The sequence below is a fragment of the Leucopleurus acutus genome, assembly GCF_964270905.1.
Source record: "Leucopleurus acutus genome assembly, chromosome: 1".
Classification (NCBI taxonomy): domain Eukaryota; kingdom Metazoa; phylum Chordata; class Mammalia; order Artiodactyla; family Delphinidae; genus Leucopleurus; species Leucopleurus acutus.
Window position 1 is genome coordinate 199,302,198 of NC_139142.1, and position 70,260 is coordinate 199,372,457.

General features: G+C 40.0%; 1 protein-coding gene across 1 annotated transcript; it reads left to right on the forward strand.

Moving 5' to 3' along the window:
- Positions 1-1,153: 1,153 nt before the first annotated feature.
- Positions 1,154-48,144, forward strand: TMEM236 (transmembrane protein 236; the record flags this gene model as incomplete). The annotated part of the gene is made up of 4 exons (XM_082845134.1): positions 1,154-1,410; positions 12,674-12,746; positions 24,518-24,647; positions 47,567-48,144. The coding sequence occupies 4 exons, from the start codon at positions 1,154-1,156 to the stop codon at positions 48,142-48,144; spliced, it is 1,038 nt and encodes a 345-aa protein (XP_082701260.1).
- Between the last annotated feature and the right edge of the window lie 22,116 nt (positions 48,145-70,260).

Sequence of the window (70,260 nt, forward strand, 5' to 3'; positions counted from 1 at the left end):
TTTAGGCTATACTTCTGACCTCAGTTAATTTTTTGTTGCCGTAGGTTTGTTTCCTCCATGGATTGTGAGCGTTTTCAAGGCAGGAACATTTGTCCCTCATTCACTGTTGCACCCCACACCCAGCAGAGTGCTCATCACAGCTGTTCCAAAGCGGTTTGCAAAGGAGGGAGATTCATGGGGACCACTGTTGTCTTTTAAATATTTGATATTTGCTTTTGGACTAGATATAGATAACTCTGCATGTGTCGGTCCTGACAACCAGTTCCTCGTATCGCCATGTTAGCTTCCTGACCCACAAAATAAAAATAATGCTGGTCTGTGTTGCATAGCAATCAATGTGCAAGAACAAATAAATATTTCAAGTACCAGGAAGAAGTCTTGTTAGGAGACTGGCCAAGTGAATCCAAACTCCCTTTTCAAGCACTTGGAAGAAAAATGAGGGGTCATTCTCCTAGATGAAAACTCAGATTTTAGGCTTTTCTCTTTGCCTGAATTTGCTTAGATATAAAAATAGGGGATTGGGGGCTTCCCTGGTGGCGCGGTGGTTGAGGGTCCGCCTGCCGATGCAGGGGACACGGGTTCATGCCCCGGTCCGGGAGGATCCCACATGCCACGGAGCGGCTGGGCCCGTGAGCCATGGCCGCTGAGCCTGCGCGTCCAGAGCCTGTGCTCCGCAACGGGAGAGGCCACAGCAGTGAGAGGCCCGCGTACCGCAAAAAAAAAAAAAATAGGGGATTGGATTATGTCTCTTCTTCCCCTTTAACTCTAAAATTATATTATTGCAATGGTTCTACTTAACAAGTGTTAAATATTACATAAATGTTTTTTTGTGCTCAAATTCACAATAAAGACTACATTAAAAGACCCCGCTTTTACCGATGCTCCAAAGCATATTCTGAAATTCATTTGACTTGTAGTAACGGATGTGCAAACACATTAAGTGATCACTTCCACAACTGCTCTGTTTCTTTAAGAGACCTCGGTTGTTAAGTTGGAAGATCACTGAACCATATGAGGGTCAATAAAAGAATAAAAAGTCACTGGTTAGTGATTCGAGTACAAGGAACTTGATCCCAGTTCAGTGTCTGTGTGTCCATATGCCGCTCCCGGTCATAGTGGGAGCGTCTGGTCCCCAGGTGCTCGCCCTTCCAGGATGGCTTCGAGGAGACTGGTGAAGCTGCTGTTCTTTGAGCTCCTTGAGCTTGCTGCCTTCTCTGTCCCCACGCTGGTGATAATGGAACAGTTTGCCGATGCCTATCAAAGCACAAGGGGTACACCTGGCAAAGCGCATTATTGGCTGATTGTTTCCTGTTCCATCGCCTATGTATCTTCAGTGACTCTTTTGATTTGGGTTCCCGTGAAAGTTCTCTTGTACAGGAAACGTCATCTTTACCAAAAAATCAAAGGATGGTAAGTAACAGAATTCTTTAGCAGGGAACCCCTGGGATGCTTTCAAAGAGATTTTCTCATGTACTCTGGGTAAGGATGTTAGTGTAGCACACAGGTACATAATGGGAGATTAAGGAGAGGTAATAATCACTGTTTATATAAATGTGTTCCTATTATGGTATCTTCTATATTTTTTTATCGGGTCATTTTTTACTGACATGTGTTCCTAAGTTAAGCTAGCATGAATCTCTGATACTCTGAGTAGTAATTGTTGTACTAATTCCTCTGTACACAGAACTGCACGAAGTTTTCACAGTTAATTTACAGAAATCATAACTGTAAGGTTCTAATATAGAATTTTTTCTTTTGTGTAAAACTGAAAGTAATGTCTGTTAAAATGTTTATATTGCATTATTTTGTAGCTCTAAGGCGTCCTTTGAGCATTAACCAACTGAGATTTTTAAGCAAATTGGTTCCTTTGCTTAGATTTTAAATAATTTGCTATGTTGGTAAATTCTATTACCTTGGTGAGGGGAGGGGTAAGTAATTCAAATAATAACACAAATATTTTAAATAAATCAAGGTTTAATATGGATTGAACTCAGTTTAACTAATGACTGTAATGATCCATGTAAAGGTAATGAGAACATATAATTTCTGATCCTCATATATTTTTCCTTTTAAATCTTCAGATCTGGTTCTTGTCATCTGGGATCTCTTTGTTTTCTTTGATAAGTTAAATTTTTCTTTCATACTAATCTTTCGTTTTTGTTTTTTTTTGGCTGCATTGGGTCTTCGTTGCTGCGCTCAGGCTTTCTCTAGTTGCAGCGAGCGGGGGCTACTCTTCGTTGCGGTGTGCGGGCTTCTCATTGCGGTGGCTTCTCTTGTTGCAGAGCACAGGCTCTAGGTGCATGGGCTTCAGTAATTGTGGCACATGGGCTCAGTAGTTGTGGCTCACGGGCTCTAGAGCGCAGGCCCAGTAGTTGTGGCACACGGGCTTAGTTGCTCCGTGGCATGTGGGATCTTCCCGGACCAGGGCTCGAACATATGTCCCCTGCATTGACAGGAGGATTCTTAACCACTGCGCCACCAGGGAAGTCCCCATACTGATCTTTTAAAGTTGAACAACATAGGGACTTCCCTGGCGATTCCGTGGTTAGGACTCTGTGCTTCCACTGGGGGGCCTGGGTTTGATCCGTGGTCAGGGAACTAAGATTCCGCAAGCCACACGGTGTGGCCAAGAAAACAAAGTTGGACAACATAGAACACACTTGAAAAGCAAGGAGTCGGGAATTTTAACCCAAGCAAAGGCAGAAATATAAAAGTAATAGACACAGCAGTATAGCGAGAAATCCTGTTGCAAGGGTGTGGCAGGGGAGGCATGAAGCGTGGGGCGCAGGAAGGGCTCTTTAGGTACCGACACTGGGTGTCAACCCCCAAATCACCAGGGGACTCAGTGCCCCGCGGGCAGAGCTCCTGTGAGGCTTCCGAAAATAAATCACGTGGTTGGCATCAATGGGGTTTAGGTGTTTTCCAACACTTGACCCAAATCCTCAGCATCAGCTAAGGGGTGGGTCTGAAGCGGAGCTGGGCCCTCCACCCCTCACACCTGCTAGGAGTGGCTTCAACTGTTGAAGGCTCCTGGCCAGGCTGGGGAATGTGTAAATGAGTACAGGAGTAAACCAGTGGCAAGCTGGTCACGCCCAGGAAGGTGCTCTTTGAGTTTTTTTACATTGGCTCAATCCCTAGGACCTTAGGTCTGAATATCATTCAGGCAGCAAACCTTCCCATGTTGCTTACTATTATTAATATAATATTATTGTTATTGTCATTAAGCTATAATTGCTTCTTTACTGATCACTTATTATGTACTATAAAATTTATGTATGAATTTCATTTCATCCCATACCACCTTGTGAAGTATATATATTTTATGAGCTTATCATTATTATTTCCAAGACGAAACTGATGATTAGAGAGGTTAAGAAACTTACCCGGTCAATTGACGAGTGAAAGGACTATACTTTGGACCTAGGTCCATCTGATTCTGTAATTGGTACTTCTAACCACTACCCGAAACTGCTTCTTTGAAGGATGAGGTCCCAGTCTCTGGGGGCAATTGAAAGTAAGGAAGAGAAGTAGTCTTTCATTTCTACCCCCTAGTGTTTGTGTTTGTGTTTGTGTTTGTTTGCTGTTTTTGTCTGTACATCTGGTCCAGCTACTCCCCTTGTGCTAAGTTGTCTTCGACTGTCACAACAATTACATCTTCCAGTGATTTCTTTTGGGAAATACTCTTCCAGTCTTTTTCTTCTATTTGTGGGTGTGGCCGGCCATGAGTGTTCTAAATAGTTTTAGTTAGAGGACAGGTTATCTATGATTTCAGTGAAACTGTTCCCTCATGACCTCTTTTATGAGCCATTATTATCTCTTACTGGCCTAGAAAAGAAGAAACTGTTACTGAGTACTAGTCTAGGAGCCTTACACATTCCGTACCATTAAAGTTAAACTTTATGACAGCGTAGTAGGTATGCACTAGTATTCTTGTTTTATAGATGGAGAAATGGAAACTTGAACATGTGATTAACTTTGTCTAGTGACAAAGCTTATAACCGGTGGAGCTGGGACTGGTGAGCCCACACTGATCTTATCGTGTGCTGTTTCTTCTAACTTACGCAACTTCTCCTGTATTTTTTCTGACTTTGAATGCAAAGTGTGTTTCAAGAAAAATGCAATTCTTCTAGTGTCATTAGGATACATTTCCCCTAAAGATGTATATTTGGATGTTACATATGGGTCCCAAAAACGAGTATAGGATATTTTAATATATGTGGTAACATAGCGTGTGTGTGTCATATAACCTGATTCCTAGATGAAGATGATGCAAACATTATTGCTACTATAGAAAGTAGGGATTGAAAGTATGAATTATTTTTGAAGAATACTTAAATAGTTGTTTATATGAGATTTCATAGATTCTTAGCATTCACAGATACACTGTCGATGGGCCTATTTGAGAACCTCTCTGTATGTCCATGTTGGCGTCATGGGACCTGTGAGGCTGGTATTCAGGAGAGAGTGAGTCAGCCAGCTAGTGAAGCCCTGACAATATGGCTGAGGCTTGCAGACCTGAGTTCAAATCCCAGCATTGACCCTGATTGGGAGACCGTGTGTGAGTTCTTTAAATTCTTTAAATTTTAGTTTTCTCATGAGCAGAACAGGGACGACCTAGTTTCTTTATTGGGTTGTTTTAAGAAACTGAATAAGATTATGCATGTAAAGTTCTGAGCACAGTGCCTGGCACATAGTAAGAACCCAGTGAATATTAGTGTTATGACCTCAGACTGAATCATGTTTCCATTGAAAACATGATCTGGGGTAATCCTCAGAATGACTCTGAGAAACAGTAGAAGTAATGATAAAAGTGATAAAACTGAAGAAAATTCTATGTTATAAGTGATACTCTGCATATCTGGAGAATCTTGTAGGTCTCTTTTATCCTTTGAGAGTAATGAGGGTCAATAAAGTGGTATCATGAATATCTTATAAAGTATTTTGCATATATACATAACATGCTTTTATTTATTTTTTATTTTTTTTAAATTGTAGTTGATTTATCATGTGTGTTAATTTCTGCCACATGGCAAAGTGATTCAGTTATACATATATATACATTTTTTAATATTCTTTTCCATTATGGTTTATCTCAGGATACCGAATATAGTTCCCTGTGCTATACAGTAGGACCACATTGTTTGTCCATTCTGTATGTGATAGTTTGCATCTGCTCATCCCAAACTCCCAGTCCATCCCTTACCCTCCCCCATCTCCCGCTCGGCAACCACAAGTCTGTTCTCTACAGTGTGTGTTTTATTTTTCATTTTCTCACTTGACCTGCATGCCTGTGTTGTAAAGTTGAGGGAATGGATATAATTGCCATTTTATAAGGCAGGAAACAATGTCAGAGAGCTTAAGACACACACTAAACCAAAAGTAGTCTGAACTTTTATCTGGTGTTCTTTCCTTTATTCTTGTTAAACACTTCCTCATTCTTTTGGAATGATTGTTCCTTTTTAGGGTTGCCTGTCAATAATTTATCAAAGACTAGGGAGCTGGTTTGAGGAACGAAGAAAAGCTATTTATATCCACACCAAATTTTATATCCCAGTAAATAAGAGGAATCTTTGCCCGGGATATCTGTGAATAGGTGAAAACATTGACAAACTAGCCGGAAACTGAAGCAGATTTCCTCAGACAGGGTACCTTGGGGCAGAATAATCCTGGAGGACTTTTGGGGATTCCCAGACTGCTGTGGAAGTCAGGGCTATCCTGGACGGTGCTAAGTTAGAAAGACTCCAACATTTTGGAACATTTTACCTTGTTTACATCCTTAACATATGCCCCCAGATTTGCTGTTGATTTGTTTCAGGTGGCAGTGGTGGTAGCAGCAGTAATAGTTATAGCTGTCATCAGAGTAAAATAAGAGAAAATATTGGCTGAACAATTACTATGTACCAAGCAGCGTTGTAAACACATCGCCTGTATGACTTTAGTTAATTCTCGAAGATTTTTGAAGAAAGCTTACAGTGCCCATTTAACAAGTGAGGAAATTGGGGCACGGAGGTTAAAAGACCACCCAGCCAGTGAGTAGGGAGCCAAGCCCAACCCCAGGGTGTCTGGGGTCTGAGCCCCTAAATGGTCCACAGTAACACACACGAGTGACAGGCTAACCCGAGGAGGGAGAGCTCGCTCTTTTCAGCACCTCTGAGAAGGTCATTGGTGAGTTACCACGAGCTAAACCCGGGTGCTTAACAGTTACCTCTTCCCAGAGCATCCCCTTTCTTTCAGTCTGTCTGTCATCTTCTGAAACACTCAGGACTGATCATTTTCTCCTCCTTGATTACAGGCTTTCTCTGCTTGTCCCACAATCTCCAGTAAAGCGGCGTGAGTGGATTCACTTTTGCTTTTCTCTGCTGCATATGCAGCGTCGCCAGATTCCATGAGTTCTTTCTCTTTCATCTCTTTCTCTTTCATTCAGGACATTGCTCTCCGTGGCTGTTTTCCTCTCCCCAGTCAGGCGCTGATTTCCAGGGAGGTGTGCACTTGAGGTTCTGGCCTAGTTCCCCAACTTTTCACCTGTTCAGGTCCAGCGTCAGATCCCTTGTTCTGGTCGCTTGTGTTCAAAAGGAGGCACGAAGAGCATTTTATTAACCTGCTGCGGCTCTGGCAGCCTTCACCAGCTGCTGTCCTTGCCTTGGGCCTCTCTGTCCCCCTCATTCCCTCCCAGTCCTGTTGACAGAGTCATAATCTGCTTGAAAAATGGTGTCTGCATGTCAGTTCCACCTTTAAAACTCTACGCTTCTCCTTGCTTGTAGAATTCAGTGTTGGCATCATTCTGAAGCTGGAAGGCACCATAGCGTTCATCTAGGGCACTATTTCTCACAAGACAGTCTGCCTCTGATTTTAAAGGGAATTTACGACTTTTTGTGTCTCTAATTATGAGAAGAGCCTTCCTTATTTCCTTGTATTGAAATAAACTCTGCCACCACGTAGCTTCCTTCCAGTCTTCCTTGTACATGTCACATCCTCTGCCCCCTTTATATGCCAGTGAATTTGGCCATGGCCGGGAGCTCTACCCATCACCCCCTGATTCCCGCTTTTTAATTGCTTTCCTTTTTTTTTTTTATAAGATGCATCAAGTATTTTATTTATTTTTTTTGAATATTTCTTTGAATTTTTTTAAATTGGGGTATAGTTGTTTTACAATGTTGTGTTAGTTTCTACTGTACAGCAAAGTGGAGTTCCCTGTGCTATACAGCAGGTTCTTATTAGTTATCTATTTTATACATATTCGTGTATATTTGTCAATCCAATTCTCCCAGTTCATCACCCCCCACCCTCTACCCCTCACCCCCCAAGATGTGTCAAACATTTTAATTCGGAAGTTGCATACTTCAACTTGCATAGAAAACTTTGGCCTCATCAATCAATTTTCAGTGATTCGACACTTGCCAATTTCAGAGTACTGTCCTTGTTATGAAATTATACTAGCATGGCTACAAGCAATTAATTAGCCCCACATAATGGTCACTCTCAGTAGCATGAGCACATTTCTTTCTCTTTTTAAAAAAATTGTATGGGACTCTAGTTGATGTACAGTGTTGTGTTAGTCTCAGGCGTACAGCAAAGTGAATCAGCTGTATGTATACATATACCCCTTTTTATTGCTTTCCGAGCACTCTCATCGGCTCTCATAAACTGTCCCTTGTACAGTGACGACTCCCCACGTTGTGTTTCTAGGGGTGACCTTTTCTCTGAGCTCACTGACATCTTCTCTTCTCCAGTGTCCAGGCTCCATCAGTATTTCTTGTCTTATGATTTCTGGACCTTTTACTCTTTGGGATGCCTCCTTGGGATGCTGGTTGGCTTGTTAATGTCTGAGTGTGGTCTCATTGATACCACACAGCTTCAATTTATTACAAAGCACAAGAACGCGAAACGTGGCAAAACAAGGTCTGCCTGTATATTGGTTTTAGCCAACAGTTCTAAGTTTTAAGGCTTGACAATAAACCTCTGTGTCTGGACACTGTCCTCTGGGCTCATCAAGGTGAAGGCTCCACCCTCTGGGCCTTGGGCAGCAGCCCTGCTCTCTGGATCTGAGGAGGGAACCCCTGGGCCTGTGGTGGCAGCGGCAGCTTCCCTGGCCTCTGCAGCATCATCAGAGTCATTCTTCCCTTTTCTTGAAGGATAGTACATATTTGCATCCATATAGCTCTGTTTTAGCCTGTTTCCTGCCGATCGTACCCAGAAGTCTCTCAGCCTTTCTTCATTTTGTCCCATCTCTGTCCCCCTTCAGTGCAAGCTGTCAGGGTTTCTGCTGAGATGGTTGATTGGATTCACAAGCCACACCCTTACTGTTGTCTCCAGAACATGCTGTCTCATTTTTTGTATCTTTTGCAATATGGATAGGGTGAGAGTTTTCTGAATCTTCAAGACTGGGCTTTTTTTTGTTTAACAATTCCTTCTTCAATTTCTCTCTCTCCTCTTGCATTTTACTCTAGTCAACAAGGAGAAACCAGGCAGTGCCTTCAACACTTTGCTTAGAAATCCCCTTAGCTAAGTGTCTGAGCTCATTGCTTACAAGTTCTCCTTTATACTCAACAGAACACATTTCAGCCAAGTTCTCTGTCACTGTATAAAAAGGATCACCGCTCTTCCAGTTTCCAGTAACAGTCTTCATTTCTGTCGGAGATCTCACCAAAAGGACTTTTAATATTCATGTTTTTAGCAACATTCTGTTCATAATAATATATGTATTCTCTAGAACAGTAGAGGCTTTCTGTACAGCTCTCCTCTTTCTGAGCTCTCCCCAGAATCTCCTTTAACTTCCATATTTCCACTAACATTCTCTTCTGGATAATCTAGCCTTTTTCTATCCTGCATCTTCAGACTCTTCCAGACTATCCATTACCGAATTCCAAAGCCACTTCCACATTTTGGGTATTTGTTACAGCAGTATCTCACTTCCCTATAGCAAAATCTGTGTTAGTTTCCTAAGACTGTCATAACGAAGTACTTCTAACTGGGTGGTTTAAACAACAGAAATTTATTGTGTCACAGTTCTGGAAGCTAGAAGTTCGAGATTAAAGCGTTGGAAGGCTTGGTTCCTTCTGAGGGCTATGAGGGAGAATCCAGTCCAAGCCTCTCTTCTAGCTTCTTTTTTTTTTTTTTTAACATTTTTTAAAAAATTTATTTTTGGCTGTGTTGGGTCTTCGCTGCTGTGTGTGGGCTTTCTCTAGTTGCAGTGAGAGGGGACTACTCTTCATTGCAGTGCGCGGGTTTCTCACTGTGGTGGCTTCTCTTGTTGCAGAGCATGGGCTCTAGGCACGTGGGCTTCAGTAGTTGCAGCATGCAGGCTCAGTAGTTGTGGCGCACAGGCTTAGTTGCTCCACAGCATGTGGGATCTTCCTGGACCAGCGATTGAATACGTATCTCCTGCATTGGCAGGCGGATTCTTATCCACTGTGCCACCAGGGAAGTCTCTCTTCTAGCTTCTGATGGTCTGCTGGCAATCTTCGGCATTCCTTGGCTTATATAGATGCATCACCCTGATTTCTGTCTTCATCTTCATATGGTGTCTTCCTGTGTTTCTTCATGTAATCTTTCTTCTGTACATACCTGTCTCCAAATTTCTTTTTATATAAGGCCACTGGTCTTTTTGGATGGGGGCCTGCCCTAATGACCTCATTTTAACTTATTACCTCTGTAAAGACCCTATTTCCAAATAAGGTTACATTCTGAGGTCCTGGGGGTTGGAACTTCAGCATGTCTTTTAGGGAGGACACAATTTAACCCATACCACTCATTAATAAATTAGAAGCATATTTTAGCAGTAAGTCAAGATTTTCAAATACAGGTTATCATTATTTCTGCTTAAATAAAACACAGATTTGGATTAGTATTCACTTATTAACTAGTCTGTTCATTCATTTAGCATTTATTGAATTCCTACTCTGTGCCAGATATTCTCCAGGGTTATGGGGTTCTTGAACTTGGATGAGAAACAAGTTACATCTCTATTTTTGATAACCTCTGATTGAAAGATGGCATTTCTTTCCATTATGAATGTTGGTAACAAACCACAGTAGTATTAGCAGGACCTGTAATTTTATTACATAGATTTTTTTTCATATCACATTACAATTGTTACAGATACTTCAGATTACGGTTTATGATCTTCACTACCTTGAAATTATGAGAGACTACAGTTTCCACTAGATCTTGAATGCTCCAAAGAAAATTAGAAGACAGTGTATTCTTAGATAAGTGTATATATTACTAACTCAAAATTTTAAAAGAATGTGGATAACTGTATTACTTTTTTTTTTTTTTTTTTTGCGGTACGCGGGCCTCTCACTCTTGTGGCCTCTCCCGTTGCGGAGCACAGGCTCCGGATGCGCAGGCTCAGCGGCCATGGCCCACGGGCCCAGCCGCTCCGCGGCATGTGGGATCTTCCCGGACCGGGGCACGAACCCGCGTCCCCTGCATCGGCAGGCGGACTCTCAGCCACTGCGCCCCCAGGGAAGCCCAGATAACTGTATTTCAATATAATTGCTTTGTTTTGTAGTCTGTGTATTTTGTGCATTTAAAAATTCTATTCTGAGAAGAGTCCATAGGATTTAGCAGATTCCCAGGAAGTTTATTGTACAAAAAAGATTTAGAAACATTGTTCTAAATGCTGGAGCTAAAGTAATGAACAATTCAGATAAGGTACATAGTCCCATGGAACTTACCTTGGGGATAGGCACACAGGAGCCAGACATGGAAGATTATGATCTAGATTTAGGTCTACGATCTAGAGACACCCTGGCAAAAAGGAAGAGCCAGTGTAAGCCTCGAAGGTGGGGCAAGCTTGGTGTGACCACAGAATAACCAGGGTGCTAGTATGGCAGGATTAAGTGGATGGTGGGGAAGAGGCAGGTCATTCTAAGTGAAGAGAGTAGGAGAAATAAGAGAAACCACATCACGTAGAACACTTAGGCAACAGTGATAGGTTTCAATTTTATTCTAATTACATTAGTCATACATTGAAAATATTTTTAGAATCTCTAAAATATACAAATGAGTGTATTTTGTGGTAAAATACACCTAGCATAAAATTTACCATCTTAACCATTTTTAAGTGCACAGCTCATTGGCATTAAGTATATGCACATTGGTGTGCTACCATCGCCACCATCTATCCACAGAACCCTCTTCATCTGGCAAAACTGAACCTCTGTAGCCATTAAACAGTAACTCCCCATTCCCCACTCCTCCCAGCTTTGGTGATTTTTGAGCAGGGCAGTGACAAGAGGTGTTTTACATTTGAAAAATCAGACGTTTGCTCTACGGAGAAAATATTGCTAGGCAAGAAGAGGGACACTAACAGGAAACTGGTTACGAAACACTGCAGATGAGATATGATAGTGAGAGAACCACGGTGTTAGCAGAGGTTGATTCAAAATACATTTTGGCATTAAATCATCAGACAGCATTTGATGATGATTGGAATGAGTATGGGTTCTTTTTTAGGCATGTTAAGTTTGAGTTGCCTATTAGATTAGACATCTGAGTGGAGGTGCCAAATAGATAGTTGGGTGTCCAAGTCCAGAGCTCAGGATAGAGGCCAGTGTATATATACTATAATCTGTTTGTGAGTCATGGGCAAGTGGGTGGTGTTTAAAGCGATGGGATTGGCTGAGATCATCAGGGGAGATAATATAAATAAATAAGGGGTGCAGGAATAATCCCTGGGGCACTCTTATTTTTTAGAGGTCAAGCTGAGAAGAGGATTTAAAATTCCATCTTACTTCTGGTTTTAGCAGGTTGTACTGAGTCTGGCTATGAGAGATGGGCTATCCAATGCCCTATCTTATGTCTATACCTAGAACATCTAGGATAGGACTGGGGTAGAGTGAAATGGTGGGACCAAGAAGAATTCTTAGTCATTTGTAAGACTCCAACAATACTTTTTGAACTTAAACACATACTATCCTATATATGTAATTCATATAATACGTATTTAACTTAGGAAAGAGGGGGTAAATATTTCACTATAGAAAACCTCTGAGTATATTTTATCTTCCCATAAATTAGTGATGTTAAATATACATTTTAATTCTCTCTGTCATGATAGACTATTATATATTATATCTCAATAGCTATTTGTTTGCTTGATCATGCAAGGCTTAAAAAGTGGTCCAAAAACAAATTTAAAAACTATGTGATTTTTATGTCTATATGATTTTTTTTTGGGGGGGGGGTGGTTCACGTAAAAAAATCCAGGTGTTTTCACTCTAAGTCGTCTTTAACTATCCAACAGTATATTGTTTCTAAATATATTGTTTGAAAAATCAGTTTTACAACATGGGGTATAGTATCACTTGAGAAGGTCATGCTGTTCTTTTTTTCAGTTGGTCGCCAGACCCTGAACTCTTGGGCAGGATTCTGATGAATGAATTTTGAAAATATTGAATGTCATTTGTCTTGTACTGTGATGCTTTTAGCAGTCGATGGTTTGCTAATTATTTGGAAACCTCTCACCCCTTTGTTCTAGAAAAGCATTCCGGCTTTTGTCTGTGTTCCCCTTTGCCATACTCAAACATTTGGGAAATGGAAATAGGGAAGTAGTAGCTTCTTAGAAAAACTATAGATGAATGGAACAGGAACTGCAAAATTGGCAAAATGGAACAGGAACTGTTGATCTTGTACATTATTGCTTTTGCTTATTTTTCTCCTTTGCTAGGAGACCTGTTATGATGATGTGTGTAATCCTCACCACACTTCCCAGCTTCAGCTTCTCTATAGCAGTGACCAAGGTATGGAATTTTGATTTCTTGTCCTGCAAGATACTGAGTTTTTAAAATGTCCCCTGTTATTAAAATTTCATAGAGTGGTGTGCCCAAACAAATTTCTTGAAGTTTATTATCTCCGGTCTTATTCTAAGTTGCAATATATATATTTAAGGTACTAAGATCATTGTTACCTCTGTGATTGTGGAGGCAAGTATAGCAGCCAATTAGAAAAATTGCTTCTGTGTTTGTATGTGTGAGAAAGGAAAGTTATTTGAAAATAATAAAAAAGCAAGGAATTTGAGAGTACATCCACATGTGTTTCTTCTAACCTGATGTTTTTCATGAGTGTCCTCGGTTCTAAATGGAATATCCAATCAATATCCAAGGGAACAACCACTCACATGCTAAAGCTTTGATAAGATTCCATTGACAAATAATTTGTACACGCTGTTTATTTGAAAATAAATTTGAGTTTATGTTTCAATAAATGCAGCTACAAAGGGACTCTGATGAATGGATATCTGCAGGGCAGGAATACTATAGGCAGAACTTTCAGCCTGTGAGGACTCTATTACCCAGAGAGTTCAAAGCAGAATGCCCTGCTAATCTTATTAATTTTCAAGGTGCTGTGAAAGATTTCATTTTTTTTTATTTATTTATAAGATTTTCATTTACATGCTGAGCAGGTAGTCATTAAGTGCTTATTACATGCCAGGTACTGTGTTAGAAACTGAGGATAGAGCACTTAGAAAATTTGACAGTCTCTGGCCTTCAGTAATTTTTTATTGACAGTAGAGAGAAAAATAAACAGGCAGTTAGAATAGGTATGATCAGTTCTGTGAGAGAGGTGAGTACCAGGTAGTGGATGACATCATTAGAAATTACATGACTGTTGGGAGATGTCCTACATGTAGCATTAGGACAATACATGAACACACAGAATAACCTCAGAAGGCCATACAGATGGACTTTGCATCAAATTGCAACACACAAATATTTTAATCTAGATTTATCATTTTCTCCTTCCTCCCCAAAGACCTTGTAAAGCACTTGGGAGGTTCCCAAGAGCTTTGAAAATTCAGTGTACAACACTTTCAAGGAACACCACTATCACACATGATGCTCTATCTACAGTTCAGTTGCTCTTTTGGGGATTCTTTCCCGTTATGTCTCACCCGCTGTTGGATATTTTTCTTTCCTTTTTTCTTATTTTTCACTGAAATCTAACACACAAACAGAAAAGCTCACACAACATAAATACACAATGTTAATGGAATACCACAAAGCAAACTCCCATAGAAACACTACTCAGGTCAAAAAATAAAACTTTGTCAGCGCCCTAAAAGCCACTTCCAATGACTACCTTTCCCTCCATCCCAAAGGTAACTTCTATCTTAATTCCTAATACCACAGGTACCACAGGTTAGTTTATCTGTTTTTGAAAGTTTTATAAAGGGAAATCAAATTATCTATTATCTGTCTACCTACCTATCTATCTAATTTGTATCTGGCTCCTTTTATTCCAAAGTATGATTCATTCATGTTTTTCTGGTTAGCTGTAGTTCATTCATTTCCGTTTCTATATTTCATTTCATTTTATGAATTTATCATAAAGTATTTTATGAATTCATCATTTTATGAATATATCACACTTTATTCATCAGTTCTACTCTTTGTTTTTAAATGGGCAAAATATTTTAATAGGCATTTCACAAAGAAGATCAACAAATAGCAAACAAGCACATAAAAATATGCTGAACAGGGCTTCCCTGGTGGTGCAGTGGTTGAGAGTCCGCCTGCCGATGCAGGGGACATGGGTTCGTGCCCCGGTCCGGGAAGATCCCACATGCCGTGGAGCGGCTGGGCCTGTGAGCCATGGCCACTGAGCCTGCGCATCCGGAGCCTGTGCTCCGCAACGGGAGAGGCCACAGCAGTGAGAGGCCCGCGTACCACAAAAAAAAAAAAAAAAATGCTGAACATTATTGGTCATCAGAAAAATGTAAGCTAAATCACAGTGTGATACTACTACATACCCACAAGAGTGGTTAAATTTTTTTTGTTGTTTTTGTTTTTTTTAAGTTAATTTTTATTGGAGTATAGTTTCTTTACAATGTTGTGTTAGTTTCTACTGTCCAGCAAAGTGAATCAGCTATACGTATACATCATCAGTTCTGCTCTTAATGGCCATTTCAGTTTCCAGTTTTTGCTGCTGTGAATATCCTGGAACATGTCTCTTGGTGCCCATGTGCAAACATTTCAGTTGGTTAAATGTGTAGGAGTAGAACTGATGGGTCACAAGATGTTCAAGTACTCAGATGTAACTGACAGTGTCAGTTCTTCAAAGAGAGTATACTAATTTAGACTTCCACCAGCAGAGAACGAGCGGTCTTCGTGTTCCTCATCCTCAGCAGCACTTGCATTTTTTTTTTTTTTTTGCGGTACGCGGGCCTCTCACGGTTGCGGCCTCTCCCGTTCTGGAGCACAGGCTCCGGACGCACAGGCTCAGCGGCCATGGCTCACGGGCCCAGCCGCTCCGCGGCATGTGGGATCTTCCCGGACCAGGGCACGAACCCGCGTCCCCTGCATCGGCAGGCGGACTCTCAGCCACTGCACCACCAGTGAAGACCAGCACTTGCATTTTAAGTCTTTTTATTTTAACCATTCTGGTGAGTATATTCTTGAATTGCATTGTAGTTTTCAATTGCATTTTCCCAATAAATGAGATTGAGCATATTTTTCATCTTGCCCATTTTTCCTAATGTCTTGCTTATCTTTAAAAATTGATTTGGAAGAATTATTTGTATATTCAGATTTCAAGCCCTTTTTTGATTATATGTATTGCAAATACCTTTTCACTCTGTGACTTCGTACTCGTTTTTTTTTTCCCGGTACGCGGGCCCCTCACCTCCGTAGCCTCTCCCGTCGCGGAGCACAGGCTCCAGACGCGCAGGCCCAGTGGCCATGGCTCACGGGCCCAGCCACCCCGTGACACGTGGGATCCTCCCACACCGGGGCACAAACCCGCGTCCGCGGCATCGGCAGGCGGACTCCCAACCACTGCGCCACCAGGGAAGCCCATGTGACTTCGTACTCTTAATCGTATCTTTTTTTTTTTTTGCGGTACTCGGGCCTCTCACTGTTGTGGCCTCTCCCGTTGCGGGGCAACAGGCTCCGGACGCGCAGGCTCAGCGGCCATAGCTCACGGGCCCAGCCGCTCCGCGGCATGTGGGATCTTCCTGGACCGGGGCACGAACCCGTGTCCCCTGCATCGGCAGGTGAACTCTCAACCACTGCGCCACCAGGGAAGCCCTTAATCGTATCTTTTGATGGAGAGTAGCTCTTAATTTTAAGAGTCCAATTTCTTTTCTTTATGGATAGTTCTTTTGGTTACTTGTTTGAGACGATTTTGTCATATTGTGAATCTGAACCTTGAGGTCCTGAAGATACTCTCCTATATTATGTTTTGGAGGCTATATTATTTTGCCACTCTCTTTTAGATTCACAATCCACCTGGAACTAATTTTTGTATATGTTGTGCATATACAACATATACAGGGAATCAAGCGTTTTTTCCCAAATAATATCTAATGAACTGAGTACCATTTATTAAAAAGCCTGTCTTTGCCACATTTATTTGCAGTGCTGTCTTTGTTAGAAATCAGATGTGGGTATACCTGGTCTATTCTGAGCTTTCTTTTCTGTACTGCCTACTTCTCTATTCCTGTGCCAACACCACACTGTCTTAATTCTTGTAGCTTTATAATAGCTCTTTATATCCAGAAAAGTAAACATTCCTATCTTTTCTTCTAGAAATGCTTGCACTTGGTATCCTCATATTCATTTTTTAAATTTTTTTTACATCTTTATTGGAGTATAATTGCTTTACAATGGTGTGTTAGTTTCTGCTTTGTAACAAAGTGAATCAGTTATACATATACATATGTTCCCATATCTCTTCACTCTTGCGTCTCCCTCCCTCCCACCCTCCCTATCCCACCCCTCCAGGCGGTCACAAAGCACCGAGCTGATATTCCTGTGCTATCCGGCTGCTTCCCACTAGCTATCTACCTTACGTTTGTTAGTGTATATATGTCCATGCCTCTCTCTCACTTTGTCACAGCTCACCCTTCCCCCTCCCCATATCCGCAAGTCCGTTCTCCAGTAGGTCTGTGTCTTTATTCCTGTCTTACCCCTAGGTTCGTCATGACACTTTTTTTTCTTAAATTCCATATATGTGTTAGCATACGGTATTTCTCTTTCTGTCTGACTTACTTCACTCTGTATGACAGACTCTAGGTCTATCCACATCATTACAAATAGCTCAATTTCGTTTCTTTTTATGGCTGAGTAATATTCCATTGTATATATGTGCCACATCTTCTTTATCCATTCATCTGATGATGGACACTTAGGTTGTTTCCATCTCCGGGCTATTGTAAATAGAGCTGCAATGAACATTTTGGTACATGACTCTCTTTGAATTTTGGTTTTCTCACAGTATATGCCCAGTAGTGGGATTGCTTGGTCATATGGTAGTTCTATTTGTAGTTTTTTAAGAAACCTCCATACTGTTCTCCATAGTGGCTGAACCAATTCACATTCCCACCAGCAGTGCAAGAGGGTTCCCTTTTCTCCACACCCTCTCCAGCATTTATTATTTCTAGATTTTTTGATGATGGCCATTCTGACTGGTGTGAGATGATATCTCATTGTAGTTTTGATTTGCATTTCTCTAATGATTAATGATGTTGAGCATTCTTTCATGTGTTTGTTGGCAGTCTGTATATCTTCTTCGGAGAAATGTCTGTTTAGGTCTTCTGCCCATTTTTGGATTTGGTTGTTTGTTTTTTTGTTATTGAGCTGCATGAGCTGCTTGTAAATTTTGGAGATTAATCCTTTGTCAGTTGCTTCACTTGCAAATATTTTCTCCCATTCTGAGTGTTGTCTTTTGGCCTTCTTTATGGTTTCCTTTGCTGTGAAAAAGCTTTGAAGTTTCATTAGGTCCCATTTGTTTATTTTTGTTTTTATTTCCATTTCTCTAGGAGGTGGGTCAAAAAGGATCTTGCTGTGATTTATGTCATAGAGTGTTCTGCCTATGTTTTCCTCTAAGAGTTTGATAGTTTCTGGCTTTACATTTAGGTCTTTAATCCATTTTGAGCTTCTTTTTGTGTATGGTGTTAGGGAGTGATCTAATCTCATACTTTTACATGTACCTGTCCAGTTTTCCCAGCACCACTTATTGAAGAGGCTGTCCTTTCTCCACTGTAAATTCCTGCCTCCTTTATCAAAGATAAGGTGACTATATGTGCGTGGGTTTATCTCTGGGCTTTCTATCCTGCTCCATTGATCTATATTTCTGTTTTTGTGCCAGTACCATACTGTCTTGATTACTGTAGCTTTGTAGTGTAGTCTGAAGTCAGGGAGCCTGATTCCTCCAGCTCCGTTTTTCATTCTCAAGATTGCTTTGGCTATTCGGAGTCTTTTGTGTTTCCATACAAATTGTGAAATTTTTTGTTCTAGTTCTGTGAAAAATGCCAGTGGTAGTTTGATAGGAATTCCATTGAATCTATAGATTGCTTTGGGTAGTAGAGTCATTTTCACAATGTTGATTCTTCCAATCCAAGAACATGGTATATCTCTCCATCTATTTGTATCATCTTTAATTTCTTTCATCATTGTCTTATAGTTTTCTGAGTACAGGTCTTTTGTCTCCTTAGCTGGGTTTATTCCTAGATATTTTATTCTTTTTGTTGCAGTGGTAAATGGGAGTGTTTTCTTGATTTCACTTTCTGATTTTTCATCATTAGTGTATAGGAATGCAAGAGATTTTTGTGCATTAATTTTGTATCCTGCTACTTTACCAAATTCATTGATTATCCCTAGTAGTTTTCTGGTAGCATCTTTAGGATTCTCTATGTATAGTATCATGTCATCTGCAAACAGTGACAGCTTTGCTTCTTCTTTTCCGATTTGGATTCCTTTTATTTCCTTATGTTCTCTGATTGCTGTGGCTAAAACTTCCATAACTATGTTGAATAAGAGTGGTGAGAGTGGGCAGCCTTGTCTTGTTCCTGATCTTAGTGGAAATGCTTTCAGTTTTTCACGATTGAGGATGATGTTGGCTGTGGGCTTGTCATATATGGCCTTTATTATGTTGAGGAAAGTTCCCTCTATGCCTACTTTCTGCAGGGTTATTATGATAAATCGGTGTTGAATTTTGTCAAAAGCTTTCTCTGCATCTATTGAAATGATCATATGGTTTTCTCCTTCAATTTGTTAATATGGTTTATCACATTGATAGATTTGCGTATATTGAAGAATCCTTGCATTCCTGGAATAAACCCCACTTGATCATGGTGTATGAACCTTTTAATGTGCTGTAGGATTCTGTGTGCTAGTAGTTTGTTGAGGATTTTTGCATCTATGTTCATCAGTGATATTGGCCTGTAGTTTTCTTTCTTTGTGACATCCTTGTCTGGTTTTGGTATCAAGGTGATGGTGGCCTCGTAGAAGGCATTTGGGAGTGTTCCTCCCTCTGCTATATTTTGGAAGAGTTTGAGAAGGATAGGTGTTAGCTCTTCTCTAAATGTTTGAAGAATTCGCCTGTGAAGCCATCTGGTCCTGGGCTTTTGTTTGTTGGAAGATTTTTAATCACAGTTTCAATTCCAGTGCTTGTGATTGGTCTGTTCATATTTTCTATTTCTTCCTGATTCAGTCTTGGCAGGTTATGCATTTCTAAGAATTTGTCCATTTCTTCCAGGTTGTCCATTTTATTGGCATAGAGTTGCTTGTAGTAATCTCTCATGATCTTTTGTATTTCTGCAGTGTCAGTTGTTACTTCTCCTTCTTCATTTCTAATTCTATTGATTTAAGTCTTCTCCCTTTTTTTCTTGATGAGTCTGGCTAATGGTTTATCTATTTGGTTTATCTTCTCAAAGAACCAGCTTTTAGTTTATAGATCTTTGCTATTGTTTCCTTCATTTCTTTTTCATTTATTTCTGATCTGATTTTTATGATTTCTTTCCTTCTGCTAACTTTGGGGGTTTTTTCTTCTTCTCTAATTGCTTTAGGTGCAACGTTAGGTTGTTTATTCGAGATGTTTCCTGCTTCTTAACGTGGGCTTGTATTGCTATAAACTTCCCTCTTAGAACTGCTTTTGCTGCATCCCATAGGTTTTGGGTCATTGTGTCTGTCATTTGTTTCTAGGTATGTTTTTATTTCCTCTTTGATTTCTTCAGTGATCACTTCGTTATTAAGTAGTGTATTGTTTCGCCTCCATGTGTTTGTATTTTTTACAGATCTTTTCCTGTAATTGATATCTAGTCTCATGGCTTTGTGGTCAGAAAAGATACTTGATACAATTTCAATTTTCTTAATTTTACCAAGGCTTGATTTGCGACCCAAGATATGATCTATCGTGGAGAATGTTCCATGAGCACTTGAGAAGAAAGTGTGTTTTGTTGTTTTTGGATGGAATGTCCTATAAATATCAATTAAGTCCATCTTGTTTAATGTATCATTTAAAGCTTGTGTTTCCTTATTTATTTTTATTTTGGATGATCTGTCCATTGGTGAAAGTGGGGTGTTAAAGTCCCCTACTATGAATGTGTTACTGTCGGTTTCCCCTTTTATGCCTGTTAGTATTTGCCTTATGTATTGAGGTGCTCCTATGTTGGGTGCATAAATATTTACAATTGTTATATCTTCTTCTTGGATCGATCCCTTGATCATTATGTAGTGTCCTTCTTTGTCTCTTCTAATAGTCTTTATTTTAAAGTCTGTTTTGTCTGATATGAGAATTGCTACTCCAGCTTTCTTTTGGTTTCCATTTGCATGGAATATCTTTTTCCATCCCCTTACTATCAGTCTGTATGTGTCTCTAGGTCTGAAGTGGGTCTCTTGTAGACAGCATATATATGGGTCTTGTTTTTGTATACATTTTGCCAATCTGTGTCTTTTGGTGGGAGCATTTAGTGCATTTACATTTAAGGTAATTATCAATATGTATGTTCCTATTCCCATTTTCTAAATTGTTTTGGGTTCGTTATGATAGGTCTTTTCCTTCTCTTGTGTTTCTTTCCTAGAGAAGTTCCTTTATCATTTGTTGTAAAGCTGGTTTGGTGGTGCTGAACTCTCTCAGCTTTTGCTTGTCTGTAAAGGATTTAATTTCTCCATCAAATCTGAATGAGATCCTTGCTCGGTAGAGTAATCTTGGTTGCATGTTTTTCTCCTTCATCACTTTCAGTATGTCCTGCCAGTCCCTTCTGGCTTGTAGGGTTTCTGCTGAGAGATTAGCAGTTAACCTTATGGGAATTCCCTTGTGTGTTATTTGTTGTTTTTCCCTTGCTGCTTTTAATATGCTTTCTTTGTATTTAATTTTTGACAGTTTGATTAATATGTGTCTTGGCGTATTTCTCCTTGGATTTATCCTGATGGGACTCTCTGTGCTTCCTGGACTTGATTAACTATTTCCTTTCCCATATTAGGGAAGTTTTCAACTATAATCTCTTCAAATATTTTCTCAGTCCCTTTCTGTTTCTCTTCTTCTTCTGGTACCCCGATAATTCGAATGTTGGTGTGTTTAATGTTGTCCCTGAGGTCTCTGAGACTGTCTTCAGTTCTTTTCATTCTTTTTTCTTTATTCTGCCCTGCAGTAGTTATTTCCACCATTTTGTCTTTCAGGTCACTTATCCGTTCTTCTGCCTCAGTTATTATGCTATTAATCCCATCTACAGTATTTTTAATTTCATTTATTGTGTTGTTCATCATTGCTTGTCTCATCTTTAGTTCTTCTAGGTCCTTGTTAAATGTTTCTTGCATTTTGTCTAGTTTATTTCCAAGATTTTGGATCATCTTTACTATCATTATTCTGAATTCTCTTTCAGGTAGACTGCCTATTTCCTCTTCATTTGTTAGGTCTGGTGGGTTTTTATCTTGCTCCTTCATCTGCGGTGTGTTTTTGTGTCTTCTCATTTTGCTTATCTTACTGTGTTTGGGGTCTCCTTTTTGCAGGCTGCAGGTTCATAGTTCCCGTTGTTTTTGGTGTCTGTCCCCAGTGGCTAAGGTTCGTTCAGTGGGTTGTGTAGGCTTCCTGGTGGAGGAGACTAGTGCCTGTGTTGTGGTGGATGAGGCTGGATCTTGTCTTTCTGGTGGGCAGGTCCACGTCTGGTAGTGTGTTTTGGGGTGTCTGTGGACTTATTATGATTTTAGGCAGCCTCTCTGCTTATGGGTGGGGTTGTGTTTCTGTCTTGCTAGTTGTTTGGCATAGGATGTCCAGCACTGTAGCTTGCTGGTCGTTGAGTGAAGCTGGGTGCTGGTGTTGAGTTGGAGATCTTTGGGAGATTTTCACCATTTGATATTATGTGGAGCTGGGAGGTGTCTTGTGGACCAGTGTCCTGAAGTTGGCTCTCCCACCTCAGAGGCACAGCACTGACTCCTGGCTGCAGCACCAAGAGCCTTTCATCCACACGGCTCAGAATAAAAGGGAGAAAGTGTAGAAAGAAAGAAAGAGAGAAAGAGAGAAAGAAAGAGAGAGAGAGAGAGAGAGAGAGAGAGAGAGAGAGGAGAGAGGGAGAGAGAGAAAGAAAGAAAGGAAGGAAGAAAGGAAGAAAAGAAAGAAAAGGAAAGAAAAGAAAGGTAAAGTTATTAAAATAAAAAATATTAAGAAAAAAAATTTTTTAAGAAAAAAAAAAAACGGACAGATAGAACCCTAGGACAAATTGTGGAAGCAAAGCTATACAGACAAAATCTCACACAGAAGCATACACATACACACTCACAAAAAGAGGAAAAGGGGAAGAAATCATAAATCTTGCTCCCACAGTCCACCTCCTCAATTTGGGATGAGTCGTTGTCTCTTCAGGTATTCCACAGATGCAGGTACATCAGGTTGACTGTGGAGCTTTAATCCGCTGCTTCTGAGGCTGCTGGGAGAGATTTCCCTTTCTCTTCTTTGTTCTCACATCTCCCGGGGCTCAGCTTTGGATTTGGCCCTCCCTCTGCATGTAGGTCGCTGGAGGGCGTCTGTTCTTCGCTCAGACAGGACGGGGTTTAAGGAGCAGCTGATTCGGGGGCTCTGGCTCACTCAGGCCAGGGGGAGGGAGGGGCACGGAGTGCGGGGCGGGCCTGCGGCAGCAGAGGCTGACATGACGTTGCACCAGCCTGAGGCGCACCGTGCGTTCTCCTGGGGAAGTTGTCCCTGGATCCCGGGACCCTGGCAGTGGTGGGCTGCACAGGCTCCCCGGAAGAGGTGTGTGGAGAGTGACCTGTGCTCGCACACAGGCTTCTTGGTGGCGGCAGCAGCAGCCTTAGCGTCTCCCGCCTGTCCCTGGGGTTTGCGCTCTTAGCCGCGGCTCGCGCCCGTCTATGGAGCTCCTTTAAGCAGCGCTCTTAATCCCCTCTCCTTGCGCACCAGGAAACAAAGAAGAAAAAGTCTCTTGCCTCTTCGGCAGCTCCAGACTTTTCCCCGGACTCCCTCCCGGCTAGCCGTGCGCACTAGCCCCCTGCAGGCTGTGTTCACGCCGCCAACCCCAGTCCTCTCCCTGCGCTCCAACCGAAGCCCAAGCCTCAGCTCCCAGCCCCGCCCGCCCCGGCAGGTGAGCAGACAAGCCTCTCGGGCTGGTGAGTGCTGGTCGGCACCGATCCTCTGTGCGGGAATCTCCCCGCTTTGCCCTCCGCACCCCTGTGGCTGTGCTCTCCTCCACGGCTGCGAAGCTTCCCCCCTCCGCCACCCGCAGTCTCCGCCCGCGAAGGGGCTCCTAGTGTGTGGAAACATTTCCTCCTTCACAGCTCCCTCCCACTGGTGCGGGTCCCGTCCCTATTCTTTTGTCTCTGTGTGGACTTTCTAGCCTTTTGGGATGTCAGAGGTCTTCTGCCAGCATTCAGTAGGTGTTCTGTAGGAGTTGTTCCATGTGTAGATGTATTTCTGGTGTATCTGTGGGGAGGAAGATGATCTCCGCGTCTTACTTCCACCATCTTCCCCTCGTCTCTCATGTTCATTTTAGAATCAGCTTGTCATTTTCCACAGAAAAGTTGGAATTTTCATTGAGGTTGTATCAAATTTTATCATTTTTTAAAATCTTATTTTCTAACTCTTTGTTTTTGGTGTGTAGGAATAATTTATCCATTTTGTGGAGATTTTCCCCATTTATAATCATATAGTCTATGAATAATGACAGTGTGTTTTTCTTTCCAATACTTACACTGTTTATTTCTTTCTCTTGCCTTGTTACACTGGCTAGGACCTCTAGTACAGTGTTGAATAGAAATGGTCATGGTGTAACCTTTGTCTTATTCTTGATCTCAGAGGGAAAACTCTTAACATATCACCATTAACATGATGTTTGTCATAGCCTTTTTTGTAGATACCTTAAACAGTTGAAGGAAGTGCTCCAAAGCCGAGCTGGGTTTACCCAGCTCTCTCTTCTTGGAAGACCCAACACTCTAATGTTTGCCCCCCTAGCTCTTTGAGCTAGGACTCTCAGAGGCTCTGCTTAGCAGTTGGTTGGGAGAGATTCCCCATTCCACTATTCCAGGATCCTACTGTTAACTTTTTATGCACATTTACCAAGCTCTGTCTTTAACTGAAAGCTCTTCCATTGATATGAACCCTTATTACATCTTTAGAAATGGTTCAAAACCTTGTGGGGTTGAGCACCTAAAAAGCTGAAAACCAAACTTCTAGTCTTTTAGTAAATGTATGTATAATTAATTTAGCACTGCTTTCAAATCTTCAAAGAATTGTGAACAAAGAAAGTACAAAAATTTAATGCTTCTAAATGGTCTTCTGAAAACAGGTTCAAAAGAATATTAATGGTTCCACTGATATGTTACCTGACCTGCCAGTCTCTTTGGTTCTGACCTGCTTGATCATGGTTGATATTATTGAAAAACTCAGGACATATCCTCTTAGAGGGAGGCAAAAGAGTAAGTATTCTTTTAAATACAAATATTTTTTAAAGTTTCACATATAGTTCACCTTTCTCCCACTCTTGTCTGTTGACATGTTTAATGATATATTTTAAGAGCTAAGATTACAGATAGCAGATTACAAATGAAGATATCCAAATGTAATTGTAGCTATACAGTTATTCTTTTTTGATTTTGATAGTACTGACAAATGGATAAAGTTACTAAATATTTAATACTAAATCTTTAATGTTTATTCTAACATGAAAATTACCTAAGTAAATTATTATAGATTTGTATTTTTAGGAACTCTCTCAAAACCTTAAGTTGAGATGAATAGAGAGTTTAGTCTGCATACCTTTGATACAGGAATTAATATGACTGCCGCAGATACGTCCTAGAGATTTCTGTGTTTTTAATCGTGGATTGTCAAAAAGCTAAAGATCACACTCAAAACCAAGATATGCCACATTCTTCCAAAGGGAGCAGTTGAAACTAAATATTGGTTGGCCTTTAAAAAAACTATTTTGTTAATTGAATATTTTGTTTGGTCAGTCAAAAATTCCCTCAACTTTCATTTAATTTTATGTGATGGTATCTGTGTTTGATTTACAGTATTTGCATGGTATGGTTATTGTATGGCAAAGATTTTGCATTTGAAATGGGTAGGTTTTGTTAATCATTCCCTGACGGAGTGGATGGGAGAAATTGAGTGAGTCATAGGAGAACGCTTTGGGGTAATAGGGCGACTACTACAACCAGGAAGGAAAGCACTAGACTCATTTCTTATGAGCCGTCACCCCTCCAGTCACTCTTGCTCCTCAGATTGAAAAGCAAAACTGAGTTGGAGGCCACCAGGAAACCTGAGACTCTGAGCTTCATATTTTGCACTTTGCCCTTGGGTGGCAGATGATAGACTGTTAAGTTTAACATAACACAGGTGACAAGGTAGATAAGATGGCAGCCAATGAGTCTGTGGAAGAAAAGGTACTCCCAAGGTACATCTGCCCTCCACAGACAAGTGTATTTGTCTTAAACTGAGGATATTTGGGAATCGCCAAACCCTTTACTACTTCTGTGGACTGCTTAATGACAAGCCCATTTTGAAATTGGACTGTTTTTAATGAGTCTGTATTTTCCATGTTAATGTGAAGTTGCTATGTTTTTAGTGAAAATTCTCTTTCAAAAAATGCACATGTATATTTTTGGGAATCATTTATTGCTGTTTTATATTTTAAGTGATGAGTTGGATTTTTAAAGGGGCATTTTCTTTGTATTCAGAAGTAGTGATGAAAAGAGAATCAAAATAAGAGAACCTCAAGGAAGAAGTCAGTCTTGGGGAGAAGACTCTAGAACATCTTGTTCAATTGCTGCTTCTTAGTTGAAGTGCCTCTTTCTTGAGCTTTTTCTTCTCTGCTCAAACTTAGGAAGGCTAATGTCTGGTTAAATAGCGCCACCATTTAATAAAATCACACTTTAACATACTAGCATTCATTCAAAATACCTTTGTAAATATTAATTATATGTGTATTTAATTTTTGTGCAAACTTTGAACTCAATTCGTCTCCTATACTCATTTTAACAGGCATACTAATAAAATCAATTGTGTGAATTTTTAACCAATGGGGTATTCTCATTTATCCTCTGGAACGTAAATTAATACATAAACTCATAAACATAATACATAAATCTGAATATAAGCAAGTATGCTATAAATATGGTTTCACTGCATGTGCTACCTCAGAATCAAAGCAGTAGGGTAAGGGTGTGTGACAGCAAAGTTTAGAATAATTTGTGTCCCTTTAGAAAATGTTGAGAAAGAAGTACATTCTCTTCTGTGCTATCCAGATAGTTTGACATGCATCCATACTAGTCAACTTATAGCAGTTTTCACTTTATACCAGATGAAACTAAGGTACTCTGCAATGCTTGGATTTATGGACACACTTGGCACTACCCTACCTTGAAGTACAGTTGATTTACAATGCTGTGTTAATTTCTGCTGTACAGCAAAGGGGTTCAGTTGTACATATATAAACATTCTTTTTATATATATTCTTTTCCATTATGGTTTATTACAGCATATTGAATAGAGTTCCCTGTGCTCTACAGTAGGGACTTGTTGTTTGTCCGTTCTCTATATAATAGTTTGCATCTGCTCATCCCACGCTCCCAGTCCATCCTCCCCCACACCCCCTCCTAACTATACTGTCTTAATTCCAAGCTACCAAAGTTTGATCTTTGTATAGTTTTTCTTTTTCTAAATTTAAAAATAAAAGTTCTATATTTGACATATGCTTAAAACAATCTTTTGTGGCCCAAAGAATCCTTTCTGCTAACTTCATACTACCAGTTGAAATACCTAAGTATCAAGTGATTACCAAGCCGTAACATTTAAGTGGATCATTTCCCATAGACTGGGGCTCACTTGGGAATATTTTTTGGAACACAGATCTCTGAGGCATGGCAATCTCACAGATGCACATAGCACCTAATAGTGTCAAATCCCGGTCATGAGAATAAATAATAAGAATACACTATATAGCCTGCATGTCCCCCACTCTTACTAGTATGTGGGTACAAATGGACACACTTTTACATTTCCATCTGAATTTCGCTAGCCCAGTCCCAACCTGTTAGTGACTGGACCTCCATTTCTCTTCCTCTCCCATATTGTTCTCTCTCCCATGTTTTAATTTTTTTGGCTGCGTTTTGGGTCTTCGTTGCTGCGCGTGCGCTCTCTCTAGTTGCAGCAAGCGGGGGCTACTCTTAGTTGTGGTGTGTGGGCTTCTCATTGTGGTGGCCTCTCATTGCAGAACACGGGCTCCAGTAGTTGTGGCCCGTGGGCTCAGTAGTTGTGGCTCGCAGGCTCAGTAGTTGTGGTGCACAGGCTTAGTTGCTCCGTGGCATGTGGGATCTTCCTGGACCAGGGCTCAAACCCGTGTCCCCTGCATTGGCAGGCGGATTCTTAACCACTGTGCCACCAGGGAAGCCCCTCTCTCCCACTTTTAAATGAGACCCTAGATGGGTCTCCCGTGGTCTCATTTGTTGGTCTAGACTGTTGAATATCCTCTTGCCCCTACTTTCCTCTCAGCTGTCTTTCTCATGTTCAAACAACTTTGTGTGCTATTTTCCCACCACCCCTGCTCGACTCTGCTCCAAACACCCTTAGTTACTGCTGTTTCTTGCCTCTGGGATATTGCTTGATGTTCTGCTGGTGTTTTGAATTGATTACCTTTCCCCTGCCATTGGAGTATTGACTTCCCTCCCCTGAGTTCTACGTTCCTAGAGAAGTCCCACACAGAGTCATGGAATAGCTATTTTCACTTAAAAACACAACGCTTTTATCCCCAGAATGTATATGGAATCACAGACTGTCTGGGCTTTAATGATTTCAAGTAATGGCCATTCAATCGACTGGAAACCACTGTTTCCTCTCCTGCCACTAGATGTTATGGCTGATTCTGGTAGAGCTAGACTCCTTCTTCTTTGGGAGTGGCTTTTTTTCTGAGGAGCCTCATAGTTTGTCCTTACATCAGCCTCACCTTTATTGTCTGAACCCCAAATCATGGTCACCGTTAGATTCTCCTCCCTGCCCCCACCAAGATTCCTTAACTCCCATATAAACCAGTGACTGCAGACAGACATATAAGGGAGTCTGTGGTTAGGAAGTGAGTTTTCAGTTCTCCCTGCAGGACTTATTAGAGTAGCATGAACCCAGCTTGGGCACCATATTACAAAGCGGTATAATAGCGTATCATGGTTAAAGTACTGTAGGGCCCCAGGTGACGGCAAACTTCATTTTATCTAAGGTGCTGGACGTCAGAAAAGACTAAGGGGAATACCTGGAATTTGTACGAGTTTGTAGGCAGACATGGTGAAGAAAGCTTTCTCCACAGAAGGAAGGTTGAGTCTCTAGAAACTCAGGTGTCCATGTAATAAGCGGGCATGTTCGGGAAGCAAAAATAACTTCGGCTGCATTTCTCACCCTGAGCAGGCAAACCTAGCGCTGGAACGGAAGTTGCCTTCTCTTTTTTTTGTGGTACGCAGGCCTCTCACTGTTGTGGCCTCTCCCGTTGCGGAGCACAGGCTCCGGAGCGCAGGCTCAGCGACCATGTCTCATGGGCCCAGCCGCTCCGCGGCATGTGGGATCTTCCCGGACCGGGCCACGAACCCATGTGCCCTGCATCGGCAGGCGGACTCTCAACCACTGCGCCACCAGGGAATCCCCCGGAAGTTGCCTTCTTAAGACCAGCTACTGTTTGCTTTTCAAATCGTCAATTTGGAAACCTCCAAAGCTGTAAAGATCTTCTGGAGGTGGGGAGAGCAGGAGGGGGAGGCTGAACTGGGGTCTCTGGATGCCCCAATTCCTACTTCAACCAGAGAAACACAGCTTTTGTTTGTTTAGGAGTTAGCGTTTTATGTAAGATTTCATTGGAAAAAGTGCTTCTTCTAAATGTCTGCAAATCAATGTAGGACCTCATTTAGAGTTGTTGGCTGTACCTATATCCAGCCAATTCTCAGCATCTCCAGCCATTAGTCCCATGATGACACCGCACAGTCTAGAAAAAAATGTGACCCACTCCAAGGTCTTGTGATCGTTGCTGCTCTGGGGTATGAGACGATGCAATGCAATCCAATCCCATCTAATACACTGCAATTCAGCTTTGCAGACAGAGCTGGATCATCCCGGTGGAGTACACACAGGTTTGAGGCCCAACACATACAAAAACCAGATAACATTTTTAACATTCCACCTTTGAATTTTTAAAATTTCCCATGTTTTCTGTTTCTCCAAAATAACACATATTTATTTAAGGATTATCAAATAGACATAAACAAAAAAGAAGAAAATGGAAATCAACCAGAGTTCTACACACTAGAGATCTATAACTGATAGCATCTTGATGGGTGTTCTTAAGAAAACCTACTTTATAACTTTTTTTTTCCTCAACAATGTGTGGTGGGTATCATTCTTGTTAAAAAATGGTGGATATTGGGCTTCCCTGGTGGCGCAGTGGTTGAGAGTCCGCCTGCCGAGGCAGGGGACACGGGTTCGTGCCCCGGTTCGGGAAGATCCCACATGCCGCGGAGCGGCTGGGCGCGTGAGCCATGGCCGCTGAGCCTGCGCATCCGGAGCCTGTGCTCCGCAACGGGAGAGGCCACAGCAGTGAGAGGTCCGCGTACCGCAAAAAAAAAAAAGGTGGAGATTATTCTTGTTATTACATCTTCTACTGCATCATTTTTGTTGGCTGAAAAATATTTCCGTGTATTAAGGAGCCATGACTTATTAACCTATTGTTGGACAACTAGATTTTCCCCCTAGTTTTGAGCTATTGTAAACACGACTGTTAATGACTTGTTCGGAAGTGAGAAGGGTTGAGAAGAAAAGGACAAGGATGTGGTTAAAATGAGTAAGGTGGTGTTTGTTTGAGTTGGGCAGGGGAGACAAGCCAGGTTAGAGGACACAAGTGTGGATGGTGCAGGGGGTCTATGTTTACAGGGACCCTGTGCTGTGTATGGGAGCCATCAGCCACTGTGCGAGGTAACTAGCCAAGCAGAGGCTGGGGACAGAGTTAACTGCTGCTGGGCGGCAGCCGAATGATGTCAGGATGATGACCATAGACAGTGTCCTCAGAAGACCCTGAGCATCCGCACATGCCCAGACTCCTTGGCAACAGCGCTTGCCAGAAGAAAGGGACAATTATGGACTGGCTGCTCATGAGGACAAACACAGAGGGGGTCGCGGGGGTTGTACCAAGGGGGTGGCAAGATGGTTTGGCTATATTAGGGCTATCTGCATAGTCAGACGTGACTGGCTAGAAGTGAGATGGACAGGCTGTTTGAGTAGAAACCATCATAGCTCTGCAGAGGAGGCGGTTTCCATCAACACATCAGGAACAGGTGCAGCGTAAGGTTTTCAACTAAATCTGCTCTCAGTGGCCCTACTCCAGTTCCTTCCGTGTAGCCTCAGAGACTTGAACCAAGTGCTGCAGGGACTTTGGCAGCACAGATGATTTTTTCTTTAGGTGAAATGCCTCCGTGTGCGACCTCGGGCTCAAAGGGTATGCAAGGTTTTAAGGCTGGCACCTGTAATTTTTTTAAAGTTCTCCAAGCAATTCTGATGCCCACCTTGATTGAGAGCCTTTAATTATACATTAGGAACTGAGACAAAAAACAAGTTAAAGGCCGAGAGATGAAATCCAAATTCCGAAAGGAACCTCCTTTCCAGATTTCCTTGGAATGGAACTCATCCCTCTGTAACCAAACAGAATGTAAGAGACGCCACAGAAGGTAAAAGAAAAAAAAAGGGGGAGACACTACTTTTCTCTGAATAAAATGAATGGCGTTTTGAGTCCCCCTTTGCTTCTTTTTCAGAAAAAACTTATCACACAATCTGAGCCCAGTACGTGAGCTGGGTTTCCATAAGTGTTTTGCAATGTGGTTAGAGAGTACGTGTGAGGAACACTGTGTTTGCGGCCATGCGAAGAAGGGGGAGGATTTCCTTTTAAACCCTCCCTTTGCTATTTAGAAGAAGGAAGTTTCAGGAAAGTATGTCAGCTCTAGGATTTTTTCCCCTTCTCAAGAAGCAAGTAGCCATTTACCAGACTGGGAGTGAGAGAAGGGTAGAATTTCTGATTTATACCTTCTACAGAGGCACCAGCTGTCAGGATTAGGACAGTGTAGACCAAGCCAGAAACTGGACTGCAGTGGGTCCCTGTGTCAAAAGGCATGGGGCATCAGGAGCTGCCAGAACTGAGTTAGGACTCCCTTTAATTAGGACAGCTTTCCATGATTTAACAATTTGGCATTTAATTGTTAATTTTTTCCTAGGGAGGTAATAAAATGTGTGAACAATTTTAATACATAAAGTGAGATTTTTGAGAATTGCAAGGTATTTTCAAAATAAATATTTTCGAGGACTCTAAGAGTAAGGGAACCTAAAGAATTCAGCATGCATTACTTTATAATAGCAACAAAATTTTATGGCTCCAGCAAGAAATTAAAGGCATAGGTCACTGATTTTCAGTATCTTGATTTCCTTGCGCAGGATTGAAGAGAGTGACACAGGTTGTTGAGCTGGTGGCCAGACAGCCTTTTGTTTACATCGTGTATACATCAGTGGTAGGGTCCAGTGCATAGGGACACCAGTTTGCTCAGACTCTGCTTTCACAGGTGATTTTAGGCCCCCAAGTCCCCCCTTTTCAGGTGGGATGGATGTTCTAAAGCAGCGGTCCCCAACCTTTTTGGCACCAGGGACCGGTTTCGTGGAAGACAATTTTTCCACGGCCCCATGGGGGGCGGCAGATGAAGCTTCCCTCGCTCGCCCGCCGCTCCCCTCCTGCTGTGCGGCCCGGTTCCTAACAGTCCGAGGACCTGTACCCGTCTGTGGCCCGGCTGCTGGGGACCCCTGCTCCAAAGTATGCTTCCTATGAACTCACAAACGCTTTCTTCTGGGAACCACGCATCGGCGCTTTCATCCCCTGCCTGGTGCCTCCTACTGCCGCCAGTGCCCGGGAGGCTTTTGAATCCCTTGAGCCACCCCTGGCACCCCTGGGGATGCCGGCCCGAGTCCAGGGGCTGTGCAGGCGCTGTGCCGCGCATGCGCGCACTCTGCTGGGCCCACAGCCAGCGGTCTTCCCTTACCGTTGAGCTGCACGGTCCCCAGGCTGCGCTGCCAGGAGCTCCAAATGCCTTTCAGGGGTTCTTTACCAAATCAGTCCGTGGTCTCGCTTAAAGGGCTCCATCTAGCACCCAGGCCAGAGGACAGTCTGTGCAGGATTCCCAAGTCTTCCTGTGATGGGAGGGGATTGAGAGCATGGGGGCCGGGGTTGGGGGGAGGGCGGGTATTATTCAGCCTGGCTTTGACGCTTTGGCTTACCTGCCTTAGTGCAGATTTTTTTTTTTTTTCCTCCAGAATGCGCATGGCTCCATCATGCTCATAGTCTCCGGAACAGGAATTCCTCCCATCTTTTATGCAGCAAATCTTTATGGAGGATCTGTTCCATACCAGACACTCCACTAGGCTCTGGGAGTGAAGTGATGGGTGAAAACAAGCAGAGCCCCCATTGCATGGAGCTCACTGTCTAGTGGGTGTGGTACCACGTTTCTGAAGGACAGTAACAAATACCTATGATTAAAACTGAGGTAAGGGCTCGGAAGGCCACAGATCAGGCTCATTCCCACATGTGTCCATTTTTGTCACCCTGATTGGGCTCACACTGGGGATTCTAGCTCTGGTCTATATCCAAGCACTTAACTAGTAGAGGAATTTCAAACCACTTAGAAATCTAGAATTATTTATTGTATATATTAATGCATATTATATATAATATACTTATTACATTGTTAGCATAATTCATATTATCATTATTATAGTATACATACTATATTAATTTAAATGTAGAAAAATAAGTTTTCTACTTATGTACTGTAAATTAAATTACATTCTCTCAAGAACAAATACTGTATGCTAAACACATACATATGAAATCTACACACAAAAAAAATGGTTCTGAAGAACCTAGGAGCAGGACAGGAACAGAGACACAGACGTAGAGAATGGACTTGAGGGCACAGGGAGGGGGAAGGGTAAGCTGGGACGAAGTGAGAGAGTGGCATGAACATATATACACTTCCAAATGTAAAATAGATAGCTAGTGGGAAGCAGCCGCATAGCACAGGGAGATCAGCTCAGTGCTTTGTGACCACCTAGAGGGTGGGATAGGGAGGGTGGGAGGGAGACGCAAGAGGGAGGAGATATGGGGATAGATGTATACGTATAGCTGATTCACTTTGTTATACAGCAGAAACTAACACGACAGTGTAAAGCAATTATACTCCAATAAAGATGTTTAAAAAAAGGGGAAAAAAATAAATTAATTACATTCTCTGATATAAACACATATCAAAGAGGAGAAGGACCAGAATATCCCAAATGAAAAGCTGAAGATTAGAAAATAAAGAAAGTTTTCTCAACCTTAACAAATGGAATTTTTAAGAATCGATAATATTGTCAGTTTTTAGCAATTCGTGTCCAGTATTAGAGGGAAAGATGGTCTTTAAACTACGAAGCCTTCCTGCCGTGTCCTCAGACAAAAGAATTCCCTTAGAATTTCACATTGCCTAAAATTCAGAAATGAATTTATTTCTTGTCAGATTTATGCAATGCCTAGCAGGGAACTGGAACTGAATCTGAGGGCTTTTGAATTTACCAGATCACAATACAATGCCTTTTGTAAAGAAAGTTGTCACAATTGTCTCACAACTGAGAATGTATGCCCAAGAAGTCTTGCAGAACTGATGATAGGTTGAATTCATTAGTATTATTAATTATTATTATTTGATGAAACCGTGCATACAGTTTTGAGCACAGAGAGTAGTACGCTGGTCAGTGTTTAAACAACCGTCTCTCCGGGTGGGGGTGGTGGGGAAGCCCTGACTTGTAGCATTTGCCAATTTTTTTCCGGGGTGAATACTCTCACAGTGACCAATTTACAGATACCAAGGTGGTATCGCTGAGCACTGATCACGGAGTTGAGAAGAGGTACACATGGCTATCAGCTGGTGCAAGCTGTCTCTGCCTGCATAGGGTATATCTGTGCAGTAGCATATTTCTTTGTGAATAGGCAAATCTAAGAATTAAAGAATTAGTCTCTGTTAGTTTGACATTATGTCTCCGAAGTTTTGACCTCCCCTGATATATGGGATACTGGGTAGCAGTGTAACTATAACCAAAGTTTAACTGTAATCACTGTTTACTGCATTCTATTTTCTATTCTCTTCTAATTCATTTAAAACAATTATTTAATGCACATAGGGCTGTTTCTCTGTGTCACGCACTATTTTAAATGCTTTACCAATGTTGACTCAATCCTTCATCATAACCATGCTGGGAGGTCGGCGCGGGGTTTTGTCATTATTACTTGGCAGTGACGTTACTTGTCTTCCCAACCTCAGACATGCTCCTCAAAGGAAACTGTGTATAGACACAGGTCAGAGAGTTTAGTCAGTGGAGACGGTGAAAATAACAGTGTTTGTAATTTGCATTTTAAACACTTAAGAGTATCAAAGTGTTTATTTTAGATGGAGTGTATTTTATTATTTATTTGTATATTTGTTTTATTTTTTTAAACATCTTTACTGGAGTATAACTGCTTTACATTGTGTTAGTTTCTGCTGTATAACAAAGTGAATCAGCTATACATATACATATATCCCCATATCTCCTCCTTGCGTCTCCCTCCCACCCTCCCTGTCCCACCAATCTAGGTGGTCACAAAGCACCCTGTTGATCTCCCTGTGTTATGCAGCTACTTCCCACTAGCTATTTTACATTTGGTAGTGTATATATGTCCATGCCACTCTCTCACTTTGTCCCAGCTTACACTTCCCCCTCCCTGTGTCCTCAAGTCCATTCTCTACATCTGCGTCTCTATTCCTGTCCTGCCCCTAGGTTCTTCAGAACCATTATTTATTTATTTTTAGATTCCATATATATGTGTTAACATACAGTATTTGTTTTTCTTCTTCTGACTTACTTCACTCTGTATGACAGACTCTAGGTCCATCCACCTCACTACAAATAACTCAATTTTGTTTCCTTTTATGGCTGAGTAATATTCCATTGTATATATGTGCCACATCTTCTTTATCCATTCATCTGTCGATGGACACTTAGGTTGCTTCCATGTCCTGGCTATTGTAAATAGAGCTGCAATGAGCATTGTGGTATATGACTTTTTTTGAATTATGGTTTTCTCAGGGTATATGCCCAGGAGTGGAATTGCTGTGTCGTATGGTAGTTCTATTTTTCGTTTTTTAAGGAAACTCCATACTGTTCTCCATAGTGGCTGTATCAGTTTACATTCCCACCAACAATGCAAGAGGGTTCCCTTTTCTCCACACCCACTCCAGCAGTTATTGTTTATAGACTTGTTGATGATGGCCATTCTGACTGGTGTGAGGTGATACCTCATTGTAGTTTTGATTTGCATTTCTCTAATGATTAGTGATGTTAAGCATCCTTTCATGTGTTTGTTGGCAATCTGTATATCTTCTTTGGAGAAATGTCTGTTTAGGTCTTTTGCCCATTTTTGGATTGGGTTGTTTGTGTTTTTGATAGTGAGCTGCTTGTATATTTTAGAGATTAATCTTTTGTCAGTTGTTTCATTTGCAAATATTTTCTCCCACTCTGAGGGTTGTCGTTTCATCTTGTTTATGGTTTCCTTTCCTGTGCAAAAGCTTTTAAGTTTCATTAGGTCCCATTTGTTTATTTTGTTTTTATTTCCATTTCTCTAGGAGGTGGGTCAAAAAAGATCTTGCTGTGATTTATGTCATAGAGTGTTCTGCATATGTTTTCCTCTAAGAGTTTTATAGTATCTGGCCTTACATTTAGGTCTTTAATCCATTTTGAGTTTATTTTTGTGTATGGTGTTAGAGAGTGTTTTAATTTCATTCTTTTACAGCACCACTTATTGAAGAGGTTTTCATTTTCCATTGCATATTCTTGCCTCCTTTATCAAAGATAGGGTGACCATATGTGCATGGATTTATCTCTGGGCTTTCTATCCTTTTCCATTGATCTATATTTCTGTTTTTGTGGCAGTGCCATACTGTCTTGATTACTGTAGCTTTGTAGTATAGTCTGAAATCAGCGAGCCTGATCCCTCCAGCTCTGTTTTTCTTTCTCAAGATTGCTTTGGCTATTCGGGGTCTTTTGTGTTTCCATACAAATTATGAAATTTTTGTTCTAGTTCTGTGAAAAATGCCAGTGGTAGTTTGACAAGGATTGCATTGAATCTGTAGATTGCTTTGGGTAGTAGAGTCATTTTCACAGTGTTGATTCTTCCAATCCAAGAACATGGTATATCTCTCCATCTGTTTGTATCATCTTTAATTTCTTTCATCAGTGTCTTATAGTTTTCTGAGTACAGGTCTTTTGTCTCCTTAGGTAGGTTATTCCTAGGTATCTTATTCTTTTTGATGCAATGGTAAATAGGAGTGTTTCCTTAATTTCTCTTTCAGATTTTTCATCATTAGTGTATAGGAATGCAAGAGATTTCGGTGCATTAATTTTGTATTCTGCAACTCTGCCAAATTCATTGATTAGTTCTAGTAGTTTTCTGGTATCATCTTTAGGATTCTCTATGTATACTATTATCTCATCTGCAAACAGTGACAGTTTTACTTCTTCTTTTCCAGTTTGGATTCCTTTTATTTCTTTTTTGTGTCTGATTGCTATGTCTAAAACTTCCAAAACTATGTTGAATAATAGTGGTGAGAGTGTGCAACCTTGCCTTTTTCCTGATCTTAGTGGAAATGGTTTCAGTTTTTCACCATTGAGAACAATGTTGGCTGTGGGCTTGTCATATATGGCGTTTATTATGTTGAGGTAAGTTCCCTCTATGCCTACTTTCTGGAGAGTTTTTATCATAAATCGGTGTTGAATTTTGTCAAAAGCTTTTTCTGCATCTATTGAGATGATCATATGGTTTTTATCCTTCAGTTTTTTAATATGGAGTATCACATTGGTTAATTTGCATATACTGATGAATCCTTGCATTCCTGTGATAAACCCCACTTGATCATGGTGTATGATCCTTTTAATGTGCTGCTGCATTGTTTGCTAATATTTATTGAGGATTTTTGCATCTATGTTCATCAGTGATATTGGCCTGTAGTTTTCTTTCTTTGTGACATCTTTATCTGGTTTTGGTATCAGGGTGATGGTGGCCTCGTAGAATGAGTTTGGGAGTGTTCCTCCCTCTGCTATATTTTGGAAGAGTTTGAGAAAGATAGGTGTTAGCTCTTCTCTAAATGATTGATAGAATTCGCCTGTGAAGCCATCTGGTCCTGGGTTTTAGTTTGTTGGAAGATTTTTAATCACAGTTTCAATTTCAGTGCTTGTGATTGGTCTGTTTATATTTTCTGTTTCTTCCTGGTTCAGTCTCGGAAGGTTGTGCTTTTCTAAGAATTTGTCCATTTCTTCCAGGTTGTCCATTTTATTGGCATATAGTTGCTTGTAGTAATCTCATGATCCTTTGTATTTCTGCAGTGTCTGTTGTTACTTCTCCGTTTTCATTTCTAATTCTGTTGATTTGAGTCTTCTCCCTTTTTTTCTTGATGAGTCTGGCTAATGGTTTATGAATTTTGTTTATCTTCTCAAAGAACCAGCTTTTAGTTTTATTGCTATCATTTATTGCTATGTTTGCTATCATTTCCTTCATTTCTTTTACATTTATTTCTGATCTGATCTTTATGATTTCTTTCCTTCTGCTAACTTTGGGATTTTTTGTTCTCCTGTCTCTAATTCCTTTAGGTGTAAGGTTAGGTTGTTTATTTGAGATGTTTCTTGTTTCTTGAGGTAGGATTGTATTGCTATAAACTTCCCTCTTAGAACTGCTTTTGCTGCATCCCATAGGTTTTGGACCATCGTGTTTTCATTGTCAGTTGTTTCTAGGTATTTTTTGATTTCCTCTTTGATTTCTTCGTGATCTCTTGGTTATTTAGTAGCATATTGTTTAGCTTCCATATGTTTGTAGTTTTTACAGGTTTTTTTCCCTGTAATTGATATCTAATGTCATAACATTGTGGTCAGAAAAGATACTTGATACGATTTCACTTTTCTTAAAATTACCAAGGCTTGATTTGTGACCCAAGATATGATCTATCATGGAGAATATTCCATGAGCACTTGAGAAGAAAGTGTATTCTGCTGTTTTTGGATGGAATGTCCTATAAATATCAATTAAGTCCATCTTGTTTAATGTATCATTTAAATCTTGTGTTTCCTTATTTATTTTCATTTTGTTTGATCTGTCCATTGGTGAAAGTGGGGTGTTAAAGTCCCCTTCCATGATTGTGTTACTGTCGATTTCCCTTTTTATGGCTGTTAGCATTTGCCTTATGTATTGAGGTGCTCCTATGTTGGGTGCATAAATATTTACAGTTGTTATATCTTCTTGGATTGATCCCTTGATCATTATGTAGTGTCCTTCTTTGTCTCTTATAATAGTCTTTATTTTAAAGTCTATTTTGTCTGATACGAGAATTGCTACTCCAGCCTGCTTTTGATTTGCATTTGCATTGAATATCTTTTTCCATCCCCTCACTTTCAGTCTGTATGTGTCCCTAGGTCTGAAGTGGGTCACTTGTAGACAGCATATATATGGGTCTTGTTTTTGTATCCATTCAGCCAGTCTATGTCTTTTGGTTGGAGTATTTAATGCAATTACATTTAAGGTAGTTATCGATATGTTATGTTCCTATTACTGTTTTCTTAATAGTTTTGGGTTTGTTATTGTAGGTGTTTTCCTACTCTGTGTTTGCTGCCTAGAGAAGTTCCATTAGCATTTGTTTTAAAGCTGGTTTGGTGGTGCTGAATTCTCTTCTTTTGCTTGTCTGGAAAGGTTTTAATTTCTCTGTCCAATCTGAATGAGATCCTTGCTTGGTAGAGTAATCTCATTGCAGCTTTTTCCCTTTCATCACTTTAAGTATGTCCTGCCACTCCCTTCTGGCTTGCAAAGCTTCTGCTGAAAGATCAGCTCTTCACCTTATGGGGTTTCCCTTGTATGTTATTTGTTGCTTTTCCTGTGCTGCTTTTAATATTGTTCTTTATCTTTAATTTTTGATAGTTTGACTAATATATGTCTTAGCGTGTGTCTCCTTGGATTTATCCTGTATGGGACTCTCTGCACTTCCTAGACTTGATTGACTATTTCCTCTCCCATACTAGGGAAGTTTTCAACTATAATCTCTTCAAATATTTTCTCAGTCCCTTTCTTTTTCACTTCTTCTTCTAGGACCCCTATAATTTGAATGCTGGTGCATTTAATATTGTCCCAAAGGTCTCTGAGAGTGTCCTCAATTCTTTTCATTCTTTTTCTTTATTTTGCTCTGAGGTAGTTATTGCCAGTATTTTATCCTCCAAGTCACTAATCTGTTCTTCTGCCTCAGTTAGTCTGCTATTGATTCCTTCTAGAGAATTTTTACTTTCGTTTATTGTGTTGTTCGTCATTGTTTGTTTGTTCTTTAGTTCTTCTAGGTCCTTGTTAAACATTTCTTGTATTTTCTCCATTCGATTTCCAAGATTTCGGATCATCCTTACTATCATTACTCTGAGTTCTTTTTCAGGTAGACTGCCTATTTCCTCTTCATTTGTTTGGTCTGGTGGGTTTATACCTTGCTCCTTCATCTGCTGCATGTTTCTCTGTCTTCTCATTTTGCTTAACTTACTGTGATTGGGGGTCTCCTTTTCACTGCCTGCAGGTTCATAGTTCCTGTTGTTTTTGGTGTCTGCCCCCAGTGGGTAAGGTTGGTTCAGTGCGTTGTATAGGCTCCCTCATGGAGGGGACTGGTGCCTTTGTTCTGGTGGATGAGGCTGGATCTTGTCTTTCTGGTGGGCAGATCCAAGTTTGGTGGTGTGTTTTGGGGTATCTGTGATCTTATTATGATTTTAGGCAGCCTCTCTGGTAATGAGTGGGGTTGTGTTCCTGTGTTGCTAGTTGTTTGGCATGGGGTGTCCAGCACTGTAGCTTGCTGGTCGTTGAGTGGATCTGGATCTTAACGTTGAGATGGAGGTCTCTGGGAGAGCTTTTGCCGATTGATATTACACGGGGCTGGGAGGTCTCTGGTGGACCAATGTCCTGAACTCGGCTCTCCCACCTCCAAGGCCTAGGCCTGACACCCGGCCAAAGCACCAAGACCCTGTCAGCCACATGGCTCAGAAGAAAAGGGAGAAAAAAAAAGAAGAAATAAAATAAAATAAAAGTGATTAAAATTAAAAAATTTTTAAGTATTATTAAAATTAAAAAGCAATTAAAAAATAAGAGAGCAAGCAAACCAATAAACAAATCCACCAATGATAACAAGTGCTAAAATCTAAACTAAGATAAACATATAAATCAGAAACTAGTCAGTCGCATACAGCAACACCAAGTCTGCAGTTGCTCCCAAAGTCCACCTCCTCAATTTGGGATGATTTGCTGTCTGTTCAGGTATTCCACAGATGCAGGTACTTCAAGTTGATTGTGGAGCTTTAATCCGCTGCTCCTGAGGCTGCTGGGAGGGATTTCCCTTTCTCTTCTTTGTTCGCACAGTTCCCAGGGGCTCAGCTTTGGATTTGGCCCCGCCTCTGCGTGTAGGTCACCTGAGGGCGTCTGTTCTTCCCTCAGACAGGAACGGGTTAAAGGAGCCACTGATTCGGGGGCTCTGGCTCACTCAGGCCAGGGGGAGGGAGGGGTACGGAGTGCGGGGCGAGCCTGCGGCGGCAGAGGCTGGAACGACACTGCACCAGCCTGAGGCGCGCGGTGAGTTCTCCCAGGGAAGTTGTCCCTGGATCCTGGGACCCTGGCGGTGGCGGGCTGCACAGGCTCCCCGGAAGGGGGGTGTGGAGAGTGACCCGTGCTCGCACACAGGCTTCTTGGTGGCGGCAGCAGCCTTAGCGTCTCATGCCCGTCTCTGGGGTCCGCGCTTTTAGCCGCGGTTCGCACCCGTCTCTGGAGCTCCTTTAAGCAGCGCTCTTAATCCCCTCTCCTGCGCACCAGGAAACAATGGTCTCTTGTCTCTGCAGCAGGTCCAGACTTTTCCCCGGACTCCCTCCCGGCCAACCGTGGCACACTAACCCCCTGCAGGCTGTGTTCACGCCGCCAACCCCAGTGCTCTCCCGGCGCTCCGACCGAAGCCCGAGTCTCAGCTCCCAGCCCCGCCCGCCCCGGCGGGTGAGCAGAGAAGCCTCTCGGGCTGGTGAGTGCCGGTTGGCACCGATCCTCCATGCGGGAATCTCCCTGCTTTGCCCTCCGCACCCCTGTGGCTGCGCTCTCCTCCGCGGTTCTGAGCTTCCCCCTCCGCCACCCGCAGTCTCCGCCCGCGAAGGGCCTCCTAGTGTGTGGAAACCTTTCCTCCTTCAGAGCTCCCTCCCACTGGTGCAGGTCCCGTCCCTATCCTTTTGTGTGTGTTTATTCTTTTTCCTTTTGCCCAACCCAGGTACGTGGGCAGTTTCTTGCCTTTTGGGAGGTCTGATATCTTCTGCCAGCGTTCAGTAGGTGTTCTGTAGGAGTTATTCCATGTGTAGATGTATTTTGGGGAGGAAGGTGATTTACACATTCTACTCCTCCGCCATCTTGAAGGTCCTCATTATTTTTTTAATCTCTAAAAGTACTTTGACTGAAAGTGCTTTGTGTGCTTCATATGTTTTTAAAATTTTTTTCATAAGACTGTGACTTTTCTTCTATTCCTGATTTATTTTTTTTGTCTCAGCATGTTATATTTAAATCATTAGCAGTTTTCTTTCTCTAGACCATTTTCCCCTCAGGGAAAAATTGATTTCAGGGACTGTGCATCAAGACTAGTCATACTTTTTCTGAATGAGTCTTTAATTTGATCTTCTGGTTGCTGTAAGTTGAGTAACAACCTCATTTCACATCAGCTGCCTTGACGGCCTCAAGAGCCTCTTTGATGAATTCCCAGGTCCTCTCTAGCTCCCGTGCCCTGCATTGTCCTCATCTTTGGTGAACTTAGAATAAATTTAGAATCAAGTCCAAAACGTTTATCGTGGCCCATTAGCTCCACATCAGCTGGCCTTGCCACGGACAGTGTTGTCTAGTTCTTAAGGGTCTGAGGTTCACGCTCCATCCCTCTCCTTGCTCGCTGTGTGACCCTGGAAACAATCCTTAATCTCCCTCTGCCTCAGTTTACTCATCTTTAAAATGGGAACATAATAGTATCTACATCATAGAGGTTTATTATTATTATTCTTATATTGAAGTATAGTTGATTTATAATATTGTGTTAGTTTCAGGTATATAGCAAAGCGATTCAGTTATATATATTGTATATATTTCAGATTCTTTTCCATAATAGGTTATTACAAGATGTTGAGTATAGTTCCCTGTGCTCTATGGTAAATCCTTACTGCTTATCTGTTTTATATATAGTAGTTTGTATCTGTTAATCTCATATTCCCAATTTATCTCCCCCCACACCTTTCCCCTTTGTTAGCCACATCATAGAGTTTTTCTGAGGATGAAGTGAATGGATGCATAGAAAGGGCTTAGAAGGGCACCTGGTATGGAGAAGACACTTAGTAAGTCTTAGCTTCTCTCCTCTTCTTCCCTCTCTTGCCCCCCACCAGCCCCTCACCACACTCTCCTCCTTTCAGCTCATTTTAGCTGAAGGAGCTTTACACCTACTCTTCCTAACACCTGGAAATTTCCTTTCTCCATTCTCACATAATTCATTCCTATTTATTCTTCAGTCTCTGCTTAACTGTCACTTCCCAGATCCAGGGGGCGGAGTGGTGAAGGCAGGGACATTATCCGCTGCGTCATTCTCAATGCCCAGCCTAAGCTTGGAAAAGCACTCTACAGTGTGTCTGCTAACAGCAGACAGCTTGGGTGTCCAAGTGTTCTAGCCCTTAACCAACATCAGGTGCAGTCTTTTGGCCACACCATGCGGGGATCTTAGCTCCCCAACCAGGGATTGAACCTGTGCCACCTGCAGTGGAAGGTGAAGTCTTAACCACTGGACCACCAGGGAAGTCCCCGTCAGGAGCAGTTTTGAAGCTGTTGTTTGGAGAGGCAGTTTTGAAGCCTGTCCCCCTACTAACGGCGCTACCTAGCACTCGCCTGCTGTTGGCACTTGAGTCCAGCCCCCTTCCCATTCAAAAAGGCCATTTTACCCCTAAGCTGAGATTTCCCTTTTCCAAGTTGCCTTTATACAGTGAAATTTTTGAATGAATAAAATTAAAATGTTGATTTCATTTAAAAAGTTCATTTTTAGTAGCAGCATCATTCCTGTCTTGTTTTTAGCTGCCCTTTTTTGTGATTCTTCTCTCTCCTTTTGCTCTCTTTTTATTTAAATAACTTTTATTGCTTTCTTTTTCTCTTTGCAAGAGGAATACATGTCACTCTAGAAAATTCCTCACTCCTGATTTGTTGTGTTGTACTTACACTTTCCCTGTAAGTGATCTAAAACTTTTGGGGAACAAGTTAGAGATAGAAATACATCACTATGAAGAAATAATAAAGCAAAAGAGGTGTGAGTTACCTACTTAAACATTTATCTGTTATCAAAATTGCATTTCCTGGGCTTCCCTGGTGGCGCAGTGGTTGAGAGTCCGCCTGCCGATGCAGGGGACACGGGTTCGTGCCCCGGTCCGGGAAGATCCCACATGCCGCGGAGCGGCTGGGCCCATGGGCCATGGCTGCTGAGTCTGCGCGTCCGGAGCCTGTGCTCCGCAACGGGAGAGGCCACAGCAGTGAGAGGCCCACGTACTGCAAAAAAAAAAAAAAAAAAAATTGCATTTCCTTATTTATTTGGCATGCACGGTGAGGATATAAAGTTGTTTTGGCGGCTGGCATAAGCTGTGGGGAACTATGCAGCAGGCCTGCTATTTTTACTTTTTATTTTTTATGTGTTGTATTTCTTTCTTTTAAAATTAATTAATTAATTAAGTTTTTGGCTGTGTTGGGTCTTCATTGCTGTGCACAGGCTTTCTCTAGTTGCGGCGAGTGGGGGCTACTCTTCATTGTGGTGCGTGGGCTTCTCATTGCCGTGGCTTCTCTTGTTGCGGAGTACGGGCTTCTAGGCGCACGAGCTTCAGTAGTTGTGGCACGCTGGCTCAGTACTTGTGGCTCTTGGACTCTAGAGAGTAGGCTTAGTAGTTGCAGCACACAGGCTTAGTTGCTCCACAGCATGTGGGATCTTCCTGGACCAGGGTTCGAACCCATGTCCCCTGCATTGGCAGGCGGACCAGGGAAGTCCTCTACTTTTTACAGGGCAACGTAAGCCTTTAAGGAAGTGAGTAGATTGCTCTCTTTGTGTTGATATCTTTTACAGATTTTGCACAAGTAAATATAATTTTCCTCAAATAGAAACCCTGACAACTAACAGCAACAATAAAAAGAATTCCAGCTATAAGTGGAAATTTTAAAAATAATAATTTGGAGGGGAACTAATCATGGAGCCGAAGGGAATAGTATTGAATACATGAAGGTTTATGTGACTGGAGGATAAACTTGCTGGTCTGTTCTAATGACCAAATGAATTCTTGACATCCTCAGCTCTACCCTGCCCTTTGGGAGGCCAGCAGAGCTTTCCAGCTCATAGTTATAATGCTTCTTACTTGGAAAGAGGACAGCAGAGACCCTAAACTAGTCCCCAAATCTAAACTAGTCCCTAATGAGCCGTGGAGAAATATGAGGCTGATTTTACCAAATACACATGGATTAGGGCTTTTGTATTTCATTAAAAATGAACCCTAGCTAAGAATTCGTTGTTTGTACCAACAGCTCTTATCCTCAGATATTACGACTCCCAATGACTGTTCAAAAAATGTTATTGTGTCACTTCTTAGATTGCACTTCCTGGCTTTGAAACGATGCTGAATTTGCAGTCATCCTCAAAAGCCCAAATGATATGCTTTGTTCCTCATATTGACAAAGGAATTTGGATCTTCATTTGAACACCTTGATCTACTACGAGAGGTGAAGGAGAGTGCTCTAAGACTTGACACACTCTAAGAAACGTATTTTCTATATTGATTTTTTTTTTGGTAAAGTAAGAGATACAATTGATGCAAGTGAGCATCTGAGTTTAAAAACAGATGATATTATGATTGTTAAAATAATAGTAATTAGCATATATTTTTCTCTCTTGAATGTAATTTATCAGAATGATTCCTTTCTCTGTCTGCCTTACTTCATTAAGTATGATAATCTCTAGGTCCATCCATGTTGCTGCAAGTGGCATTATTTTTTCTTTTTTATAAATTATTTTTTATGGCTGAGTAATATTCCATTGTTGTAGGATATCACTTATGTGTAGAATCTAATTTTAAAAACAACACAAATGAACTTATTTACAAAACAGAAACAGACTCACAGATCTCAAAATCAAACTTATGGTTACCAAAGGGGACATGTAGGGGGAAGGGATAAATTATGAAATTGGGATTAACAGATACACACTACTGTATATAAAATAGATAACTAACAAGGACCTACTGAGCACAGGGACCTACTAGAGCACAGGGAACTCTACTCAATATTCTGTAATAACCTATATGGGAAAAGAATCTGAAAAGGAATGAATATATATATATATATATATAACTGAATCACTTTGCTGTACACCTGAACTGACAAAACATTATAAATCAACCATATTCCAGTTTAAAAAAAAAGATTCCTACTCATGCCACTGTGACATCTAAGTTTGATAAGGAAGTTTCTAAGGGTTATGGTTCCTAACATTTATTTATGAGTGATTCATACCAGAAGCAAATAATATCTCATCAAGAATTTATTTTTTACTTGATAAATATACTCAATTCACACTTAAAATTTTAAAATAATTAATTGTATAGAAAGAAAACTGAGGTTTGTCCTTTAAACAACTCCTACTTATAGTAAGCAAGCCTTTTATTAGTCATTAATCATAATAACTTATTTGTTTTAAAATGTTTTCACTTCAGCTCAGTACATCTCAGCAACTTTTATTGACTTTGTGTCTTTAACCTTTAGAGCTATTCCATCTAATGACTCCCTTTAAATTTTGTCTTATCAAGTAATGTGGCAGCTCAGCACATTTGCTGAGTAAACTTTGTCAAGACTTGAGAAATTCCTTAGCAATGAAAACGGTGCTTAAGTGTTCAAATATTTGGAAAATAATGTGCTAGTCCTTTCATGTAGAAAAATCATACCATCAACAGTTAGTAAGTTCTGAGATTTGAGCTTCCTTCATAACCCCAACCTCAACACCCATGTGTATACAGAGAGCCACACACATTCCCTCTCTCTCTCTCTCCCTCTTTCTCTTTCTCTCTCTCTCTCTCTCTCTGTCTCACACACACACACACACACACACTCACTCACTTTATGATGTTAATGAGGAAATGCCCTACTCATTCAGATGCCTGACATGTTGACCAGCCACAGCTTCATGGTCACAAATGAGATACTTTAGTCTAACCCATCGCACTGACGAGTTCAAAAACTCCGGGGGAAAGAACAGCTTAAGAATCTTGGATACAGAATGTTATCCTTCACTAAGGCTCTCTCGTGCTCTCTCATGATCATGCTCAGAAGACCCTCTTAGCACCAGACTCTAAGCTTGGCGATCTGGGTTGTAGTGATCTCTGTGGGTGTCTAATAAAATAAGATTGGACCATTGAACTTTGGATTCATTTGATTTTATGATATATATCTGTTTTATAATTAGCATGTGATGTATTGCCTCTAGAAAGTGCTAGCAGCCATAAAGTTAAGGGATTGTCAATTGGGGTCAAACAAGTCTGGGCGTGAATTCCAGCTCTGCCCATTCCTAACTGTGTATTTGAATTTAGGCATCATTTCACCTCTTGTACTCCAGTTTCCATATTTATCGAATGGGATAGTAATCCCTATCTCTCACCTTTTTATCTGAGGATTAAATGAGATAATGTGTGAAAGTGCTTACTTAGCTCAGTAACCAGTAATGGTTATTATTCTGAAATGGTAAAAATGACTTAGGATCCAAACCCAGGGAAATACAAAGACACAAAGAGCCTTCTCTGCCTCTGTTTTTTCTGCACTGTGCTACTCATTGCTATCTTGAAATTCCATGTGTGAAACAGACCTCAAATAAGAGAACACTTAAATTTCATTTTTAAATTTAAATAAAAATTTAAATATCTCACTTTAAATAAAAATTTAAAAATCACAGTTAAATAAAAATTTAATTTAAATAACAATTAAAATTTAATTTAAATAACAATTAAAATTTTACATTTTAATTTAAATAACAATTTAAATTTAAGTAAAATTGAAAGAAAAGTTAAATTCTAAATAAAAATTTAAAATTTAAATAAAAATTTAAAATTTAAATAAAATTAGAAGAAAAGTTAAATTCTAAATAAAAATTTGAAGTTAAAATGTAAATAAATCAACTTATTGCAGGTAACGAAGACAGGCACATCCACACGACCAGTTTGCAGCAAATAAAAACTGTGACGGATGAATTGAGGCAAAATGAAAACCTGACACCTTCGCAGCCAGCCGGGAGGACCCGGCTGTCATGGCTACCAGGAGCCACAACAGAGGGCTCGACTCCTGAGCTGGAGGGACCCCAAGAGCCCACCTTCGAACGGGGAATCCTGAGAATGATGTCGCAGCAGGATGTGCGCGCTGAGATCTTCCTCTGGAGCTTTCTGCTGTGGTCGGACACCATAGAAATGGTGCGGGTGGCCGGGCACCACAAAGTGTACACGTCAGGCTGGGTCTACCCCGTCTACATCTTCAGTTTCATTTCTCTTCTTCGAATGATACTGACTCCCCGGAACCCGCTTCTGAATTCCCTGGGCATCGTGCTCCAGGATCTACCCTTTATCTTTGTTAGACTTAGTTTAATCATTGGCCTGGGAACGATCACACCCGTCTTGGGCCTTTGTAAAAATGTACTCGTGACTCTCTCTTATGTGTACTTCAATTACTTAACCAAATTCAGGATTTTCTCTCCCTTTGAGGTATCTTTTTAACAAGGAAATGTCCCATGGTCAAACCTCTTTGTTATGCACATGCACGCATTTATAATCTTTTTGGGGGGCAGGGATAAATTTTTGTGCTATAGGAAGAAATGAAGAATAGATACTAGAGAAAAAAACTATTTTTAAAAACTGTAGCATATCAATTTTTAAAATGTATACAAATGGTGCTAAATTTAAGCAAAGTTGTAGTCTTCTAAGTTGGTTCCCCTTGATCTCTAGAAAATGTTAATAGTTAATTTTAGTTACGTATTCTGCACTTTTTCTAAAAGCACCCTTCAATAAAGCCTCTTAAAAATTAGAACATGTTTTCCCACTAAGTTAGTCCAAGAATGAAATTTTTTTATTGTTTATATAAAGTGCATCACAAGAATTAATTAGTTAAAATTAATTTTAGGAAATACACTTGTAATTATGGAATAATGTTTAGATTCTTTAAAAACATTAGAATTGTAGTTTTAGGGTCTCCTTCAAATATGGAATTATGCTCCTTATTCTGCTGTGGCAAGCAACTTTTATGTAATCAATTGGTTTCAGCATAGAAAGCAGTAAATTTAGTTTCAGACATTTGACTCAGTTTAATATAATGAAGTCAAGGTACACCAGTAAGACCTAGATAAAGTTTTATAATAGGAAGCCATTAATTGAAGAGGGAGATTTCAAAGTAGAAGAATATCTTATTTGCGGAATTGGATACCATCATGAAAACAGTCAGGTACAAGCCCTGTTTAAAATTAGAAGTTCAACTTACAAATATAACAGCAAATGCATTAGTGTCTTATGTGATAATAAATAATGGTTATCCTGATGTTAAATAATTAGATACAGAATTATGCGATTTGCTTTCATATGTTGGGATGCTCTCAGATACTCATAGCAGGGGCTATCCATTCTGCATACATTTTCAGATGCTAGCAAGATTTCTGAGAGGCTTATGTGTGCAGAGTAATGTTTAACATAGGCATTCTCTGCAGTGATCTGTGATAACAAATAGCCTAAAGAATGGATAACTGAACTTGCCTGCCACTCCACCAAATCCCCCAATCTCACTCTCCCCTTATGCTTTATGGTTTTTCCTTACACCATAAGAGGAGATCTATTCACAGTTGTTGAAAGCTTAGCTTCTGGCTTTATGACTTGGGGCGAAATCTTTGACTACTGTAAACCCCAGTTTCCACATCTAAAAGATGAGTATATTACTAATACTTTAATAGGGTTAAATAGTACTTTATAGGACTGAGGGGATTAACCGAGATAGGGTATGTTCTCATTACATTGTCTGGTGAACTATAATAACCCAATGAATACTAAATATTTTAATTGTACCCTAAGGAGAAACAGGTAGCTTAAAGCATTGTTTAAATTTTCCTGTTTTATTCTTTTCTGTGTTCTACTTACCCTCTGGGAATAATAATTTAAATCATGCATTTGTGAAAAGTAAAATATAAAATCTTCAGATTACCTCAGACCATAATTTTTCATCAAGTAGTATTATGTCCAGAAGTGAGTAATCCACTGAATATACAGATTAAAGTTGAAGTATATAAGTATTCATTCATCAGGCATTGGAGTGTCCCTCCTATGAGTTCTCATAGAACCCTAACTATAGCACTTTTTTAAGACTTTCATTATGTGTTTTACTTTTCTGAGTTCCCCATTAATCTTTAAATTCCTTAAAGAAAGGCCCAAGGATATCTTGTTTAACAATGTATCTTTATCTTCTTCTGTCGATCCCACAGAAACTTACAATACTTATAATTCTAAAAAAATTATCATATAAATAATTTCAAGTCATACCATGATAATCTTCTTTATGAAGAAGAATTTATAACCAAGTAGTTGACTCTAATATTCTTAAATATGAAAATATTTTACATACATTTATATTTATCTTTGTATTGGAATTTATAGAGTGAAAAATGCTCAGATAAGCTGAAAAGTATTACTTATTTGAGTTTAGAATGCATTTTGTATCTAATATTTGAATATGAATATGCCTGATATTTTGGAAGGTGGCAACACTTTGTATAAATAATGAAGGCGTGTACAAAAAGCTCCATGTAGGAGGAAAATTATTGAGTATGTAGTTTAATTTAATAGTTTACTAAGGGTGTACACATGTATATAAAGTCCAAGTCTATGGTATTTAATAGGCATTGCAGCAAATTTGAATGAAACATTGGTAGTTCTATACTGTGTGATTAAATGTTATGCTATTAAAATTATATTGTAATTCTCATTGCTTCTAATGATTTTTGGTATTAAGACCCATGTAGCTTTTGTGTCCTTATAAAAAGTTATGAAGTTACCTTAACATATAGATTAAAATTAAATGGATGGAGAAAAATATACCATGCTAACATTAATCAGAAGAAAGTAGAAGTACTTATATTAATTTCAGACAGACCAGACTTCAAAGTAAGGAAATTTTTCGAGGGTTAAGAAAGGCATCATTACATAATAATAAAGGAGTCAATTCTCCAAGGAGACATAATCCTTAATGTGTATACACCTACAGAGCATCAAACCACATAAGGCAAAAACTGATAGAAATGCAGAGAAATAGATGAAACCACTATTATAGTTGGAAACTTCAACACCCCTCTCTCAGAAATGGACAGTTCCAGCAGTCAGAAAATCAGTAAAGACATAGTTGAACTCAATGACACTATCAATCAACTGGATATAATTGACATCTACAGCCTACTTCATCTGATAAAAGCAGAATATACATTCTTCTCAAGCTCACAAGGAACATTTACCAAAATAAACCACATTCTGGGGCGTAACAGAAACTAACAAATTTAAAAGAATAGAAATAATATAATGTCTGTTCTCATAATGGAATTTAATTAAAAATCAGTAACAGGTAATAGAAAAATCTCCAATTATGTGGATATTAAACGTTTCTAAATAACACATGGGTCAAAGAAGAAATCTCAAGAGAAATTAAAATATATTTTGGAGTAAATAGAAATGAAAACAAAACATCGAAATGTGTAGAACGTAGCATAAGCAGTGCTTAGATGGAAACTTATAATATTGAATGCACGTATTAGAAAAGAAAGATCTACAGTCAATAAATTAAGTTTCCACCTTGGGAAACTAGTAAAAGGAGAGCAAATGAAATGCCATGTAAGGGGAGGAAAAGAAATAATAAGAATTAGAGCAGAAATCAGTGAAATTGAAAACAGAAAATCAATAGAGAAATCAATAAAACTACAGCCTGGCTCTTTGAAAAGATTGATAAAATTGTTATGCCTCTAGCCATGCAAACTAAGAAAAAAAGAGAAGACACAAATTAGCAACATCAGAAATTAAAGAGGGGACAGCACTACAGATCTCACTGAAATTAAAAGGATAACAAAGGAATGCTATGAACAATTCTATGTCCACAAATTAGACGACCTAGACAAAGTGGATCAACTCCTTGAAAGAAGCAATCTGTCAAAACTCACACAGGAAGAAATAGATGATCTGAATAGGCCTATACCGAGTAAAGAAATTGAATCAATAATTAATATCCTTCCAAAACAGAAAGCACCAGGTACAGATGGGTTCACTGGTGAATTCTACTTAACTTTTAAGGAAGAAATTATACCAATTCTCTGCAATCTCTTTTAAGAGGACAGAAGAGGAAGGAATATTTCCTAACTCATTCCACACAGCCAGCATTATCCTAATACTAAAACCATACAAAAATATTACAAGAAAACTACAGAACAATATCTCTCATGAACATTGAGGCAAAAATCCTCAACAAAATATTAGCAAATCAAATACAAAAAGATATAAAAAGAGGGAGGCAGAGTCAAGATGGCTGCACGGAAGGATGCAGAGTTCCTGTCTTCCCACAGGTAGGGCACCTGCCGGTTGCTGTTGGGAGACCTCAGCACCCAAGGAGATGGGAGGAACCCCCGAGAGACTGGGTAGGACATGGGGGGAAGTGAGGAGGTAGGAGAAGTGGAGGCTGTACAGGACTGGTGCCCCGAGGGGTGGCTGAGAGAGGGGAGGGGTTCCCATGTCTGGAGGGACCCTGGGAGGGCTCAGAGGATAAGGGGGGAGTGTGCCTAGTATGTCCCCTGCCCAATCAGCTCTGGGAAGCCTGCTGGGCTCCTGGGCCAGGTCCTCCACCCTCTGAAGCCCCCCTCCAGCCTGCCTGGGTCCTCGGGGCCTAGGAGGGAGATGGGGGGTGGGGGAGCAGAGGAGAGGCGGATGGAGAGGGGCCCTCCAGGATCGGAGGATCAGGGGAGGTGCAGAGGGTGTTTCCCCTGACACTCGGGCCCAGGGAGCCTGGGTCCCAGACTTGGACCTGGTCCTTCACCCTCCAAGGCCAGAGGCACTCCTTGGCCCTTCCTGCACGTTGAGACTAAGCCCCACACCCCCGAACCCCCAGGGCCTTTTCTGGCCCTGTGGGTCCTAAGCATAGGCCCCGCCCACTGCCTAAATCCCACCCCTGCCTAAGCCCCACCCCCCACAGCCAAGGCCTTATTCAGCTTTTTTTTCTTTTTCCCTCTTTTTTTCCTATTGTGATTCTGTTTTACCTTCTGGTTGTTTAATCTATATTTTTATTTTTTCTAACATATCTGTTAGTTTTCTAATTTTATTTTTTTCCCTTTGTTATTGTTTTGCTCCTTTTTTTTTTTTTTTTTTTTTTTTTGCTGCCCTGTACGATTTGCAGGATCTTGGTTCACAAGCAAGGGGGCGGGCCTGAGCTCCTCTGGTCGAGCTCCGAGTCAGGACCACTGGACTAGCAGAGAACCTCAGACCCCAGGGAATATTCATTGGAGTGAGGTCTCCTGGAGGTCCTCATCTTGGCACCAAGACCAAGCTCTACCCAACAGCCTATGAACTCCAATGCTGGAAGCCTCAGGCCAAACAACCAGTAAGACAGGAACACAAACTGACCCATCAAAAAAAAAAAAAAAAGAGACCACAAAATAAAGGGTCACAGATGAAGGAACAAGGTAAAAACCTATAAGACCAAATAAATGAAGAGGAAATAAGCAACCTACCTGAGAAAGAATTTAGAGTAATGACAGTAAAGATGATCCAGGATCTTGGAAACAGAATGTAGGCACAGCTCGAGAAAGTATAAAAGTTTTAAAAAGGTCTAGAAGAACTAAAGAACAAACAAACAGAGATGAACAACACAATAACTGAAATGAAAAATACACTAGAAGGAATCAACAACAAAACACCTGAGGCAGAGGAACGAATAAGTGAACTGGAAGACAGAATGGTGGAACTAACTGCTGAGGAGCAGAAAAAGAAAAAAGAATGAAAAAAATTGAAGACAATCTCAGAGACCGCTGGGACAACACTAAACGTACCAACATTATTATACAGGTCGCATCCCAGAAGAAGAAGAGGAAAAGAAATGGTCTGAGAAAATTTTCTAAGAGATTATAGTAGAAAACTTCCGTAATATGGGAAAGGAAATAGTCACCCAAGTCCAGGAAGCACAGAGAGTCCCATACAGGATAAATACTAGGAGGAACATACCAAGATACATAATCAAACTAACAAACATTAAATTCAAAGAAAAAATATTAAAAGTAGCAAGGGAAAAGCAAAAAAATAACATACAATGGAATCCCTGTAAGTTTATCAGCTGATTTTTCAGCAGAAACTCTGCAGGCCAGAAGAGAGTGGCAGGATATACTTAAAGTGATGAAAAAGAAAAACCTACAACCAAAATTACTCTACCCAGCAAGGATCTCTTTCAGATTCGATGGAGAAATCAAAAGCTTTACAGACAAGCAAAAGCTAAGAGAATGGAGCACCACCAAACCAGCTTTACAACAAATGCTAAAGGAACTTCTCTAGGTGAGAAACAGAAGAGAAGAAAAAGACCCACAAAAACAAAGCCAAAACAATTAAGAAAATGGTAATAGGAACATATATATCAATAATAACCTTGAATGTAAATGGATTAAATGCTCCAACCAAAAGACACAGACTGGCTGAATGGATACATAAACAAGACCTGTATATATGCTGTCTACAAGAGACCCACTTCAGACCTAGGGACACATAGAGACTGAAAGTGAGGGGATGGAAAAACATATTCTTTGCAAATGGAAATAATAAGAAGGCTGGAGTAGCAATTGTCATATCAGACAAAACAGATATTAAAATAAAGACTATTACAAGAGACAAAGAAGGACACTACATAATGATCAAAGGATCAATCCAAGAAGAAGATAAAACAATTGTAAATATTTATGCACCCAACATAGGAGCACCTCAATACATAAGGCAAATGCTAACAACCATGAAAGGGGAAATTGACAGTAACACAATAATAGTAGGGGACTTAAACACCCCACTTACACCAAAGGACAGATCATCCAAACAGAAAATAAATAAGGAAACACAAGCTTTAAATGACACAATAGACCAGATAGATTTAATTGATGTTTATAGAACATTCCACTCAAAAGTGGCAGAATACACTTTCTTCTCAAGTGCACATGAAACATTCTCCACGATAGATCACATCTTGGGCCAAAGATCAAGCATCAGAAAATTTAAGAAAATTAAAATCGTATCAAGCATCTTTTCTGACCACAACACTATGAGATTAGAAATCGATTACAGGAAGAAAACTGTAAAAAACACAAATATATGGAGGCTGAACAGTGAACTACTAAATACCCAAGAGATCACTGAAGAAGTCAAAGAAGAAATTAAAAAATACATGGAAACAAATGGCAATGAAAACACAATGACCCAAAACCTATGGGACACAGCAAAAGCAGTTCTAAGAGGGAAGTTTATAGCAATTCAATCCTACCTCAAGAAACAAGAAAAATCTCAAATAAACAATCTATCCTTACACCTAAAGCAACTAGAGAAAGAAGAACAAAGAAAACACAAAGTCAGTAGAAGGAAAGAAATCATAAAGATCACAGCAGAAATAATGAAATAGAGATAAAGAAAACAATAGCAAAGATCAATAAAACTAAAAGTTGGTTCTTTGAGAAGAAAAACAAAATTGATTGATAAACCTTTAGCCAGATTCATCAAGAAAAAAAGGGAGAGGACTCAATCAATAAAATTAGAAATGAAAAAGGAGAAATCACAACTGACATAGCAGAAATAGAAAGGATTTTAAGAGACTATTACAGACAACTATTTGCCAATAAAATGGATAACTGGGAAGAAATGGACAAATTCTTGGAAAAGTACAATTTTCCAAGACTAAACCAGGAAGAATTAGAAAATATAAACTGACCTATCATAAGTAATGAAATTGAAACTGTAATTAAAAATCTTCCAAGAAACAAATGTCAATGAACAGATGGCTTCACAGGAGAATTCTATCAAACATTTAGAGAAGAGCTAACACCCATTCTTCTCAAACTCTTCCAAAAAATTCCAGAGGGAGGAACACTCCCAAATTTGTTCTATGAGGCTACCATCACTGTGATACCAAAACCAGACAAAGATATCACAAAAAAAGAAAATTATAGGCTAGTATCACTGATGAACATAGATGCAAAAATCCTAAACAAAATACTAGCAAACAGAATCCAACAACACATTAGAAGGATCATACACCATGATCAAGGGGGGTAGGAATGCAAGAATTCTTCAATATACGCAAATCAATCAATGTGATAAACCATATTAACAAATTAAGGAAGAAAAAACATATGATCATCTCAATAGATGCAGAAATATCTTTTGACAATATTCAACACGTATTTATGATAAAAACTTTCCAGAAAAAGGTCATAGAGGTAACCTACCTCAACAAAGTAAAGGCCATATATGACAAACCCACAGCAAACATTAATCTCAATGGTGAAAAACTGAAAGCATATCAACTCAGATCAGGAACAAGACAAGGACGTCCACTCTCACCACTCCTATTCAACATAGTTTTGGAAGTCCTAGACTGGCAATCAGAGAAGAAAAAGAAATAAAAGAAATACAAATTGGAAAAGAAGAAGTAAAGCTGTCACTGTTTGCAGATGACATGATACTATACATAGAAAATCCTAAAGATGCCACCAGAAAACTACTAGAACTAATCAATGAAATTGGTAAGGTTGCAGGATACAAAACTAGTGCACAGAAATCTCTTGCATTCCTATACACTAACAACAAAAAATCAGAAAGAGAAATTAAGGAAACAATACTATTTACCATTGCAACAAAAAGAGTAAAATACCTAGGAATAAACCTACCTAAGGAGACAAAAGACTTGTACTCAGGAAACTATAAAACACTGATGAAAGAAATCAAAGATGACATAAACAGATGGAGAAATATACCATGTTCTTGGATTGCAAGAATAAATATTGTGAAAATCACTGTACTACCCAAAGTAATCTACAGATTCAATGCAATCCCTATCAAACTACCAATGGCATTCTTCACAGAATTAGAACAAAAAATTTTACAATTCGTATGGAAACACAAAAGACCATGAATAGTCAAAGAAATCTTGAGAATGAAAAACGGAGCTGGAGGAGTCAGGCTCCCCAACTTCAAACTATACTACAAAGCTACAGTAATCAAGACAGTATGGTACTGGCACAAAAACAGAAATATAGATCAATGGAACAGGATAGAAAGCCCAGAGATAAACCCACGCACATATGGTCACCTTATTTTTGATAAAGGAGGCAAGAATATACAATGGAGAAAAGACAGCCTCTTCCATAAGTGGTGCTGGGAAAACTGGACAGCTACATGTAAAAAAATGAAATTAGAACACTCCCTAACACCATACACAAAAATAAACTCAAAATGGATTAAAGACCTAAATGTAAGACCAGACACTATAAAACTCTTAGAGGAAAACATTGGACAAACACTCTTTGACATAAACCACAGCAAGATCTTTTTTGACCCACCTCCTACAGTAATGGAAATACAAACAAAAATAAACAAATGGGACCTAATGAAACTTAAAAGCTTTTGCACAGCAAAGGAAACCATAAACAAGACAAAAGGACAACCCTCAGAATAGGAGAAAATATTTGCAAATGAAGCAACGGACAAAGGGTTAATCTCCAAAATATACAAACAGCTCATGGAGCTCATTATCAAAAAAACAACCCAATACAAAAATGGGCAGAAGACCTAAAAAGACATTTCACCAAAGAAGACATACAGATGGCCAAGAGGCACATGAAAAGATACTCAACATCACTAATTATTAGAGAAATGCAAATCAAAGCTACAGTGAGGTATCACCTCAAACCGGTCAGAATGGCCATCATCAAAAAATCTACAAACAGTAAATGTTGGAGAGGGTGTGGAGAAAAGGGAACCCTTTTGCACTGTTGGTGGGAATGTAAATTGAAACAGCCACTATGGAGAACAGTATGGAGGTTCCTTAAAAAACTAAAAATAGAACTACTATATGACCCAGCAATCCCACTACTGGGCATATACCCTGAGAAAACCATAATTCAAAAGGACACATGTACCCCAATGTTCATTGCACCACCATTTACAATAGCCAGGATATGGAAAAAACCTAAATATCCAACTACAGATGAATGGATAAAGAAGATGTGGTACATATATACAATGGAATATTACTCAGCCATAAAAAGAATGAAATTGGGTAATTTGTAGAGATATGGATGGACCTAGCATCTGTCATACAGAGTGAAGTAAGCCAGAAAGAGAAAAACTAATATCGTATATTAATGCATATATGTGGAATCTTGATAAATGGTACAGACGAACCTATTTGCAGGACAGGAATAGAGACGTAGATGTAGAGAATGGACATGTGGACATGGTGGGGAAGGGGAGGGTGAGACCAACTGGGAGATTAAGTTTGACATAAATTCACTACCATGTGTGAAATAGATAGCTAGTGGGAACATGCTGTATAGCATGGGGAGCTCAGCTCAGTGCTCAGTGATGACCTAGATGGGTGGGATAGGGGTGGGTGAGAGAGAGGTCCAAGAGGGAGGGGATATAGTTATACATATAGCTGATTCACTTCATTGTACAGCAGAAACTAACACAACATTTTAAAGCAGTTATACTCCAATAAAAAAAAGCTATAAAAAGAATTATACACCATAATTTAGTGGGATTTATCCCAGGTGTGCAAGGCTGGTTCACCATTTGAAAATCAAGTAATGCAGTCCATCATATCAGCAGACTAAATAGGAAAAATCACATGATCTTATCAATTGATGCAGAAAAAGTGTTTGAATAAATCCAATATCTATGATTTTTAAAAAATCTCAATAAACTAGGAATAGAGTGGAACTTTCTCAACTGCATAATGACTATCTACAAAAAGCCTACAGCTAACATCATACTTAATGGTAATAAATTTGAAGCTTTCCCATTAAGGTGAGATATAAGGCAAGGATGTCCCCTCTCACCACTACTTTTCAACCTCATATTAGAAGTCCTTACTAATTTAATAAGGCAAGTAAAGGAAATAAAATGTATACAGACTAGGAAGGAAGACATAACACTTCCTTTATTCACAGATGACATGATCATCTACGTAGAATATTCATAAAAATTGGCCAAAAAAACTCCTGGAACTAAAAAGTGATTATACCAAGATTGCAGGGTACAAGGTTTATATACAAAAGTCAGCTACTTTTCTGTATATCAGGGGATGAACAAGTGAAATTAAAAATTAGAAACACATTAATATTTACATTAGCGCCTCCCCAAATGCAATACTTAGGTGAAAATTTAACAAAATATGTATAAGATCTATATGAGCAAAACTATAAAATGAAAGATTTCAAAGGAGAACTAAATAAATGGAGAGATATTCCATGTACATGGATAGGAAGGCTCAATATTGTCAAGATGTCAGTTCTTCACTTGAGCTGATCCAGAGTTGATCAACTGTATCTCTATAGCAATTGTATCAACTGGTCTATATCTATCAACTTGATCTATAGATTCAATGCACCCCCAATAAAAATCCCAGCAAGTTACTTTGTGGATGTTGACAGACTAATTCTAAAGTTTATATGGAGAGACAAAAGATCCAGAATAGTCAACACAATATCGAGGAGAAGAACAAAGTTGGAGAACTGACACTACCTGACTTCAAGTCTTATTATAAAGCTGCAGTTGTCGAGACAGAATTTTATTGGCAAAGGAACAGAACAGAGAAGCCAGACGTAGACCCACATAAATCTGTCAACCAGTTTGAGAAAGGAGCAAAATTAATAAAATGGAGAAAAGATAGTGTTTTCAACAAATGGTGTTGGAATTACTGAACATCCACATGCAGAAACATGAATCTACACACAGACGATATACTCTTCACAAAATTAAGTCAAGATGGATCACAGATCTAAATGGAAAACACAAAACTATAGAACTTCTAGAAGAAAACATAGGAGAAAACTTAGTAACCTTGGGTGTAGTGATGCCTTTTAAAATATAACACCAAAGATATGATCCATGAAAGACATAATCGCTAAGCTGGACTTCATTAATATTAAAAACCATCTTCTCAGTGAAAAACAATATCAAAAGAAGTAGAAAACAAACCACAGACTGGGAGAAAATATTTACAGAAGACAAATTGATAAAGACTGTTATCCAAAATACACAAATAACACTTGAATTTCAACAATAAGAAAACAAGCAGTCCAATTTAAAAACGGAAAAAAGACCTGAACAGACACCTCATCAAAGAAGATATACAGATGGGAAATTAGCATATGAAAAGATGCTCCAAATCATATGTCATCAGGGAAATGCAAATTAAACCAACAGTGAGATGCCACTACGTACCATTTAGAATGGCCAAAATCAAAGTACTGACAACACCAAATGCCAGTAAGGATGTGGAGCAACAGGAACTTTCATTCATTGTTGGTGGGAATGCAAAATGGTGCAGCTACTTTGGAAGACAATTTGATGGTTTCTTACAAAACTAAACATACTGTTACCATCTGATCCAGCAGTCATGCTCCTTAAACATGTACCCAAAGGAGCTGGGAGCTTATGTCCATGCAAAAACGTGAACGTGGATGTTTTTAGCTGCTTTATTCTTAATTCCCCAAACTTAGAAACAACCAAGATGTCCTTTGGTAGGGGAATAGATAAATCAACCTTGGTACATCCAGACAATGAAATACCATTCAGTTCTAGAAAAGAATCAGCTATAAGGCCTTGAAAAAACATGGAGGAAGTTTAACTGTATACTAGTAAGTGAAAGAAGCCAACTGGAGAAGGCTACCTACTATATGGTTCAAAACTATGTGACATTCTGGAAAAGGTGAAACTGTAGAGACAATAAAAAAATCAGTAGTTGGGGTGGGGTGGGGAGGGAAAAGAGATGAATAGGAAGAGTACAGAGGATGTTGAAAATGAGGGAGGCTATCATGTGTGGGAGCAGGGGAGGAGACGGGAAGTCTTGTAACTTCATCTCAATTTTATTGTAAACCTAAAACTGCTCTAAAAAAATAGTCTTTTTTAAAAAAGTAGTCAAATGTAAAATAGCTAGCTAGTGGGAAGCAGCTGCATAGCACAGGGAGATCAGCTCGGTGCTTTGTGACCACCTAGAGGGGCGGGATAGGGAGAGTGGGAGGGAGACTCAAGAGGGAGGAGATATGGGGATATATGTATATGTATAGCTGAGTCACTTTGTTATACAGCAGAAACTAACACAACAATGTAAAGCAATTATACTTCAATAAAGATGTTTTAAAAAGGAAGTGTAGTCCTAAATATATAAAAATGATTTTATATGTTTTAGGTATAATTACTCAAGTACTATTTGCTGTAAAAATTTGCACTTACACATTTACAAATCTTAATTTGTCAGAATGATCCTATTAAAAATCTCATAATTTTCCTTGCATTGAAATTGGAATATTAATGGATTTTTCAGAAAAGCCTTCTCTACAATGATTTCTTTATTTTTCTTTTTAAAGATGTAGATACCTGAGGGAATACATTTTCCAGACTATTTTAATGAATAAATAAAAAATATTACCTTCTAAATAGATAAAAATTATAGGTAGTGTTACATATTTGGTGTAATTCTGAAGAAGATGCCTACTATTATTGGTCTTGATTTCCATCTATAAAATTTGGGTCATTTTTAGATCATAAAAGTACATTTTTTGCCTTATTCTTAAATGTTTTTCAAATGTTAAATGGGTCACATAATCTTATACTTAAATTTTTTTGTAATGTTAAATAAGTATTGCGTGGACCAAAATGTTCGTTCTGTTTTTTCTGTAGGATGGCTCTGGTAGCACTTAAAGTTGTCTTTAACTTCATTGGAAACAATTTTCTTAGCATGCATTTTAAAAAAGACTTATGGGCTTCCGGGAAGATGGCGGAAGAGTAAGACGCGGAGATCACCTTCCTCCCCACAGATACACCAGAAATACATCTACACGTGGAACAACTCCTACAGAACAGCTGCTGAACGCTGACAGAAGACCTCAGACCTCCCAAAAGGCAAGAAACCCCCCACGTACCTGGGTAGGGCAAAAGAAAAAAGAAAAAACAGAGACAAAAGAATAGGGACGGGCCCAGCACCAGTGGGAGGGAGCCGTGAAGGAGGAAAAGTGTCCACACACTAGGAGCCCCTTCGCGGGTGGGGACTGCGGGTGATGGAGGGGGGAGCTTCGCAGCCACGGAGGAGAGCGCACAGCAACAGGGGTGCGGAGGGCAAAGCGGGGAGATTCCCGCACAGAGGATCGGTGCCGACCGGCACTCATCAGCCCGAGAGGCTCGTCTGCTCACCCGCCGGGGCGGGCGGGGCTGGGAGCTGAGGCTCGGGCTTCGGTCGGAGCGCAGGGAGAGGACTGGGGTTGGCGGCGTGAACACAGCCTGCAGGGGGCTAGTGCGCCACGGTTGGCCGGGAGGGAGTCCGGGGAAAAGTCTGGAGCTGCCGAAGAGGCAAGAGACTTTTTCTTCCCTCTTTGTTTCCTGGTGCGCGAGGAGAGGGGATTAAGAGCGCCGCTTAAAGGAGCTCCAGAGACGGGCGCGAGCCGCGGCTAAAAGCGCGGACCCCAGAGCCGGGCATGAGACGCTAGGGCTGCTGCTGCCGCCAACAAGAAGCCTGTGTGCGAGCACAGGTCACTCTCCACAACCCCCTTCCGGGGAGCCTGTGCAGCCCGCCACTGCCAGAGTCCCGGGATCCAGGGACAACTTCCCCGGGAGAACGCACGCCACGCCTCAGGCTGGTGCAACGTCACACTGGCCTCTTCCGCCCGCAGGCCCGCCCCGCCTCCGAGCCCCTACCTCCCCGGCGGCCTGAGTGAGCCAGAGCCCCCGAATCAGTGGCTCCTTTAACCCCATCCTGTCTGAGCGAAAAACAGACGCCCTCCGGCGACCTACACGCAGAGGCGGGGCCGAATCCAAAGCTGAGCCCCTGGGAGCTGTGCGAACAAAGAAGAGAAAGGGAAATCTCTCCCAGCAGCCTCAGGAGCAGCGGATTAAATCTCCACAATCAACTTGATGTACCTGCATCTGTGGAATACATGAATAGACAACGACTCATCCCAAATTAAGGAGCCGTGTGGATGAAAGGCTCTTGGTGCAGCAGCCAGGAGTCAGTGCTGTGCCTCTGAGATGGGAGAGCCAACTTCAGGACACTGGTCCACAAGACACCTCCCAGCTCCACATAATATCAAACGGCGAAAATCTCCCAAAGATCTCCGACTCAACACCAGCACCCAGCTTCACTCAACGACCAGCAAGCTACAGTGCTGGACATCCTATGCCAAACAACTAGCAAGACAGGAACACAACCCCACCCATTAGCAGAGAGGCTGCCTAAAATCATAATAAGTCCACAGACACCCCAAAACACACCACCAGACGTGGACCTGCCCACCAGAAAGACAAGATCCAGCCTCATCCACCAGAACACAGGCACTAGTCCCCTCCACCAGGAAGCCTACACAACCCACTGAACGAACCTTAGCCACTGGGGACAGACACCAAAAACAACAGGAACTACAAAGCTGCAGCCTGCAAAAAGGAGGCCCCAAACACAGTAAGATAAGCAAAATGAGAAGACAGAAAAACACACCGCAGATGAAGGAGCAAGGTAAAAACCCACCAGACCTAACAAATGAAGAGGAAATAGGCAGTCTACCTGAAAGAGAATTCAGAATAATGATTGTAAAGATGATCCAAAATCTTGGAAATAGACTAGACAAAATGCAAGAACATTTAACAAGGACCTAGAAGAACTAAAGATGAAACAAGCAATGATGAACAACACAATAAATGAAATTAAAAATACTGTAGATGGGATCAATAGCAGAATAACTGAGGCAGAAGAACGGATAAGTGACCTGGAAGATAAAGTAGTGGAAATAACTACTGCAGAGCAGAATAAAGAAAAAAGAATGAAAAGAACTAGGACAGTCTCAGAGACCTCAGGGACAACATTAAATGCACCAACATTCGAATTATCGGGGTTCCAGAAGAAGAAGAGAAAAAGAAAGGGACTGAGAAAATATTTGAAGAGATTATAGTTGAAAACTTCCCTAATATGGGAAAGGATATAGTTAATCAAGTCCAGGAAGCACAGAGAGTCCCAAAAGGATAAATCCAAGGAGAAATACGCCAAGACACATATTAATCAAACTGTCAAAAATTAAATACAAAGAAAGCATATTAAAAGCAGCAAGGGAAAAACAACAAATAACACACAAGGGAATCCCCATAAGGTTAACAGCTGATCTTTCAGCAGAAACTCTGCAAGCCAGAAGGGAATGGCAGGACATATTTAAAGTGATGGAGGAGAAAAACCTGCAACCAAGATTACTCTACCCAGGAAGGATCTCATTCAGATTTGATGAAGAAATTAAAACCTTTACAGACAAGCAAAAGCTGAGAGAGTTCAGCACCACCAAACCAGCTTTACAACAAATGCTAAAGGAACTTCTCTAGGCAAGAAACACAAGAGAAGGGAAAGACCTACAATAAAGAACCCAAAACAATTAAGAAAATGGGAATAGGAACATACATATCGATAACTACCTTAAACGTAAATGGACTAAATGCTCCCACCAAAAGACACAGATTGGCTGAATGGATACAAAAACAAGACCCAAATATATGCTGTCTACAAGAGACCCACTTCAGACCTTGAGACACATACAGACTGAAAGTAAAGGGATGGGAAAAGATATTCCATGCAAATGGAAACCAAAAGAAAGCTGGAGTAGCAATTCTCATATCAGACAAAATAGACTTTATAATAAAGACTACTAGAAGAGACAAAGAAGGACACTACATAATGATCAAGGGATCAATCCAAGAAGAAGATATAACAATTGTAAATATTTATGCACCCAACATAGGAGCACCTCAATACATAAGGCAAATGCTAACAGGCATAAAAGGGGAAATCGACAGTAACACATTCATAGTAGGGGACTTTAACACCCCCTTTCACCAATGGACACATCATCCAAAATGAAAATAAATAAGGAAACACAAGCTTTAAGTGATACATTAAACAAGATGGACTTAATTGATATTTATAGGACATTCCATCCAAAAACAACAGAATACACATTTTTCTCAAGTGCTCATGGAACATTCTCCAGGATAGATCATATCTTGGGTCACAAATCAAGCCTTGGTAAATTTAAGGAAATTGAAATTGTATCAAGTATCTTTTCTGACCACAGCGCTATGAGACTAGATATCAATTACAGGAAAAGATCTGTAAAAAATACAAACACATGGAGGCCAAACAGTACACTGCTTAATAACGAAGTGATCACTGAAGAAATCAAAGAGGAAATATAAAAACACCTAGAAACAAATGACAATGGAGACATGACAACTCAAAATCTATGGGGTGCAGCAAAAGCAGTTCTAAGAGGGAAGTTTATAGCAATGCAATCCTACCTTAATAAACAAGAAACATCTCGAATAAACAACCTAACCTTGCACCTAAAGCAATTAGAGAAATAAGAACAAAAAAAACCCAAAGTTATCAGAAGGAAAGAAATCATAAAATTCAGAACAGAAATAAATGAAAAAGAAATGAAGGAAACAATAGCAAAGATCAATAAAACTAAAAACTAGTTCTTTGAGAAGATAAACAAAATTGATAAACCATTAACCAGAGTCATCAAGAAAAAAAGGGAGAAGACTCAAATCATAGAATTAGAAATGAAAAAGAAGTAACAACTGACACTGCAGAAATACAAAAGATCATGAAAGATTACTACAAGCAACTCTATGCCAATAAAATGGACAACCTGGAAGAAATGGACAAATTCTTAGAAATGCACAACCTGGGCTTCCCTGGTGGCGCAGTGGTTGAGAGTCTGCCTGCCGACGCAGGGGACACAGGTTCGTGCCCCGGTACGGGAAGATCCCACATGCCGTGGAGCGGCTGGACCCGTGAGCCATGGCCACTGAGCCTGTGCGTCCGGAGCCTGTGCTCCGTAGCCGGAGAGGCCACAACAGTGAGAGGCCCGTGTACCACAAAAAAAAAAAAGAAATGCACAACCTGCCAAGACTGAATCAGGAAGAAATAGAAAATATGAACAGACCAATCACAAGCACTGAAATTGAAACTGTGATTAAAAAATCTTCCAACAAACTAAAGCCCAGGACCAAATGGCTTCACAGGCAAATTCTATCAAACATTTAGAGAAGAGCTAACACCTATCCTTCTCAAACTCTTCCAAAATATAGCAGAGGGAGGAACACTCCCAAACTCATTCTATGAGGCCACCATCACCCTGATACCAAAACCAGATAAAGATGTCACAAAGAAAGAAAACTACAGGCCAATATCATTGATGAACATAGATGCAAAAATCCTCAACAAATACTAGCAAACAGAATCCAACAGCACATTAAACGGATCATACACCATGATCAAGTGAGGTTTATTCCAGGAGTGCAAGGATTCTTCAATATATGTAAATCAATCAACGTGATATACCATATTAACAAATTGAAGAAGAAAAACCATATGATCATCTCAATAGATGCAGAGAAAGCTTTCGACAAAATTCAACACCCATTTATGATAAAAACCCTGCAGAAAGTAGGCATAGAGGGAACTTTCCTCAACATACTAAAGGCCATATATGACAAACCCACAGCCAACATTGTCCTCAATGGTGAAAAACTGAAAGCATTTCCACTAAGATCAGGAACAAGACAAGGTTGCCCGCTCTCACCACTCTTATTCAACATAGTTTGGAAGTTTTAGCCACAGCAATCAGAGAAGAAAAGGAAATAAAAGGAATCCAAATCGGAAAAGAAGAAGTAAAGCTGTCACTGTTTGCAGATGACATGATACTATACATAGAGAATCCTAAAGATGCTACCAGAAAACTACGAGAGCTAATCAATGGATTTGGTAAAGTAACAGGATACAAAATTAATGGACAGAAATCTCTGGCATTCCTATACACTGATGATGGAAAATCTGAAAGTGAAATCAAGAAAACACTCCCATTTACCACTGCAACAAAAACAATAAAATATCTAGGAATAAACCTACCTAAGGAGACAAAAAACCTGTATGCAGAAAATTATAAGACACTGATAAAAGAAATTAAAGATGATACAAGTAGATGGAGAGATATACCATGTTCTTGGATTGGAAGAATCAACATTGTGAAAATGATTCTACTACCCAAAGCAATCTACAGATTCAATGCAATCCCTATCAAACTACCACTGGCATTTTTCACAGAAGTAGAACAAAATATTTCACAATTTGTATGGAAACACAAAAGACCCCGAATATCCAAAGCAATCTTGAGAACGAAAAACGGAGCTGGAGGAATCAGGCTCGCTGATTTCAGACTATACTACAAAGCTACAGTAAGGTACTGGCACAAAAACAGAAATATAGATCAGTGGAACAGGGTAGAAAGCCCAGAGATAAACCCACGCACATATGGTCACCTTATATTTGGTAAAGGAGGCAGGAGTGTACAGTGGAGAAAGGACAGCCTCTTCAATAAGTGGTGCTGGGAAAACTGGACAGGTACATGTAAAAGTATGAGATTAGATCACTCCCTAACACCATACACAAAAAGAAGCTCAAAATGGATTAAAGACCTAAATGTAAAGCCAGAAACTATCAAACTCTTAGAGGAAAACATAGGCAGAACACTCTATGACATAAATCACAGCAAGATCCTTTCTGACCCACCTCCTAGAGAAATGGAAATAAAAACAAAAGTAAACAAATGGGACCTAATGAAACTTCAAATCTTTTGCACAGCAAAGGAAACATAAACAAGACCAAAAGACAGCCCTCAGAATTGGATAAAATATTTGCAAATGAACCAACTTACAAAGATTTACTCTCCAAAATTTATAAGCAGCTCATGCAGCTTAATAACAAAAAAACAAACAACCCAATCCAAAAATGGGCAGAAGACCTAAATAGACATTTCTCCAAAGAAGATATATAGACTGCCAACAAACACATGAAAGAATGCTCAACATCATTAATCATTAGAGAAATGCAAATCAAAACTACAATGAGATATCATCTCACACCAGTCAGAATGGCCATCATCAAAAAGTCTAGAAACAATAAGTGCTGGATAGGATGTGGAGAAAAGGGAACCCTCTTGCACTGTTGGTGGGAATATAAATTGATACAGCCACTGTGGAGAACAGTATGGGGGTTCCTTAAAAAACTACAAATAGAACTACCATATGACCCAGCAATCCCACTACTGGGCATATACCCTGAGAAAACCATAATTCAAAAAGAGTCATGTACCAAAATGTTCATTGCAGCTCTATTTACAACAGCCCGGAGATGGAAGCAACCTAAGTGTCCATCATCGGATGAATGGATAAAGAAGATGTGGCACATATATACAATGGAATATTACTCAGCCATAAAAAGAAACGAAATTGAGCTATTTGTAATGATGTGGATAGACCTAGAGTCTGTCATACAGAGTGAAGTAAGATAGAAAGAGAAAGACAAATACCATATGCTAACACATATATCTGGAATCTAAGGAAAAAAATGTCATGAAGAACCTAGGGGTAAGACAGGAATAAAGACACAGACCTACTAGAGAATGGACTTGCGGATATGGGGAGGGGGAAGGGTGAGCTGTGACAAAGCGAGAGAGAGGCATGGACATATATACACTACCAAAGGTAAGGTAGATAGCTAGTGGGAAGCAGCCGTATAGCACAGGGAGATCAGCTCGGTACTTTGTGCTCGCCTGGAGGGGTCGGATAGGGAGGGTGGGAGGGAGGGAGACACAAGAGGGAACATATGTATATGTATAACTGATTCACTTTGTTATAAAGCAGAAACTAACACACCATTGTAAAGCAGTTATTCTCCAATTAAAAAAAGAAGACTTATCAAAATTGGTAAATTTTTGTGTAGTTTTAATATTTTAAAATTTTAAATATTTTAAATTTTAAAATTTTAAATATTTTAAATTTTAAAATTTTAATATTGAAGATGGAAGAAAAGAAGCAACGTTTTTGGAATATTATGCTTTATTATTTCAAGAAAGGTAAAAACGCAAATGAAACGCACAAAAATATTTGTGCAGTGGATGGAGAAGGTGCTGTGACTGATAGAACACGTCAAAAGTGGTTTGTGAAGTTTTGTGCTGGAGACTTCTCGCTGGATGATGCTCCACTATCGGGTTGACCAGTTGAAGTTGATAGCGATCAACTGAAAGAATAATTGAGAACGGTCAACATTATACCACGTGAGAGATAGCTGACATACTCAAAATATCCAAATCAAGTGTTGAAGATCATTTGCACCAGCCTGGTTATGTGAATTGATTTGATGTTTGGATTCCACAGAAGTTAAGTGAAAAATACCTTCTTGACCATATTTCCACATGCGATTCTCTACTTAAATGTAATGAAAATGTTCTGTTTTTAAAACAAATTGTGATGGGCAGTGAAAAGTGGATACTGTACAACAATGTGGAACAGAGGAGATCGTGGGGCAAGCGAAATGAATCACCACCAACCACACCAAAGGCCAGTCTTCATCCAATGAAGGTGATGTTGTGTATATGGTGGGATTGGAAGGGAGTTATCTATTATGAGCTCCTTCCAGAAAACCAAATATTAATTCCAACAAGTACGGCTCCCAATTAGACCAACTGAAGATGGCACTCGACGAAAAGCATCCAGAATTAGTCAAGAGAAAACGCATAATCTTCCATCAGGATAACGCAAGACTGCATGTGTCTTTGATGACCAGGCAAAAACTATTACACTTTGGCTGGGAAGTTATTATTCATCTTCTGTATTCACCACACATCGCGCCTTCAGATTTCCACTTATTTCAGTCTTTACAAAATTCTCTTAGTGGAAAAAATTTCAATTCCCTGGAAGACTGTAAAAGGCACCTGGAAAAGTTCTTTGCTCAAAAAGTTTTGGGAAGATGGAATTATGAAGTTGCCTGAAAAATGACAGAAAGTAGTGGAACAAAAGGGTGAATACGTTGTTCAATAAAGTTCATGGTGAAAATGAAAAATGTGTCTTTTATTTTTACTTTAAAAACTGAAGGCTTTTTGGCCCACCCAATATATTATAAAGATGTATGCCATGCCAAACAAAACAAAACAACACATTGATTGCAAAACTATAAAACTCACAGGCTCTTCAAATAGTCTGCATATACTGTAGATTACAGTGAATCTAAATATACCATCTGAAGAGAATTACAAATTAAAGTCAACTTTTAGATAAATAATCCAATACAAAGATTTTTTGATTGCTATAAGGTAATTATTTTCTATTAAATTGCTAATGCATTATTGGTGTTTTGATGTATTTTGATAGGATTGGAAAATCGAGGAATAAGAACATAAAAAACCAGTTTTCTGTCTTTACATTTTTAAAGTTTTTACTTAACTGCGTCATTGTATCTTCTTTTTTCCTTCTGAGTTGAAATTATCTTGTTATCATTTGAGCAAATTTGCCCATTAAAAGATAGAGATGTTTAAACAAAACAAACTTCTGCATCAGTCACCAGTTTTAGCTAGGAGAAATGGTAGAACAGGTTACCAAATAATTTATGGAGCTAATTTTCTTGAAATTGTTTCAGAAGAGAGGAGTCACTAAGTTCATCTTATATGGAATTGAGTGGGTGTGAAGGGAAAGTCTAAGAGGAAATGA